At 38.8% G+C, this 72,089-nt stretch overlaps 3 protein-coding genes across 8 annotated transcripts in view; all 3 read right to left on the reverse strand.

The window, feature by feature from the left end:
- Positions 1-2,701: 2,701 nt before the first annotated feature.
- On the reverse strand, positions 2,702-20,362 carry LOC123515906 (zinc finger CCCH domain-containing protein 14-like). The gene is made up of 17 exons (XM_045274798.1): positions 20,236-20,362; positions 18,504-18,546; positions 18,004-18,201; positions 16,187-16,771; positions 15,237-15,559; positions 14,745-14,948; positions 14,199-14,375; positions 12,285-12,353; positions 11,063-11,218; positions 10,490-10,841; positions 9,983-10,097; positions 9,298-9,433; positions 8,277-8,427; positions 8,094-8,178; positions 6,733-6,863; positions 5,546-5,652; positions 2,702-5,169 (listed from the first exon to the last, which is right to left on the reverse strand). Exons 1-17 carry the CDS (start codon positions 20,272-20,274, stop codon positions 4,978-4,980), a joined length of 3,063 nt encoding a protein of 1,020 aa, XP_045130733.1. The 5' UTR covers positions 20,275-20,362; the 3' UTR covers positions 2,702-4,977.
- Positions 20,363-26,383: 6,021 nt separating this feature from the next.
- Positions 26,384-37,057, reverse strand: LOC123515907 (dnaJ homolog subfamily C member 21-like). 4 transcript variants are annotated; one of them, XM_045274801.1, is made up of 12 exons: positions 36,948-37,057; positions 36,217-36,341; positions 35,435-35,566; positions 34,615-34,723; positions 33,639-33,741; positions 33,321-33,434; positions 31,240-31,356; positions 30,250-30,393; positions 29,660-29,847; positions 29,453-29,577; positions 28,432-28,907; positions 26,384-28,260 (listed from the first exon to the last, which is right to left on the reverse strand). In XM_045274801.1, the coding sequence occupies exons 2-12, from the start codon at positions 36,311-36,313 to the stop codon at positions 28,105-28,107; spliced, it is 1,761 nt and encodes a 586-aa protein (XP_045130736.1). In that variant the 5' UTR covers positions 36,314-36,341; positions 36,948-37,057; the 3' UTR covers positions 26,384-28,104. The 4 variants fall into 4 exon arrangements, with proteins under 4 accessions (XP_045130736.1, XP_045130734.1, XP_045130737.1 ...); XM_045274799.1 differs by having other exon boundaries at positions 36,855-37,003; XM_045274802.1 differs by having other exon boundaries at positions 36,846-36,987.
- A 3,831-nt stretch (positions 37,058-40,888) lies between these two features.
- Positions 40,889-72,089, reverse strand: part of LOC123515909 (neural-cadherin-like) — a 163,760-nt gene continuing 132,559 nt past the window's right edge. For 2 of the 3 annotated variants that reach the window (XM_045274803.1, XM_045274804.1), the window contains exons 11-26: positions 65,453-65,852; positions 64,061-64,263; positions 63,754-63,917; positions 60,729-60,897; positions 55,014-55,388; positions 54,582-54,734; positions 53,578-53,717; positions 53,047-53,392; positions 52,331-52,570; positions 51,094-51,441; positions 49,967-50,309; positions 45,290-45,485; positions 44,897-45,129; positions 44,013-44,291; positions 43,435-43,629; positions 40,889-41,490 (exon numbers count right to left, since the gene is read on the reverse strand). In XM_045274803.1, the coding sequence (XP_045130738.1) occupies positions 41,180-41,490; positions 43,435-43,629; positions 44,013-44,291; positions 44,897-45,129; positions 45,290-45,485; positions 49,967-50,309; positions 51,094-51,441; positions 52,331-52,570; positions 53,047-53,392; positions 53,578-53,717; positions 54,582-54,734; positions 55,014-55,388; positions 60,729-60,897; positions 63,754-63,917; positions 64,061-64,263; positions 65,453-65,852 (4,095 nt within the window). In that variant the 3' untranslated portion in view covers positions 40,889-41,179. The remainder of the gene's footprint in view (positions 41,491-43,434; positions 43,630-44,012; positions 44,292-44,896; positions 45,130-45,289; positions 45,486-49,966; positions 50,310-51,093; positions 51,442-52,330; positions 52,571-53,046; positions 53,393-53,577; positions 53,718-54,581; positions 54,735-55,013; positions 55,389-60,728; positions 60,898-63,753; positions 63,918-64,060; positions 64,264-65,452; positions 65,853-72,089) is intronic. The other variant, XM_045274806.1, reaches the window with a different exon arrangement.

Here is a 72,089-nt window from a genome sequence, read left to right on the forward strand (position 1 = left end):
ATAATAAAACATTGTAAGTAGACCAAGTCCTGAACAGATGGTTAGTGAAGCAATCTGTATCTGAGTCGTCACATCGTTAAACAGACTCGCAGTATTGAAAGAGGAGAGGAATGCACAGGGCCACGCACACACCAACTTATAACTGACTGCGCCCAGTATGTTCTTAATGAAATGGTTCTCACGTACGATCTTCCACAACGATGGTGAAGCAATTAAAAGTACCACACACCTTAGGAGCTGAATACTGGTGGAGCTGTTGAATTTTAACGTGCCATCACCAATTAGGAACCCAATCAGCACTCACCAAGGACAAAGGAATAAGGGAAGGGGGGAGTGGATCACGAAAAACAAGCAATTGGACAAGCTAGCCATTCCTGCAAGAAAACAGGCTAAAATATAATCACGTATGACTAAAAACAACGAATATTTATTTACCGAGACATGAAGGAAAGAAGGCACCAATCTTTCACTGTATTAACCCCTTCAATACTGGGACACATTTTTACGTCGAGCTTTGTGTACAATTAGACCATTTTATTGACATTAGGAAGGGTCTATGGAAGTCAGAAGATTAATGGGCAAAGTCATCACTGATCTATTCCGCATACAAGTTTCTGAAGCTGTTTAAAATCACCAAATAGAAAGCAGAATGAATATGGAAACGCGTCATGGTATTAAAGGGATTAATATGACGGTAGATCGCCATGTTGTTGTAAATACCTCCGCACACTGCTTCCATATCATCTTCTGGTCATTGATTCACTAAACTGCATCTTCTACTTGTTGCGCGTTGCTAACATTCTTAGAGAACCCCAATCCTTCTGTACCTCTACTCTTATGTCATTCCTACGTACCATTAAAGTCCTCCATCTAATCTAATCCCCGCACAACCAATCCTCAAACCTATCCTACAGTGCCAGAGCCTATTGTAGTCTGGCAGGTTACATCCGCCCACCAACATTACTTAACTTACTTGCTGCACGTTAGGTCGATTGGCAGCAGTTGGTAGGCGAATGATTCTTTCGTTAACTGACCATAACGTATTATAACCAGACACGCCAATTAACATTAACATCACTCAGACACTCACCTCAGCAGGGCAAATAATCGGAGGAAAATGTTGCTCTACAGTATCAAAAGCAGGACAGATACCTGACTTGAAAGAGTAAATGCAGTGGGGAGAAAAAAAAATAATAAATAAATAAAACTACCACATTCCCCTTACCATAGCTTCCTGTCAGGCTCTCTACCTCCATTCTGTCACTGCCAAGGGCTGCCATTGCCTTATAATCCTTGAGCGCTTTGGTTCAGACACAACACAGAGATAAATTCGCAGTTTCAAGTACGTTCAGTACCTCACATCACATAAGCAATCCGCGTACGTGGTGATTGTAACGAGTTCACTCTACTAATGGCTGGTCGTAGTCAACAGTACTATAGTTATAAGAGCCTCGAGATCATCCAACATGCACTTACATTATTTCACTTTACCTGTAATGGCACAAATAAAAGTTGAGATAAAATGTTGTCATGCTCAAAACATTTGATACACCAGTACCAAGGATTATAAAGATCCTTATATCACTACCCGCATGAGAGAGAAAACGCTAATGGTAAACAATTATATTATTGATCGCAAGCTAATTTCATTTCACTTTGTATTATTCATTCATTAATTTTAATGCTTATTTTTCTTATCCATTTGTTTTTTATTGAGAAGTAGGTATAGAGATAAGGTACAGTAACTGTGATCATCATTAGAGAGAGAGAGAGAGAGAGAGAGAGAGAGAGAGAGAGAGACGAATTCACACAGATCTTATGAAGAAATAACCAGTTGCAGGCAGAGAATATCCAATTCATCAAAAGATAAACAATAACTTTGCACGGGAAAATTATAATGGAGAAAAATAACTTAAAGGAAAAAAAACTACAATAAAGCAAATACAGTAAAGTTCTGGTTTCATGAAGTGTGACTGCAGTGGTAAGACAGAACTGACTGGCACTCACTCAGGCTTTAGTAGTCATTATTTGATTGACAAAACTTGAATCTTGAGTTTGACCTTGAGTAGCCTCTCCTGGTTTCATCCTCAGCTGCTCCCTATACATGGAATTTTCAAGGTTATGTGCATAACAATAAATTCTAACAATAATGCTGGGCAGGATCCTATTTTAAAAGACTATGATAAACAGAGAAAATTATTTGGAAAGAAATGACACAAACTTCTGAAAAATTCACTGTACATTTCAGAAATTAAATCCATAATGAAAAATTTCAAGAGCATTACTAATCCCTCAGAAATGACAATGGCAGTACCTACTCCACTAGGGAGAACTGATAACTCACTGATAACTTCCTCACTCACATACACTACATTGTGATAGCATGGCCTGATCTTTTAAACATGTTTTGCTATTTACAATGTAATAACAATGTAGCTGATTCTTAGTACATGTATCTCGTTTTCTAAGCCATTTTCATCCATAGTGTTAGTGCCATCTCACTGAAGGCACCAAAGATTTCTCAAATGAATGTTGGTGTGTCCTTCCCCTGCCTAACAAGAAAACACCAATGATATTCACAATTTATATGAAACTGAAAGTTACGTTAAAAATATGCCTATATACCAACATACCACATCTGTCCAAACAGAAAATAATATCCATCATCGTAAGGAGAAGATTGAGGTGTTTTATAAAAGTGAATGTTTAGGTTCCTTTACCAATACGAGTTATGGGTTTACATACATAATGCAGATCACTTGCAGATTAAAAAAGCTACCAATTTAGATCACATTTCCAAGGTTTACAAAAGGTTACAGCATCTTCACATGATAATCACCTTAAAGTTTTTGTTTCTTTTTTGATGCATAAAACATCAATTCTAGTTATTCTTGCTGAGAAATATTCCATATGCTCTAAGCCTCTAACTAGGCCTATCAAGCTTGGGCTAGCATGAATTCTTTTTAACACAGAAGGCTTATAAAAACAAGATAGACTATAATATGATACAGGGAAAAAAGATTGTAAGCTACATCAGCTTGGCTATAATTAGCTGGTACATGCTTACCTATCACAAATTTATATATATATATATATATATATATATATATATATATATATATATATATATATATATATATATATATATATTGTTTCTATGTTGTTTGTTTTGTTATTCTAATACCATCCTATTTCCTTGAGGTTAAAAATGCACTTGCAAAGCTAAAAAATATCAGATAAGATGTTGGTGTTTGCTCTTGGAATTTACTAACACCAGCATAAAAAAAAATCAGGCTCAAATCTTAATGACCAAAATATTTTTCTTCACAATAATATGCATGACAGTCATCATGAATGTAGCAGTGAATTTCATTCTTATTATGCAACTAATCTTACTGCTTCTACCACAATAAAGTTATTCCTTGGGATACTTTGACAAAATCAATGGAAACAAAAGGCCTATGTAGTATGAAGCTGAACCTACACACACAAGGAATCAAACCTGAGACATTCACTTGCAGGCACACTTTAGCACTTTAACCACTCAGCTAAAGGTAACACCTACAATCATTGTCCATGACATTACATACACACATCAGTACAGATGCTTAACATCTTCCTCCACCTAGAACATTCTTTAATCAATAAGTCAGTAAATGTTGAAGATACAGAGATATCTCGATTTATGCAAGGGATATGTTCCTTAAGGGATCGCATATGTAAAAATCACATAAAGTGAACATGATTATTGAACTAAACTGTACATAATTTTCCCCAAAGGATTCAATTTATATTAGATTAATCTGTTCCTGGAAGGGCTGCATCTGAGAGAGTAACCGGGCATGCACCCTGTGGTCCCTGCAGCACGTATCCTATATAAAACACTATTGTGCACCTCTCAGCTGGATTAAAGAAAGAATCATCATTCCTATAGTAATGATGTCTAACTGACAGCAAGACAGCACACACTGACTTTCCTGAGGATGTTCATCATGCATCACTACCTGTCCTGGGAGGTGAAGCGCCTCTGTGCTGTGATCAGCTGTGATGACAATATAGCAACCCATACAAACATTTTGCGGAATCTCATTTGCCATACCAGCAAAGCATCTTGACATCATATTATTCAAAATAATTCACATAATTTGAAAAAATTATTAGGTGTTTTACCTTGTTATTTCAAAATCATACAATCTAAGTATGCATAAATCGAGAAATACCTGCACAACAAAACAGGTACTTGTCAAATTCCAGTTTGTCATCATACTGCTAGGTATCATCAACACTCTATCACAATAACAAGAATATGTATCAGGAACAAGGGTATTACTGATAAGAAACAATGCCTTAAAAACAATGGCCTGAGAAAATGATTAGTACATAAGATTTCTTTTAGTTTACTTATTTATTACTATATTTTTACACATCAATACATTAATGTCCTTAGTGCACAACAAAAACACTGATCCAAATTGAATTGAATAATACATTAGGAGCAAATCTTGTAGCAACATCCTAAGGCATCTGTGACTAACACACTTCCAGTTGGAAAAAAAGAAAAGGAATATTTGACATTTCATTCTTAAAGCTCACAGCCTTTCCATAGACATGCCCTACCAAAGGGCTATATGCAGTGCATTATAATTTATATAATTACTAAATATTTTCTTTAGATAGGAGCAAATACTTTTCACAGAATTCATCATCTAAATACTTGTAGAAGTTCATTCTGGTATGCCACTTCTATAATATAAATAAAGGATCCAAAAGGAACTATATTTATATAGAAAGGCTTTACTGCAGTTTTGCAAATAACAAAACCCCAAATTTTCACACTTCATATGTGACTAAAAAGCACTTTGAGTGATTTCAGAAGCTCCTAAATCATCTGCTAGATTATAACTTAACAGAGTCTATAAGAAGCCTCTTACAAACATTTTGTTTTCAATATATGCAAAAATTACTTGCAAAACGACACTATTTATTAATCAAATTTTCCTCTTTTTTCCCTATTTCCTTACTATCTGCAGCAGTGGTGGTGGTGGTGGTGGCAGAAGTCTGAGAGGTGGAGACCTTAGGAGCAACCCACTTGAGCTTGGCGCCCATGGGCACTGCAGGGTGTGTGAAGGGACAGTTTGCTTGTTTGCATGCTGCACCATAGTAACATGCCTGGAAAATTCCCCAAAGCTCAGGTTAAAATCTACAATAAACATTTTTTCTATTATTATTTATTTACCTACATATACATATTTCAATAAACCTCATTTTAGTGGATAATGATGGAAAGTTAAGTTACTTAATCTCATCTCATCATCAAAAATGTTCTTGATGCGAATAAGACATCTTATTACCTTTAAAAGTTCAATGATAGTACAGTCACAATGAAACTTTCTACACAGACTTTTATACAAGTACAATCTGTGTTCTTTGTGGTAGCATACATGTTATTTTGCATTGTTCCTTTGCATACTCTAACCACTGATCTTTCAAATATTGGCTCTATTGAAATACATAAAAACAAATTTGCCCTCCTCAGCAAACTTACTTTTGGGTGAAGAAAAGGACATGACAAATTTGTGCACTTCGGGAAGAACTTGCACTTCACCTTTGTTGTCCTTGTTGGGGGCACAGCCTTGTGTTTTTGAGCTGCAGCTGGTAATGGGAAGAATAAAGTTGAAATTAACAATTTGCACATTAACCAAAAGTCTTCAGCTTCATTCATCCAAAGAATTTTATGTAGCAGAATGCCAAAACAAGTCATGAGGTTCTTGTCTTTCCTAGATATACTTTCACTGAACACCTTCCTATATCAACAGATCACAGATTTGTCAATGTCATATTTGTATACCATAACTCAGTGATTCCTAAACTTTCTCAGCTTGTTACCCTATTTAAAATGCCATACTAAGCATATATCCTTTCATCAAATGTTGTCAACATTGATGTATATGGTTAAATTAAAACACAAGGCTCTCAGAGTCTCAATTATCCCTGAAAATTGTTAAATTACCCCCAGGGGTTAATTTACACCCAATTTGGAAACCACTGCCATAACTATTTGTTTTTAAACATTGTTTCATTCAATACATAATACTTTACAAAAGAGATTCCGGTGAAGCAAAGACTGAGCTGGATGCACAATAGTGGCAGAAGCACAAATATGATATTCACTTTTTTTTCTATCTATGTAGGAATGACGGGAACCAGCCAAGGGCAACAAAAATTACGATTGAAAAAAAAAGGCCCATTGAGGTACTGGTCCCTGGACAGGATCAGAAGGGTTAGGCAAATATATAAGATAAATGTCTTGAAACTATACAGGTGATAAGATAGAAGATTGTGAAGTGACATGTTTAAAAATTCTCCTGTTGAGTATTGATTAAAAAACTTTAGATAAGCAAATCAAGGGAATCTGATGGGGGGTTTGAGGGATTTGAATGATCATCTTTAGAAACAGGTTGAATGCAGGCACTTCTAGTAACAAGGAAAGATAGATGTTGATACACAAGAATGAATTTGAAAGAATTTGACTAAGCAAGGTGTAATGAGGTGCCAGTCTAGAAGTTAAAAGCAGTAGTCAAGAATTAATCAACTATAATCTCTTTTCTCTATTTCCTTACTATCTGCAATATTGGTGATATAAATGAGTGACTAATTTGAAAAGAACCAGAATCACAATATCTACCTCCTGGGATGTGGTGCATTATTATAAGACACAATTAATAACCATACCTGAGACCATGGCAAAGTTGCGGGAGCTGGCATGGGTGTAAGGGCAACCTATACGGGTACATGCTCCATCATAAAGGCAGTTGGGATGAATGAAGAGACACTTGTCACCAAACTTACATGCTGGGAAGGACCTGCAATATTCAATAACACACACACATATACATATATATATATATATATATATATATATATATATATATATATATATATATATATATATATATATATATATATATATATATATATATATATATATATATATATATATATATATATATATATATATATATATATATATATATATATATATATATATATATATATATATATATATATAAACAACCATGAGAACTATGTATGCCTGAAAATGGCAAAATAAAATCAAATAGAGAGCATCTTAAGGTCAAAATTAATGCTTCTGACATTCAATTCTTATTTCAAGCAAGAATTCTTAAAGATAAAACAATCATAAAGACAAGACCTTCTCAAATATGACTTGCAAATTAAAATTTGAACAGGTAGTTTGTTAAGTACAATTATATCAAATATGAACGGCAAATTGTATTGGAATAGTGATTCTTACACTTTCTTAAGAAATGGATCTATTTCATTAAAACTTCATAAAGTGGATCCTTAATTGTTTGAATTTACTTCTACCCTACCTCTTGAGTTTCAAAGAGTTAATAGGATATAATATACTATAATTATTACTAAATCTATTAATGACTCCTCAACTATCATTTGAATATTCTTTCCAACATGATATGCATCATAGACAATAACTGAGAGCAAACAAAGCTGTGATAACAGTAATGTAGGAGGTTTTGCCAGAGTTTGTGAGACAAAAATGTTTCGACCAAAAATTCATCTGAAACCAAATTAACCATTAGATGTCTCACAACATTAAAAAGATCAGTGTCTCTACAGAACATAATCTAAGAAACTCTTTATGACTAGAAATATGATGCTTTACATTGAAGATTTTATAATACTGACTTAGCAACCTTGGGTAACAATGGATATGGTTGCTCTGTTTTTTTTATTTAGTTCTACCTGGTGTGTTTTTCATTTAAGGAAAAGATGACTGGTCACTTTTACTTTTCATTCTTATTATTTTTAGCAGGACTGGTGCAAATGGAAGAGGTAAATACAAATAAATAAAGAATAAGGAGTAATTTGTTTCCCCTCTCCAGAAATTATCCACTATTTTATAATATACTACTGTATATGGGGATTTAAAAATTTATATTTCAGCTATTTTGAGTGTCTTAAAATATCAATTAAATCCAGTCATAATAGTATGCTTATGTGAGGTTTACAGATATTCAACGCTTCACTACATGGGATCATATTGTACTTACTTGCAAGTTACAGTTGGGTGGTGATAAATACAAGCCTCTCCTGCCTTACACAAGGGCCAGTACTTGCATCTCTCTTTACTACCTCCTGGAAGAAAATAAGAAGATAGAGAAAATAGTTATGTATAATCTGAATACTCTTTCTATATTCTCAACTAAATGAATGATATGCCAACAATCACTTACCAGGTTGCAGTGGCAAGGCTGGGGTGGCTGCTGCCTTGAGACGAGCCTTCACACCGGTCACAAGCCCACCTACTGGCACTCCAGATGTTACACTTAACTCCTCAGGTACTTCCTCCTCTTCTTCCCATTCTTCAACTTCTTCTATGTATTCCTGGTTAAATTCATTTACTACTTTAAGTTCATGTAAATAGAAATATTTGTAACATTTAGCCTCTGGTTGCAAAGGAGCTATAGCACTATACATAAACTTCTATAGCTGGATTTGTTTAAGCCACTTTTTGTGGCCAGTGGTCACTACAAAAATTTTCATCTATAAAAAGGCCACAACAAAAAAAATTGGCAGCCACAAACGAAGTCAGTGTCATTATGAATCTTGTGGAAGTAGCAGCTCTCTTTGTTAAGATAACATGCAAAAAGTGCAGAAAATACTGGGTGTACCCATAGTTAGGAAGACTATTGTGCAGAGCATTCCATAAATCATAATTCTTTTATATTCTTTCAATATATTCCATCAGATACAAATTTTAAAGGGATAATCTCCTCTCCACCTCTGTGATCAAGATTCCACTACCAACAACTCTCTAGTCATTCTTCCCATTCAAAGAAAGGTGTATTTGATGCTGTGACAGAAAGCATGAAAGCAGGAGGAGGCAGAGTAGTGGTAGCCAATAGTGGTTTATTTATAGTGCCATGTGAAATAATGGTTTCTGTCATTGGCAACTCAAGCTGCCCATAGAAATGTTGTTTGAAAAATGGTTCCCCACCACAACACACAACTTTTTTTCTGTAGCTGCCATAAAATAGTTGCTCATATGAAGTGGAGCCATATACATGAATGGGTTCTATGCTTGACCATTTTTTTGTGGTGGCCACTGTCCACATAAAGTGACCCATGTGAATCCAGCCTAAGAGAGAATAGGTGTCACACGTAAGATGTGTTAGTGAGCATGATACAGATGATTATTCTTGCTAACAAAAATGACAACAAACATTCATGGAATCCTTTCACAGCTCTTCTCACCTCCACTTGTTCCTCAGTGTCTGCTGGTGGTGGACGCACACCTAGACGAGACCTGATGCTCAAGGGCTCCTCCTTCTCAGGAAATACCTCGTTATCCACACCCTCAAGGGTCACTATGAACTTGGTGTTTTCCCCACTGAAACATAATTTTGTTACCACATTATTAAAACAAAACAAGATCTATTTTTAGATTTTGTTGGTGGTACACATCATAACAGACTTTCATGCAGTGTGAGCAGTGGGAATCAGTCCAAAGGGTAACATGTCATCTTATCTGATGAAAAATACTACACATTTGTTACTATTGGGTCCACAATACACTGATTATATGAAACTATATAAAAAAAAACTGTGTATTCTAATTATCTATAACAAGCAATTGTCTTGTGATAGTCAATTTCTAAGTGTGCTGCAAATTTATTTTTTCTTCAGTGAATAATACTTATCAGTACAACAGGCCAACAATATCATGTAGGGTGTCCCAGACAAAGCATCACACACTCATACACTTTCTCAGTCCATCTGGTCCCTAATAAAAAAGGATAGTCTTATGAACCATGTTACATACTATGCTCCATGAACTTAGGTAGAGCAAAGTTGGCCATATACGTACACACCTGCTATCAATAATTCAATTTTGCTATAATATAACAATTGTAAGTAGAATTAATATTCTCCACCTTACCTGGTTACAATAGCTGGTGGAAGAGAGTGCTGGATGGGTGGCTGGTCCTCCTCAATGCCCTCATCTACTACTTCTTCCTCCACCTCCTCCACTTCTTCCATACCATAATCATTATCTGAAGGAAATATTTTTCTCTAAAGTTTCCTTCCTGATAAAATATGAATTTATTATGGTTACAATTTATCTCAGTCTGTATTTTCCACAATTCAAGATAAAATGTAGTCATGAAAGAAATATGCCCATACTAATATCAACTTCCACATTCCTTCCTTTCCTCTTTCAAATTTGTCTTACATATTTTTCTATACTTTAAATCCATTCCCTCAATATGATTATAAAATACTTTTAAAAGTAAATTTATCTTATCTTTCTTTCCCAAGTTGTAATTAACTTTACAATTATGAGCACATGTTTTTTTATTTTGTGTAGCCTTATGATCCTGTATAAAGGTACAAATACATCTAAGATTGTTCATGAACTGCCAGTAGTGAAATACGAACTATTTACCTGAAACTTGTGCCTTCTCCTCTTCATGAGTTTCCATTGCAACTTCTTTAGAATTCTTTGGGGAAGCTTCTATTTGTGCTTCAGGAATATGTGGCCTCATAGCAACTGAAACTGCAACTTTAACCTCCTCTTCCTCTTCTTCCTCATCCTCTTCCATTGCCTCCTCTTCATCTTCTTCCTTTTTCTTCTCTTGCTTTGCCTGTTTCTCACCCTCTTTATGTGTTGCATTGGGAACTGTGATTGCTATTTTGCGAATTGTGACTGCCTCTTGTGTCTCCATATGTGAGTCAGAGCTACCTTTCTGTCTTGCTGCCTCCTCTCTTTTCCTGTAGCTGCGACTGAAAAGTTCACCCTGAAAAGAATAAATAGGTTTACCACTTCATTAACATAAAAATTATACAAAGAACATTATTAGTTCCTAATTCCATGAGGTAATAGTCTTTCAATTCCAGCAAGTATATAAATGAATACAAAATTTATATAGTGCTGAATATCAGTATGCAGCTTCTCAATGAACTAGACTTGATGAGATAACACTGACAGAATGCAATGAAATAAACAAACCCTGCTAACCTTATGCTTTTTCCTTGGTTTCTGTTTTTCCACCTTTTCTCTTTCTCTTGTGTGATGTGATGGCCTGTTGACAGACTTGTGTGCATCAGCCATGGCCCGCAGAATGAGAGCTGTGTTGGCCTGGATGGCTCGAGGCCGCCTAGGACGTGGTGTTACCTGACAATATAAGAAGAAAGCTTGGTTACTGCATCATTTACATAATTGTGAGTGCATAGCAGTCTATGCTGGTGTTACAGTTTTTGGGACACATCCTGAGAGCTAATGGAATGGAAAAACATTCAATGACAGGGAGTAAACAAAGGCTCCCTGATCTCTCCATCCCCCCTCCACCAGTTGTGCTGCCGCAGTCATCAGAATAACATTCTCATGCCTTCTGTCTGTTGTTTTTCATTTATAAATTTACATTAACACCAAAGGCTTAATAGTGCTGAAAATATTTGGTAATCAAACAACTGCACACATGGTTGTAAACAAAGCTCTGTCCTCTCCCTCCCTGCAGCCGCCAGTGTGCATCCCTACTGTAGTCCTGCAGCAGTCTTGAAAAAAACAATATTCTTCTGCGTTCTGTAGTTTTCCATTTACAAACTTATAATGGCACCAAAGATTAGTGGTGAAAATAAGGAATCTAGTGAGTGCAAGTGTTAGTGAAATAGCCCTCCACTACTGGGTTCACAAGGAGAAAAATAACAAATGTTTTCATGGATGGTAACTCATCCTCTAACAACCTCCATCCTCCCCCCCACCCTTCTCCCCTCCTCTTCTACGTTATCCATCACCAGCTTTCACTTACAGTATGTACAAAATCATATTACATAAAAAAATACATTGAAATTTTTTATAAACATGAGATTTTGCTCAGATCAGAACAAATTACCTGATTTATAGGTATCAACAGTCAAATTTTTTTATACTCAAATAGCCATTTGGAACGCATTAAGTTCAAGTACTGAATCTCCACTGTATTTAATATATGATGGAGCACTGTGAACCTGGTCAAGATGCCATATAGGAGAGATGAAAGGCAATCCATGATTAACTAATGTCACATCACTTGCACTTTGGTAAGATAAAAGAAGTACAGTATGTAACTAAGTAACTGAAAACTTGCAAGAATTATAGTTTTACTATGCTTGTATTTCCTTGATCTTAAAACATAAAAATACAATATGATTAGAAAAACATCATGCAACAAAAATGCGATAATGATGATTTAATCACTTACCTCAACTTTGCTGGCCACACCACTCAGACCTGGCTTCTTAGGATCATACTCCTCATCATCAGAGTCAGCCTGAGAGTAAGCAAAGGTGATGCTGTTACTAACATCACTAATATGCTGTCATATCAAGTGAGTATAAGTTAAAAAATTTTGTCATTCTTTGACAGCATAACTAAAATGTACATAGCAGAAGTAAGTTGCTTTTAAATACTGGAAATATTCTCAAATTGTAACATAGGCCATATAAAAGAAACAAGTCAAACATGTATTGGCAATTAATAAAAAACACATTTTGATTTGCAAGCTATTTCTGCAGCAATATTTTGCACCAGTATAGTACCAAAAATTCATCAATATGGTTGATTTTTACCGAGAGACAAGATGGTAATCTGTCAACCACCATTCAACAAAAACCATCATGTTTTTATTTCCATATATATCATCACTTTGGCCTTAACCCCTTCGATACCATGACGTGTTTTCATGTTTATTCTGCTGACTACTTGGTGCTTTTATACATCTTCAGAAACTGATGTGAGGATTGAAATAGTGAAGACTGTGGCCATTAATCTTTTGACCTCTATAGACCCTTCATAATGTAAATAAAATAGTTTAATCATACTCAAAACGCGTGGTAAAAATACATCCCAGCTCTGAATATTTTGTATCAAATATACATATATATATATATATATATATATATATATATATATATATATATATATATATATATATATATATATATATATATATATTTGATACAAAACATTCAGAGCTGGGACATTTTTTACCACGCGTTTTGAGTATGATTAAACTATTCTATTTACATTAGGAAGGGTCTATAGAGGTCAAAAGATTAATGGCCACAGTCTTCACTATTTCAATCCTCACATCAGTTTCTGAAGATGTATAAAAGCACCAAGTAGTCAGCAGAATAAACATGAAAACACATCATGTCAAACCATCTCAGTCTTCCCTTCCTTAGCTCAGCAGAGAGATCTTTAACTCCACATACTTCCACTACCTCCTGTCTTGCCACCTCACTCGTGCTCACTTCCACTCACTTCCATATATATATATATATATATATATATATATATATATATATATATATATATATATATATATATATATATATATATATATATATATATATATATATATATATATATATATATATATATATATATATATATATATATATATATATATATATATATATATATATATATATATATATATATATATATATGGAAGTGAGTGGAAGTGAGCACGAGTGAGGTGGCAAGACAGGAGGTAGTGGAAGTATGTGGAGTTAAAGATCTCTCTGCTGAGCTGAGGAAGGGAAGACTGAGATGGTCTGGACACATGAGAAGGCCAGCGGGAGGTGGAGGAGGTGAGGGTTGGATGCCCTCAGCCAGTATGAAGGCCAAAGAAAAGGTGGAAGGAGTGTGTGATGGAGGTTATGCATTTGTTGGGAATAGAAGAACACATGGCACAAGAGCACCATTTGTGGAAAATGCAGATGTTAAACAAAAATTATATATATATATATATATATATATATATATATATATATATATATATATATATATATATAGAGAGAGAGAGAGAGAGAGAGAGAGAGAGAGAGAGAGAGAGAGAGAGAGAGAGAGAGAGAGAGAGAGAGAGAGAGAGAGAGAGAGAGAGAGAGAGAGAGAGAGTAAAAAGGTGCATTTCACTTTCAATGAAAAGAGAATAAAGTCTAAAATACATAAGCAGAAGAATAGAAAGGATTAGTGCAAGAGAGAGAGATGCAAAAATGACCATCCTCTAATTCTTAAGCACTGGTATCAGATATAAGCAAGTAGATATAGATAAAAATTGATAAAAAAAAAAAAAGGTAGTAAAATGCTTCTTCTCAATATCAACACCTACCTGAGAGTGTGTTCGCTTCAAGACTGCTCCTACGGCTGAGACTACTCTCCCAGAGGGACGACTGATGCTCTCTCTCACATGTTCATCACTACTAGCTGTGGCTTCTTCTGACACTCCTCGGCTTACACCAACATGACTAGATTCTATTTGCCTTGACATGAGAGGTCTCACTCGTGCCTGCATAAATTTCTTATGTTAGAAAAGTTTCCAAGCAAAATCATACTGTATTACATTTTGTTTCAATTCAGTTAAAATATATTAATGAAAAGACACATCTGTAAAGTTGGAAACCAACTACTACAATCTTTACATTTTCTATTTTTTCCTAAAGTGGCAATACTGTAACATGTGGGGCATGAAAGTTAAAGTGCAAAGGTAAACATTTCTTAAGCAGCACTCATCCTATTGATGGTGCATTCTCAACTACTGTTTTTGACATGATCACATGCAGGTATGCAGATTCCCACCCTAGTTATTAATGATGATGGATAGATACTAATGATAGTGAGGAGCTTTGATGATGGTAGTCTTGTTATTTTCACTAACCTCTAACTTCTTGCCAGACGAATTTGAAGACGGCAGCACACACACAGATCTATGAGCTGACGTGATGGCACTTGACACAACTCTTGCCACTCCTTGGCTGTGCGCACCAGATGACTCTGGCCGCATGGGACCACTAGATTCTTCCCGTAAATTAATCATATGCTTTCCACTGGTGCTGCTGCCAAGGCGATCTAAGACTGAGGGCTGAAAGAAGAATAAATGATGTACAGTGTTTATTTCCATGTGGTGTAATGTTACTGATATACTGATATACAGTTTTCATTTCCATGTGGTAAGAAATTTTACTTTAGTAATATGATGCTGAAAACATATGTAAATTCTGCCCAGATTAATTTCACTTTACGTATTTGATTTTGTAAAAAGAACATAGTAATTATGAATTAAGATTTTTCAACAAAGTAAATCTACATTTGATTGTACAACAAACAAACAAAAAACAGAAAGAAATGTTTTGCCTCAGAGCAGTCATACCTTGTCTCGAGATGCCCCAGGTCTAGGAGCAACTAAGCCTCCTAGTCTCTCTTTGGCTGAGATTCGAGGAGGAGCAAGTTCAGATTTTGGCTTTGTCTTTTCTTTGTAGTCTACTTTTTCTCTTAATTCTATTTTGTCCCTGTGGTCAGCCTTTTCCTTTGCCTCTGCCTTAGAAACCACCTTTGCCTCTGCCTTAGAAGCCACCTTTGCCTCTACTTTGCTCTCCTGCTTCCCATCTGCTCTGAGCTGGACTGCCCTGTGAATCTGCTCTTGCTTACTCTTCCTAGGGGTGGGCTCATCCTCCAGCTCCAGACCTAATTCATCTGTGTGCATGGCCAGTATAATGAGTATCATTACCTCAACATCAGCATTAACTTCAATAATGTCTTTCCCTTGTTCTTAAAATCAAATCAAATACTAATACATCACATACTTCCACAATATTTCTCAAAGCTTTAATAGTTAATTTTTTTCTAAAGCTATACCAATTAATTCCCTCTACTGAAATACTTGTATACCTTTTTTACAAAAAATACCCAACAACTTCCTAAAATGTATTCCATTCCTCTTCCATCTCTCTTCACAGTATTTACAATCTTACTCTATTTTTACCTTCATACACTTTTCTACATCTTTCTATGTGAAATTCATAAATTCTCCCTATATTTTTTGCTTGCTTTCAATCTTTGTGCATCCATACTCTTAACTTTCATTTTTACAACTATCAATTAACCATCAGTCTTAGTTGATTCTTCCAAAATTAATATACTCTAATAGTCTCATCTTACATTCTTACAAATGCTTCTCTATCTTATAAAGCCAATCTAAATCTCTAAATACCATTACCTGCAAACATTAAGTACTGTATATCATAAACTGACCATAAGAATTAATACAACTAATACTACAGTGAAAGAGAAAAGAGCAAGACAAACCAGCATCAAACTTACCAACATCTGCTCTAAGCACCAGCAGGTCTTCCTCCAACTCTTCCTCCTCCTCTTCCTTCTTCTGCTCAGCCTGACTCTCTGCTCGGAAGATATCTGCAGAGGAAATCTTACCCCTTACCAGAGGCTTAATCTTCTTGAGGGACACATCCAAGCTTGACTGCACTGGGGCCACCTCTGCTGCAGCTGGAATGCTCTTCTCATAACTGCATAATGGGTCCTCTTTTGGTGGTGGAGGTTTGGGCTTTTCTTTCTCCTTTGGCACCTCTTTAACCTTGATAGGCTTGACTACCTCACTCACAAGTCTCTTATCTTTTGTGATTTTTTCTGGAGAAGTTGGTGATTCTGACTTTTTTAGTTTCTTCTCTTTCTTCTCACCTGATTTCCTCTCACTTGACTTCCTCTTACGTTCTGTTTTCTCCTTCTCTTTACCTTTTCTTTTTTCCTCTTCTTTCAGTCTCTTTGTCTCTTCTGCTTTTAGTCGTTTCTTCTCTTCTTCACGTTCTTTTCTCTTTTCCTCCTCTTTCTCTTTCTCTTTCCTCTTTTCATCCTCAGATTCTTTCTTCTTGGCTTCTTCTTGTGGAGTAACTGCAATAGGAGAAGCATCAAAACAAGGCAAAATATTCAACAAGAGAAAAATTTTGATAGAAATCAAATAAACTGTTGTCTTTGAGTGTTCATTATAACTTCAATAACTAAATTGCTTCCAAAGATTATATATATAGTGTTTTGTATCTTATCACTTTGTAGTATATGAGTGAGGTGTGTTGAGTGAATAGAATTGGTAAATGCCTATACAACACTAGTTTATGTGTGTGCATCCAGCTTCTCTACCTAGTCTATCAATGTGGTATATATAAATATGAGTTGAACTTGATTAGTTTTACCATTATACAGTAAACACTCGCTATACCGAACCTCTCTATAATGATTTTTGGATATAACGACTGCATTATACTGGCCGAACAATCCTCTGATATAGCGAATTCGGTCCAGTAAGTAGCGAACTCAGTTCGGCGCGTGAGGAGCAGTTAGCATCACACAGCCTCGTGGCCCCGCACCCCCGCTCGGCTCGCTGCCTCAGTCTACACCCAGCATTCGTCCAGTAATTACAGTTTATTCTTGTGGATGTGTGGAATTCGGGAAGGTAAACAAAACACTCCTGGGCTTGGCGGCATTGACTAGCTTGACACATGACCGAATGACTTATCTGATATAGAGAATTTAGGTCGTTATAAAAGATGGATTACCGACCCTTGGATACAACTAACTTTCGGTTATAACGTTAGGCCTTTTCCCCCAATTGGTTCGTTATAGTGAGGGTTTACTCTATCTATATACCTACCCAGTCTTTCATTTAACTGATGTACACTTTATAGTTTCTGTCAACTCTTCCACTATTTCTTATGGGAATGTTGTATTTTAAGCTATTCAAACATCTCTCTATGACTTCTTGTGTCCATTCAAATATTTACCTCCTTTTCTTATACCTCTACAATAAAAATCACCTATTTTTCCTCAATGTTTTCATGAAGTTATATACATCATCGCAATTCATTCTTCCCTTCTTTCTCACCTTTACATAATAGTATTTTTTCTTTTGTCTCTCATTATACTTAGCTTTTCTAACTCTATCACATTTTTTATTCCATCTATTTTTTTATCAATTATTTTAATTTTCTATTTTTTTTTTGTGTGTGTGTAACTGATACAACTATAATATTATAATGCAATATAATGCAGAAAAATCTATTATGTCTTGAGGATTCCACTAATATGAACGGAAAAGTTTGACTATTTTCCACATTAAAATATCTCACCTTTACTTCTTCCTGGCTCTGTGGTAGGTCCAGTGCCTTGTAAGAGTGCAGCAGCATTGAGCTTCTGCAGGACATGGTGGAGCCAAGATGTAAAGCGTTCTGTGTTATGACCCAAAAACAGACTCAGGTCGTCATCCATCTGGTCTTTTGTTTTCTTATTGGCAACCAGCACCATGATATAGTCTGGGAGTTCTTCATCTAAATTACAAAGTACAAAATTAGCCTTTAACCAATAAGTAACAAAGAAGCCAATACTAACATAATCGAAGTAATAAGAGAGTAAAAATTAAAATGCCATGATTAAAACATTACAAGCCATGATCAGAGCATGTAAATCTTTCTTCTATACTATTTCCACAGTGATCCAGACGTGAGACATTAACCTCATTTTTTTTTCTTATAAGACAAGAATGAGTGAGGACTAAAACCAGCCCAACGAAAATATAATGTAAAGTATGTAATGAATTAAGTACCAAACAGACATGACTATAAGTACTTACCTACATAGGTTCCCAGTTCAACAAGCTTGGCTTTAATTGCAGACTGGAATTTTAAGAAGAAATTAATTAAACATGTAACATCCAATGACAAAGACACTGTATGCACCTTGCCTGGTCAAACTCTTTAAATTCTGTCCCTCAACTTCTACCTTTCCTTCTTGCTGGAAGTTTACCTAACTCAGTCAGTTCCTAAAAAGGCTGATCATTCTAATCCTTTAATCTACTGTCCTATTGATTTAATTTCCTCTTTATTTTAATTTTTTTAACTTATCCTCAACAGAAAAATTTAAAACATTCAGTCTATAATCTTCTATCTGATCACCAGCATGATTTTTGTCAGAGCTGCTCTACTAATGATCTTTGGGTTTCTTTACGGAGTCATGGTCATCGTCTTTTAAAGATTTTGGTGAAACTTTTGCTGTTCCCTTATACATATCAAAAGCTTTTTAATAAAGTCTGGCACAAAGCTTTTACATTTGAACTACCCTCCTACAGCTTCTATCCTTCTCTCTGAAACTTCATCTCAAGTTTCCTCTCCAACTGTTCTATTGCTGCTGTGGTAGAACAAACTGCATGCCTTCCCTCCTCCCATGGTGTTATTGCACATGATTCTTCTTTCTCTCACTCCTATTCCGTCTATCTTTCTAATGCAAGTGTTAGTTAACCAGTACTCTCAGTAATTCACCCCTTTTTCTGATAAACTCTGGAACTTCCTGCATGCTTCTGTAGTTCCATCTGTCTATGACCTGAACTTATTTAAGAGGGAAGTTTTAAGATATTTATCCCACTCTTTTGACTAACTCCCTTGACTCTGTTCAGGGACTGGCACTTCAGTGGGCTTTATTTCTAATATCAAATCTTGTTAATTTTAGCTGGTTTTTCTTCTTACAAATATATATAAAAGAAAATAAATTAGAATAGAAATCTTTTTTTTTTTTAATATGGTTCTGAAAACTAAGTTGATTGTAAAAGTTTGAATGAAATCAACACAATATAGGTACAGGATATACTCAAATTTAATTTTTGTAAACCTTAAGATTCTCTTATACTAGATTCATGACAATCAGGAGAGCATCAAAGAGACATGACCCCTTAAATGTCAAAACTTTATTATATAGTACGACCACATGAAGCGCATGAGTAACATTTTGTAGTAACTATCAGATACGCATACATAAAGAAAATCATTGGCAAAAAAAACACCAATATAGTTTGAAATCTTAATTTGTATTGCAGTCAATGTGATATGCTGTGTTATGTCTAAAAATTAAGTCAGATTAAGTTGCATGATGTGATTATGAAACTTTGTGTAGAGCTACAAGAGTCAACACTTAAAATCAGCATGATGCAGTCCTGTTGTTTAGAATGATCTTTTCATGAAGCGTATCTTTAAACTAAAACAAATTATGATGTAGCTGGTTAGTGAGAGGAGTGAATGATAAGTGCTGCAGGGTTTGACAAGTACGTAACTCAAACGATTGTCATCATTACTATTACTGAATGAGTTCATCACACAAATAACAACTGCAGCAGTCAGTGTATTTCTTATCAGTCAAACTAGTCACAGGTATGATGTATCACTCTACCTCGCCACCACCACACGTCACTGGTGCACCAGGATACGCTCATTATAAAACTACGGCCATTTACACCTGGCTAAACTGAAACACCTCACAACTCAAGGCCCTATACTGGGTTGTCATTATTGAGGAATTGTACACAGCACACTCACCCGTATTTTCAAGCTGACCTCGGACGCTACACCCTCCATGGTTGTTCTGGCCTTATGTCCTCGTCCCTTACCGTAAACAAGCCGCTAGTGACGTCACATGCCGGCCGTCAGCTGGCTCCTCCCGTCTTGCTCGGGGTGACAATTAAAAACGTTTCTTATTTTTAGTAATAATTTGTTGTTTTATTGGTGCGTACAGAACTAAAACAAATAAGACACTTTTTATTTACTTAAATGATCAACGATGACTATGACGACGACCACATAAAAGTAGGGAATTCCGTCTATTTACCGTATGCTTATTGGTTTTCTTTTTTTTTTTTATATATATGTTATCTTAGCCTGATATAGCGTTGCACTATGTAACGAAATCGTTTTACAATTTAGTTAAAGCTCAATTTATCATTATTTTGTATGTGAAGGTAGGTATGAACCGCAACAGTATTAATTCTTGAGGCTCTGCGGTAGCTTTTACTTGATTTTTATTTGAACTCATACATCACAGACAATAGATCAACACTACTCTGGCAATATAATAATATATGCATGACGAAAGTAAGTAAAATGACTACAAATAAGACTTGGGAAATATTTCATTGTATCTGAAACGTTTCGGATCGAGTTTCTTTTTCTTTTCTTTTTTTCTTTTCTTAACAGACAACTGTAATTGTTAGGTACTAAATATCTAGTTGGGTTTCAGATTTTTCTTGCAATAGATTCTGCACTGCCAGTAAAATGTAATACAATCAGAAATTTGCTATAAACCAAAATTCCAAGTGCCATTAATCCTTCATCCATGATTCCTGTTGTTTTATACGTCTGCGACTCTGCGTCAGTATATCTTGGGAGAGCGTCAGAACTAAGCTGTGTCATCACCATTATATTTCCACCTTCATGCAAACCTCAACTCATCAGTTTGGTTAGGATTGACGTCTTCGTTCACAATGAGAAATGGTGGCTCCTGGCGCATATTCTACCAGTCCGTTATTGCACTGAAAGACTTCCCTATTAAAGTCAATGCTGCTCACGTAAAAATGGTACTACGTACACTTTTTGTCCAAATGACATCTCAATGGAAATCTTTCAGCAGCATTGTAGTTTAGGAGGGTAATGAGGTGGGATTTCGCTGTTTGACCTTTTATGATGTTCCTTATGGTTCAAAAGATTAATAACAGCTAAAGTCGAGCATAGGTTGGGTCACGTAAGGGTCAAGCACCCTTTAGTATCATCCAGTAATCTTTCAGGTTGTGTTGGATCAAGTAAAGTGAGGTGGACTCAAGGAAGATACAGAGTATAAAATCCTTGGGTGGACCGCACCTTTATAGAAAGGTGTGCCGCAAGCACTACAGTGGTAGACCGGACGCTGAAGTGGCACCCTTTCGGTTTTCCTTACTGAATCTTGGTCATTCTCTATATGAAATATTTGTAAACTTTCACTTCTGCCTTAGATAAATCAGAAACATTTGGTAGTCTGCCACAAAGTTTTGATTTCTAAACTACCCTCCTGCAGCTTCTATATCCTTCTCTATAACTTCATATCGAGTTTCCTTTCCGACCATTTTATTGCTGCTTTGGTAAGCAGTCATTGTTCTTTTCCCAAGTCTATTAATACAGGTGTTTTTCAAGGTTTTATCCTGCCACCCATTCTCTTCTTCTCATATGTATTCATCAATAATTTTCTAAACTGAACTTCTTGTCCTATCCTCTCCTGCGCTCTAATTTGACTAATCTTTTGCTCGTGTTATTAAGGTACTCATTCATCACAGGGAGATAAGGAAGTGTGTCAGAGTGATGTAAGTATTTTGTGCTTAAAAAATATATATTATAAAGAATGTTATAGTTCATACCAAAAGATCCTTTCCAGTGACTTTTCATTCCATTTTAAAGCATCCTTTCCAGTGACTTTTAATCCCATTTTATAAAGCAGTGGTTCTCAACCTTTTTATCTTTAAGAACCCCTTGAGTTATAAGACCCTCTACCCGAACCCCCAGTATTATTACATGAAACATGGAACTCAATATGCAATGGTACTGCAAAGGATTTAGTTAGATCAGCCATCTAAGTACCCCAGGAAATCTTCTTATGAACTCCCTGGGGTTCCGCACTGTCAGGATGGCCACTGTCCATGAGCTAACATCATTGTGTCTCTATGACGCTGAAGACGTCTATGAAGAACGGTTTGGTTGGCAATAGACAATCTCATTATCAGACTTTGATTTCTAAGTTATGAAAATAAACTCATTTACGGGGCTTCATATGTTCATGGTGTCTTGTAGTCTACTTACTAGCCTAGAAGGAAAAAAAATATCATACTACGAGTTATCAATTGAGAAAAGTATTATTTTTTCCCAGGAATAGAGCAAGATGGTATATAAAAAAAAACACAATGCATAGTTATAACCTAACTCTACTATTATAGCGTTTTTTGTCGTAGATACATGTTTGAAAATACTTTACCTATCTTGATATCTCCTTATGTGACAGAAGAATATCAAAAAACATACGATATGCAGTTGACCATCTTTTCTGTGAAATATTACGATATCTGTTGAATCTGGCAACTTCAACGGGAGTTTGGGTCCTCTCCTAGTGTTTCCTTATATTTGAAACATTGATATTTACACGTCATTGTGATCAGGGAAATAAAGGAAACTAAGTTTGCTTTTTTCTAAGAGCATGAAATAGAAAAAAAATATGTCTACAGGTGGCAGTTTATGTATAAGACAAGCAAACCTGTGTGCACTCATCCACTCTATCCAGAAGCTTTACTGATTTTCAAAGGCTCCCCAATAGTTACCATTGTCTACTGTTTGTATCCAGTTATCTACAAACACGTACACATTCACGGCAGCAACATGCAAAGTACACTAAATACTCCGGAGCAAAGCTGCCTCACCTTGTTTCATTAATCAGCTAACTCTTGCACACTTTCAGACCAAAGCTATTTTTCATTTACCATCGACGATTTTATATTCGAATCAAAATTTAAACGACGATTGAGAACTTTCGGCCTAAAGTTGTTGAGGGCCGTGACGGCCTTGGGCGCCGCACGGGGGAAGGAGGTGGCTGTCGGGTCCGGTCTGGGGCCCAAGGGAAGGAACTGGCTGCAGGTCCTTCTTTTCCTTGGTGGCCACAAGCTTCACTACTAGTCGTCCACTTGCAGCGCCTCACACTAGGCAAGGGTCGCCATAAGCAAGAGATCAATGTCTACCACTCACCGGATGGTGCCGTGAGGGGCCCTAAAGGGGTGATAAGGGCTCCTTGCATAGAGTATGATGGTGAGTGGTGTGTACGGGACCTCTGCTTATAATGACACCGGGCTGAACAACTCGCCATGAACGAGGGCACGCTGTGCGCCATGAGCCAGGCACTGACAGTACCAGTGGTCCTTTACGTTAGGTTAGGTTAGGTTAGGTTAGGTTAGGTTAGGTTAGGTTAGGTTAGGTTAGGTAAAAAGGACTCACTTCATGACAGTGTTTGGGGAGTGGTGTGTGGCGGGTCATTGCTCATGGCGACCCGTGTGAGGCATTGCAAGGTTGCATCGTCACTGCTCTCATAACCACGGGACTGAGGTTGACCCTTTCGGGGTGAAAAGTTTCGTCCCAGTACCTGTGTAGGTAATAATACTTTGAATCGTTTCGCCATCGCCATCGCCGCATCGTTAGCCTCGATAAACGGATCGTTATCCTCGACAAACACATCTTTACCGTGGACACTGGAATCGCAACCTGTCGTGGAATCCCATTGTTAACGTGGACTCATTTTCCTTTGCGGCTTCAAGCTCACTGGTTGTCGTCAACTTGCAGCGCCTCACACTAGGCAAGGGGTCGCCTTAAGCAGTCTGCCGTGTCTACCGTCCACCAGATGATGCCGTGAGGGGCCTTTAAGGGGTGATAAGGGCTCCTTGCATAGAGTCTGGTGGTGAGTGGTGTGTACGGGACCTCTGCTTATAATGACACCGTGCTGAACAACTCGCCATGAACGAGGGCACGCTGTGCGCCATGCACCAGGCACTGACAATACCAGTGGTCCTTTACGGGGTGAAAAGGACTCACTGACAGTGTTTGGGGAGTGGTGTGTGGCGGGTCATTGCTCATGGCTACCCGTGTGAGGCGCAGTAAGGTGGCAGCGTCACTCTCCTCGCACTCAAGGGTCTGGGGTGAACCCTTACGGGGTGAAAGGGTTCGTCTCAGTACCTGTGTAGGCAAGTGAACTTCAATTGCGTCGCAGTGAGGTGGCAGCGCCACTCTCCTCGCACCTAAGGGTGTGGGGTGGACCCTGACGGGGTGAAAGGGTCCGTCCCAGTACCGGTGTAGGCAAGTGAACTTCAATTGCGGCGCAGGAAGGTGGCAGCGTCACTCTACTCGCACCCAAGGGTCTGGGGTGGATCCTTACGGGGTGAAAGGATTCGTCCCAGTACCTGTGTAGGCAAGTGGACTTCAATATTGTGTCGTGAAATCGCATCGTGAGAACTGGAACCGCATCGACATCGTGGAAACCCGCATCGTTACCGTGAAAACTGGAATTGCATCTTGATCGTGGAAACTCGCATTATTATCATGGAAACTGAATTGGCAGCTTTATCGTGGAATGGCATCCTTATTTCGGAAACTCGCATCGCTATCGAGGAAACTGTAATGGCATTGATATCTTGGAAACTAGGAGCGCTATCGAGGAATCTGGAATCACATCTTATCATACACACTGTTATCGTGGAAGCTCTCGTGATCGTCGTTCGTTTCGTTATCTCTGAATTTCTTAATTAGTCTTGGTATTATTCTTAGCCTCCGTAATAATAGAGATGTTGGTCATTTTTATCTTATCTCTTTTACTGTATTTTTTTTTCTCAGGGTATAGTTTAGTGTTCTTCAACCTTTTCTAAGTTCGTGCACCTTTTCGAGAAGCAAGGAGGACTATAAAAGAAATGCATCAATATTTGTAATTTTCCCTACTTTAAGACTGAAAATCGATAGATAACATTATTGTATATCTACCTGAAGCTATAGTTTTTCGGTCCTAAACAGTCGCTATATAGTGCGAAATGTACTATAACAAAATGCCACATCTCAAACACATCAGGCCCGTGTTCCGTCTGAGTGTAGTATACTACTATTGTGAATAAATCGTAATACTTTGATTAATGTCAATAGGAGAGGACCCAAACTGTCACATTTTCAGTGTTCGCAGGTTGGTTTAATTCAGGAGTGGGTCAGCATCGTCTCGCGGTACAGAGTAGTCGTCTCTAAACACTGTATTACGATGTATCTATTGATTTACCATGCTTTTACTCCTTCCAGTATTTTTCTGTTCTTATTCTACCATGATATTTCTTTATAGTTACTTGAGTTTATACGACTAACATCATAATATAGAGCAAAACATAATTGTCTGGTGTACCAAGATCTTTAATTTCTACAGACTTAAATACAGCACGGAACCTTAACACACATTTCACCTCGCTTCTGCACAGGTTAATTCTTCACAAGGAATGAGTAGAGCAATATTTGTTCGGTTTTCTTTATGGGAAAAAAAAAAAAAATTAGTGGTTGGAACAGAAATAGTCCGAAAGTGCTGTAGTGTTTTTATCAGCGTGTTCCTAAGCTGTCTTGCCATAGCCTGAACATGTTATTCAGTTCAGTTCAGTTGATAGGCGGAAGTGTAGCCTGGATATCAGCACTTCCTAATGTGTTTTGGTTTGGGTTTTGTCTGGGTCTGTAGCTGTAAGTAATTATTATTTAAACTTTTTACTTTACATTCCCTTAATTTCCAAAAATTATATAAAATTATATATTATTTCTTTATTTTCTTCTATGTTAGATTTTTGAAATAGTAATTTTCCAATTAGGTGTTCATTTTCTGGGTAACGACGCTGCCAATTGGGGTGTTTGGATCTTTCATTGGTGTAGGCTGGGTAATGTAAGAGGAAATGTTTATGGCTTCTCAGCCTTTTTCTCGTCAAGAATGCTCTGAGTTATAAGGTCATCTACCCGAACCCCAGATTGAGAACCCCTGTTATAAAGTAACAAAGTAGAAATACAAAGCAGGATAAAATTATACATATGTACCTATATGGAAAACAATTATTGATGCTGCTGCCTCACATGTTAATAACAATAATGTTGACATATAGGTGAAACATTAAAGTAAAAATTCATGGTTCTAGATATATTACTGAACACATTTACCATCATGCTACATAAAATGGATGCAAAATTATCTATCTGCAGCTTAATATTATAACAGTTTTCTTCTTATTTCCTTCAAAGCTTAACACTTGGTGAATGAAAAAAAAAAAAAAAGGTAAATTTGAGATTTTAATAATAGAGTATAATTTAAACAAGCCCACATGGTATAAAAAAAAAAAAAAAAAAGATCATGCCAGTCTCGGTATAGCTACTAGCATTAGATTTTTAAACTTTGAGACCTAAACCTCTAGGTCCTTTAATTACAATTTTTCAAGGGAAACTTTGAATCTTTATTATTGGAAAATATGGTATCTTGTATAAATAGATATAAATAGACAGTATGCAACTTGATGTTGATTAATATATGTGTAAATCCATCTGTATACTCTTTTTCTATGTAGGTAAGATGATGTGGCTGAGGGCAACAAAAAGAAAAGATAAAATAAGGCCCACTGAGGTGCCAGTGCCTGAACCTGATTGATGTCTTTGCAAAGAGGGGAGTAGCAACTAGCTGGGTCTAAGCACGCAATCTCTCTCTCTCTCACACACATACACACACACACTCACCGCATAATGTAGTGGTTAGCACACTCGGCTCACAACCGAGAAGGCCTGAATATGATTCCTGGGTGCAGTGGGGCTAATGGGTGAGCCTCTTAATGTGTAGCCCCTATTCACCTAGCAGCAAAATAAGTACAGGATGTAATTCGAGGGGTTATGGCCTCACAGTGGTGTGGTGAGCTGTGTGATGTGGTCTATGACCTCTGAGATCTTTCCATAGAGTAAAGGCTCCCTATATGACCAGCAGATGATCGTGGTGAATTACGCACACACACACACACACACACACACACACACACACACACACACACACACACACACACACAAAAGTAGTTGTGAGGAGTAGCTACAGGCACAAGGCAGTTTGGCAGCCATAGCCCTGCTAGTGCACCACCAGTAGTACATCATGTCTGTTCCTGTGGTAGCTGATTTACAATGATATTGCTTATAAGGCTAAAGAAATAGTGACAAGTCTTGGGTTAATTGAAGACTATTAAAAGAAATTTCAAAAAAGGAATTTTCAAACTTTCAGAGCTTGACTAGTTTGAGTCATGTAAAATTATGAGATGGATGACCTCTTGCCATTATGTATCTTGGCTCTGGTGGCCTTATTCTGTTATTCCTCCTTACAATATTTTTGAATTCACATATTCTGTACCTTGTCTCTACATGTATTCCTTCATCCACAACATCATGTGGGCCCAGACACTTACAGTCATCCTCCTACAGTCTATCATCTTCATGCACTTCAAGGCTGTAGCTAATTTTCTACTTTCAAACACCTCTTAAAACTGCTCACTAGCACTCTATCTTACCTTTTGTACAATGTACAGCTTATAAAGATAATCAATATTTCACATGCACTTTACCTAAAAATGTCATGGAACATTTGATAATCATTCTCCTTCTCCTAAAAATTGATTGCCATTTTTTGGTAGTGAACATTCTTTTTTTTTTTTTTTTTTTTACCTCAGGAGAGATTTTATAAAACATCCACCATTACATTTCTTTTTGCACAGTATTAGTATCTTAATATATCTTGCCAACAAAATAAAGCTTTTTGACTAAGTCATCATAAACACTTGAAGATAAATGAGAAATTGAAGTAACTATTTCAACAACTAATCAATTCCCCTTGACTTTTCTCCTAGTCTCTTTTCCTGTTGCCTTGGCGTCCTTCCCCACTGATTTGAGGGCAGCATGACCCTCCTTCTTGATGTGCTGGAAAAGCTTGTTCTTGGAAGGGAACACACCACCACACACACTGCACTGGGCCGTCTCCTGTGAAAAACACAAGAGACAAATTCTGTATTACATCCTCCCTTTGAAGGGTACTTTGTAGTTAAAGTCAAATAAAAATCTATTATATAAAGTGGTAATGAATAAAAATTCCTAAAAAAATGGAAAAATAACATTCTAGACAAATTTGAGTATGGGTGGACCTTTACTGACCTTTACTTCTGCAGCACAATTAGCCTCCTTGGCTCGTTTCCTGGCATCCTTAGCTCTTTTGCCTTTCAATTTTGGCTTTGCCTCCAGTATCTCTTCATCATCCTCCTTGGCTTCTTTTTTTTCTTGGTCTTCCTCAACACATGAAGTAGATTTCACTGCATTGGAGCTTTCATTTAAAACTTCCTCAGAATTATTACTTTTGTCACAGTCTAAAGTATTACTGCTTATATTATTGTCAGTTTCAAAAGGAGTATTATTTGCATCTAAACTTTTATCTACATCCATAACCTTCACTTCCTTTTCTTCATCACTCTCCTCTGATGAACATCCATTAGATACTAAATTGCTTAAATCTTTCCTCCTGTTTTTCTTTTTACGGCCTACAGAGTCTGTGGTAGGAAGAACAGATGGGCTTTCCTGTGAGGATTTCTTCTTCTTTTTCTTCTTTTTTGATGATTTTTGAGGACTTTCTTCACCTAAAGAGAAAAGGAAGTTACAATCTGATACTTGGATATAAACACAGAGGCAAAGTTGTAGTACTACTCGGTGAAAGAAGGAACAAGGTTTAGGGAACACTGAAGGAGATTTGGTGGTCAAGAGTTCTGTCTGTGCATCAATTTTTTTTTTTTTTTTATGCTTCTGTATTTGTACAAAAGAAAGTCATCCGTATAAGCAAACATATAAACACACGGCTACCTGTGATAAAACTGAATAGTGTTAACTCTGTCAATAGTATTTAATAATAATGTCTTTGTTTGCTTAAATAATGAGCATTAATATAAATTTTGCAGTTGAAGACAAACAGGTTACTCCCATGATCTAATAGAAATGGGGTATTCTATGAAACATTATCAGCTATTTTCATAACTTTTTAATATTTCCCACTGAGATTGGAGGTAATTATAATTCTACCTAGACTTTTTTTGTATTTTCCCTGTCAGTGTTTGTTAGTGCTACTGTAATGACAGGAATTATGTTGTCCAGATCTGAATGAATAATAAAAAAAACATAATGTACTCACTTTGTTGCTCAGCTTCATTGTCAAAAGCAGTGGTGTTGAAGAATGCTCTGTCCTCTGCATTCATAGTAGCTTTCAATGCCTCCAAGTTTTCTTTATGTTTCTTAGATCGTTGGTGATTTTCCATACTGAAATGCAACATATTAACTTAAAATAATATCATTTCATAAAATCTACAAAAGTACCAGTAACAGACCAAAAGAGCCTTACGCTTTTTCTGTTTTGAAGGCTTTGTTGCAGGCAACACAATAAAGGTCATCCAATAGCAACTCCTCCTCTCCAGTCTCCTGGTTTTCTGCAACCCCTTCAGTCTCCTCCTGAGCCTCTCCCTCCTCACTCTGGTAACTGTCCTCACTGTCTGTCAGTCCCCACTCACGAGCAAATTGTCCCTCTAGTTGCTGGAAGAGAAAGCAAACTGAAAAACTTTATATCCTGCATTTAGGGAAAAAAAATCATAATCAATGGTAACAATGAGAGGCCAACAGTCTGTAGAAGAATGATGTAATGCAGGGCTGCAGGACTATGCTGGTGAGGTGACATTGAAAATGAAGTTCATGGAGCTTTTTCTTCTACCAACACCTCTCAATTAATTAAGAAATTTTCTTAGGTTGGTTGCTTCACATGATATAAAGTGTTCAAATCCATTGCAGCACTTTCTCCATTCTAATTTTTATTATGCCACAGCTGTCTGAAGTCTGGCATCTCTTATTAATCAACCCTAACAAAAATAAAACGAAGTATCACTATTTAAGTGACTATTGGAGGAAGAAATTTCTTAACAACTTCCCACTTGAACTAACCTTGAGCTGTTCTTCATAAGCTGCAAGATTTGCTCTCTCCTGCTCCACATCCTCCTTCATTGACTTCTGCCGCTCCTCTCTCTGCCTCTGCTGACAAGCTAGCTGCTTCTGGGCATTTTCTGCGATCTTGGCATTAATTTGTTTCTGTTTTAAAAGAAAACAATTGAGGTATCTGTAATGATGACCCTTACTAAGAAATAAAATATGCAAAGAAATGTAACAGAAAATTAGTGATGTTCATCCTTCCAATCATTCACGGAATTAAATCAATATCTATAAGGAAGGAACACTCTGATCATGTATATTGAAGGTAGAGGAATATATCTATGAAAGGAAAAATGTAAAAAAATCATGACATTGCTATTTGGATAAAATAATAAGTGTTTAATTGTATTTAATAGTAGATAAGACTTGATAATATAAAAAAGGTGTCAGGTGAATGACATAGTTGAAGGTTAGAGAGAGTATGAAATATAGATAAGAATCAAGGTCTAGAGTATAGACAGGTAACAAAAAACAGATAAAAGAACTGTAAAAATCAAGATCCAGAGAATGGTAATTTAACTAGTATTTCTCCCTAGAATAAAAAAAATTGCAAAAGAAAGCAGTGCCAGAGATATGAATCAACTGGAGATAATAATAAATTGTCTTGGTTTGCACACAGCCATGCACTGTCCCCTGACACCTTCTTATGCTTCTTGCTTCTCATTATGTGTGGCATCTCCCATACACCTTGTCCTGCACTCTGTCATAATTGAGTCTGGCCCAGCCTTGATGGTCAGATGTGGCAACTAGCATTCCCATATAATCTAAGTAATATTATACAATAATATACAATAACCTGTGCTATCACAGTTTCCCTGGCATCCTCTGCAACAGTGTGAACATACCCTGTACAACCCTGGAGCATAACAAACAAGTTACAGTCTTGCACAATTTAACAAATAATAATTCAAAAGCAATCACTACAAGTCAGGATGGTAAGCTCACTTTTCGTTCCAGCCATCGCTTGTCTCTCTTCCGAACATATGCCACAAGAGCCCTCACTTCTTCGTTGAACTGTCTCCGAGCTTTCTGACGAGCCTTGTTGTTGTCTTTCTCAATTTTCTGGAAAAAAGAGGAACATTATTTTAGCTCTTCTCTTCATGGTTCACATAAATTTGAAATTCAAAAGGCAATCACTTTACTTAGTACCACTGATCTGTACTTTGTTAGTCTTATAAGCTTCACTACAATACAACTACTGCCTTTCCTGCATCTGATAAGACTAGTTCATTAAACTAGCTGTGAGCAAATGTCTTGGAGAAGCTCTTTAAGTCCACATCACTACAAAGAGCTGTGCAGATGAAGAGTATAAACAACATTTTTATCAAATATCTAGAAAACAAATCTGAAGTTTGTACAACTTCAATCTAGAGATGTACCGATACCAAAATTTTGGCCAATTCCGATACCGATACCGATACTACTACTGATACCGATACCACCGATACCGATACTACTACTTATAGAGATTACTGCACTGGACACCAGGATGAGTTGGTGGACGGTGAGTGTTATCAGATGGGAGGCTTTGTTTTGGGGGATGCTGTAAGTCCTTCTGAGAACGTTTGTGAAATAGGAGCAATTCCAGAAGCTTTTTGAAGCCATTTGCAAAGGTAAATTACTCAGTAATTGGAATGAATATCTTCTCAGTCTTCTGATTCTTGTCATATATTTTAAATTCTTACTTCTTACTCCTTTAGCGACCATTTGGTCTTGTGCATTTTTATTATTAATTTTATTGACGACATTTTGGCGATCAAAAATATTTTTATCAAAATTGTAAAACAGACAAAATATTAGCAAAAGAAACTCATTTTGTTGTGTATGTTTCTCTTTAATTAAATCTGACATCCTTTGATATTAATTCATTAGACATTAGTAGACCAATTCAGAAAAATGAGCTTTCACCTAATCTTTTGAATTAAATAGCAAAAAGTTAAGTTTATTCTAAATTTCTAGTGTATTGCTATGATCTTAAATGATTAATATGCAACAAATTATACACAATGCACATGATTACAAAACAGAATCGTTACTTTCTTAGTTATGGAACTTTTACATCCTTTGGTTAACACAAGTAACTCAAAAATCAAACTTCCATTAAAATTAATATACATATATAATTCGAGCTTCCACCTATTCCAGTATGATATCTTGGAAAAGGCTAGCACTAGCACTGTTAATTATAAATCAAATAAGAATATGCTGTTATTTACAATAATGCAAAATGCCTAACTATATATATATATATATATATATATATATATATATATATATATATATATATATATATATATATATATATATATATATATATATACCAAATCATTTTGTTGGATTCTCAATATCTGAAGTTTGACATTCTTAGATTATAGTTAAAAAAAAACATAAGCTTTTCACCTGTGTGAACTTTGTATGGGTGGAGGAGCAGCGTCTGACTGAGAGACAGTGAGTCGTGAGAATACGTGGTGACTCATGACCGACCGTGTGACAGGATGCCTGAGTTCAGCCTATACGCGTTTCATGCACGTCCAATTTAGAGGTTGTGGCTTATTACCACAGAAAACAGTATTCTATGACATACGGTAATCACCACAGAAACTTAATACGCCGTATTATATTAATTTGGTATCATCAATATCTTATATCGAATATATCACTAAGTAGGAAATTCCTTTTAGATATCGGAAGTATCGGCATAAAATAAGCCGATACCGATACCAATACCCAAAAAATGGGCCGATACCGCTGATTCCGATACTGATACCAATGCATCGGTACATCTCTACTTCAATTTATGATGATTTAACTGTTTTAACCAGACACATAAATAAAACCACAAAAATGTTAATTTAACCCATTCTGTACCAGCACCACTACATGAGTGTGGGGTCACTGCATGTCCTCCATCACATGTTGTGATACAAATTTCTTGAATGTATGTGTGTTTGAAGCCTCCATGTTAAAATACGCTGTTACATAATGTAAAGATGCTCTGAATTGGTCTTCCACAAAAATGCACTTACTTTCTCTACCCACCGGCCCATGCGCTGAGCTTCTCGAATATCATATTCATCAGCCCAACGGAAGTCCATGGCAGAACAATAACTTGACCAGTAAGCATAAAATCTCCCAACATCCTGAAAGAAAAAAAAAAAAATATCAATAATAAAAAAGGAACATTTTACAAACTGCAAAACAATGTACACTGTTTACAATGTGATGACCCTATAGGAAAAGAACCATGATGAAGTCATGGTCTGACAAGCACATAGTACCACTTCTCATTCTTTTTCCATATACTTTTTATGTTTTACTTATACAGAAGTGAAATGGTTACTTACCTCTAGATCAGAGTCACTTTGACCAAAGCTTGGTATGAATATTTCTTCTTCTTCATCATCCATATATTGCATGTCCAATACAGCCAATTTTTCAAACACTTGCCTGGCAAAAAGATATGTTCAAGGATTTTTTTTTTTTTATCTTTTGTAAAATTTATGTGAGGAATAAAATGCAAAGAATAATTTGCATCATAAAAATTTTTCAAGACAAGGTACACCAATAGGACTCCTGGATACTAAATACCATAAGAGACTATGTACTTTGTAAATATTTGCCTGCACTCTCATGAAACTAAAGCTTGTCAAAACAATTACAAGAAAGTCTAACACTTGGGAACAGGGTATGATGATTAGTTAATTCTCTAAAGCCTCATAAAGAACAATTCTTATTCTGTCATCATTAATGTTTGGTCCTGCTTACATTATACCCACATGAGGAACACATATATGGAACCTGGAAGTAGAATGAACAAGTACAAAGCAGTTTAAGTAAGCCACTGCTACTGATAAGTTTTTAGTGATAAATGTTCTGACTCTGTAGCACTCATATACTGCATATTATAGTCTGCAAAGCAAATGAACTGAGAGATCATAGAAATAAAATAACTGGTGCTTAAAATTGTTTGAAGGGGAAATTTATTTAGGCACAAATGGGACATTTCTGAGCAATCACAATAAATGAAATACAAGGTGGAATATTCTTGTTTATAATGTGGTAACTTTTGTTACAGGTACAGAACATCAGCAATCTAAACATTTGATCAGACACAACATGAAATAATACTTCTGAGTACAGGACTGCTACTCAAGTTAAGTAACATAGGGTAACTTGCATTTTTCTTTGATTCCTTAATTTGCTCCTTTTTGCTGATGTTTGAGGATTCCTAGCATAATTAATCAAGAGTTTACTAATGCATCTCAAAATAAGTACATGTATTCCTGTGATTGTAAAATTGGTAAGCAAAGCTATAATTACCTGTAGACAGTGTAGAAACCTTTCTCTGAATCATTGAAGCCAGAGTAGCACTGAGATGAGAAGTATTTGAATAAGTCAAGAGTCTCAGGTTTTGAACCTCCCTCTGATGCTGAAAAACAAAAATTTAAATGAGAAACATTATCAATCTGACCCTCTGACCCCTTCATTCCTCTGAAAGTGTCCTACAGAAGGTTAAGTCTAGTAGAGAAGCCTATCTATCCCTTGTATCACTTGGGAACACCAAGAGAGACAACCACTTCTTCCGATAACAGATTAAACACTGGCAGACTACATGATACTCAGTAAATAGTGTAGGACATCTAGAAGTATGGTATACTGACAGCCAATAATTTTCCTTGAGTGTTTACTCTTCACTGTTTGTGCCTATTATGGCAAAAATGGTGAAATTTTTTTTTTTGTGAATCTGATGAAAGGAAACAACCCATAATTTGTATTTCATAAAAAAAAACAGACAAGTAGTCAGAAAGCATCCCTAAGTAGTTCTGTTGGTTCATGATAAGGAAAGCAAATATATAGGAAGAAAAGCTGCTTGTAACTGTGTGTTGCTAAAAATAACAAACTGTGGCAACAGCAATTATGAAACACATAAATGTAAGTCAGTGGATAGATGTCATAATTGCAGCATTTATACCATAGTTAATGGCAGTGTTGAAAGTAAGTCTTAACACATGCAAATATTCTAGAATCCTATATATCTTTTTCATAAAACATAAAACAATAATATTGATTCAAATTCAAATACCTAAGTCTGAAGCAAATTTGCAGAAATAGCTGTAGTAGTTTGTATATCTTGACTAACCTTTTCCTCGCAAGATGCTATCTCGGTTGCGGTCATAGAAGGCTCTCTCTTGAGGATCGGAGAGGGTGTCATAGGCTGCCTGGATCAGCTGGAATTGAGTCTTGGCTTCCTCCATCCGATCTGGATTTTTATCTTTAGAGAAAAAATCACATCCTTCATACCTTGGTACATGAGAGATCAATAATTACAGAAATGCAGTATTGTAACATAAAGCATATTTACAAATCTGAAAATCAAGTATTACTACTAGTGTTCTTACAGATCCAGATTTATGCATGTAAAATTGTTTGAAGGATTGTAGTGCTATTCTGCAGGACTAAGAGGTATATACCATATGCCTGACATCCAAGGGTAAGGTGTGTAAATATACTGATGATGAAGGGCATGCAGTCAGGACATGTGAAAAGAATAGGAGTACAATAAGATGGTGTAAAAAAAAAAAAAAAAAAAAAAAAAAAATCTAGAGTGGAGGATGACAGTAAACCTTGACACATTTAAGGTATAAGCCATAGATGTTATGAAGCATGTTTGAAAGATACCTTGTATTGTGGATACAATACAACTACAGAAAGAACATGTAACAATAATTTTCCAACAAATAAAACAAATTAAAACACTACCTCAACATAACACTAAAATTATGAAAATAGCAACAACAAACTAGTACTAAGTTAGAGAGAGAGAGAGAGAGAGAGAGAGAGAGAGAGAGAGAGAGAGAGAGAGAGAGAGAGAGAAATGATGATCACCCAGGAAGAGAAAACAAAGAGCTGCAGCAGACTTACCTGGGTGCCACTGGAGAGCCATCTTATAGTATGCTTTCTTGAGATCACTGTCGGAAGTATTCTGGGCGACCCCCAGCACCTCATAGTGGCACCTCATGATGGACACTGTTTTATCTTTCTCCTCTCTGGAAAATGAATTAGTTCTTTATGATGCAAGTATATACCTCTTCTTGAGCTCTAATGTTTAATTTAATTACAGTACAAATAATAAAATGAACACTAATATTTACTGAGCACCTGTTCCCCAAAAGCCTACCAGGAATTAAGGGAGGTGGTGAGGTCTTGTTAAGTACTGAAGATATTGTCCTGTGTTGGCAGATCACGACAACTCTTTTACTTCTGTCATTCTTGGATCAATGTCCTGTGGCAATTATCAATTTTCGGATACAATTATACTATAGAGGGTAAATTTGCAGTTTCAACCGATATACCCTATCATATATTTCTTTCCCTCTATGTGGTTTGAATGCTCGTAGAAGTGTGATCTAGACTGTGAGAATGTGTATGGTTACGTGTGGTATATTGTTGAAACTGCAATAATTCTTTATAGAGTGTATAGTTTATAAACTAAACTAGAGCAGTCGGTTGTCTAGATTCCAACACAATGCTACTCCCTATTATCCACTTACAGGACTTACATAAACCATCTCACTAGGTGTCTAGGAATAGGCGTACTGCCTCACATCCCAGTCTGATGTACATAAGCACACATTTTCCCGAATAAACCTCACCGTTTCTAGAGTCTTACACCATCACAGACTCACGTCCAGCTGGCCTCGTGTGGTTTGTGTACATCTGCAGGAAGGATTCGGCCCGCTGCCACTCGGACCCCAGGTCCGAGAACGCTCTTAATTGATTTCTCTAAACTGTGTTCTCTCGAATTATAGCGGTAAAATTTATTTATTTTTTTTTTTTATTTATACTAGGTGGGCTTTCACGGGAATTTCTGGGCTAAAGGGGATACTTTTTGGGGTACCTCCTATCTCAAAGCCCACCGGCTAGGAAACCGTTGCCAAGAGTGAGGAAGCCCAACCTACACTCGGACCGTGGACAGGATCCGAACCCGTGCGCTTGGAGACCCCTCGGACCCCAAAGCATGCATGGTTCCACTGTACCACGGCGGCGTTCGATTTTGTCTATTTTCCGTTCTTTTTTTTTTTTTTTTATTCCAAACACAATATCTCTCTCTCTCTCTCTCTCTCTCTCTCTCTCTCTCTCTCTCTCTCTCTCTGTCTGTCCAGCTCCTGGAGGACACACACACTGCATCACTATGTTCTGGAGTATCCCTGCATTGCTGAGTTCAGACCTTCAGGACATTTTGACCTGCAGCAGTTTATTTGCTGGCTCCTCAGTCCAAACTTTCTCAAGACTATCCTTCAGAAATACCCAAAGTTTGCCCCCAGATGGTAATGCAGTGTGTGTTATTCACCACGGTTATTCACCACGGTCGTCTGCTGGTTACTCAGCCAGCCTTTCCCCTACGGAAAGAGCTCAGAGCTCGTAGTGACCGATCTTCGGGTAGGACTGAGACCACATCATACACAACACACCGGGAAAGCGAGGCCACAACCCCTCGAGTTACATCCTGTACCTATTTACTGCTGGGTGAACAGGCGCTACACATTAAGAGGCTTGCCCATTTGCTTCGCCGCTTCCCGGGACTCGAACCCGGGCCCTCTCGATTGTGAGTCGAATGTGCTAACCACTACGCACTGTGTGTGTGTGTGTGTGTGTGTGTGTGTGTGTGTGTGTATGTACGAGTATCTTGGCTCATAAAGACCATGTAATTTTCCTCCAGTACCTAAGCCATATTTGTTTCATGTTTAGTGGGAGTCCGGCATGCTCCGACCTCCTCCTTTGTTGTCTACTTCTATAAAATTAAGTAATCAATAATATCTCTCTCTCTCTCTCTCTCTCTCTCTCTCTCTCTCTCTCACACACACACACACACACACACACACACACACACACACCACGGCATTATATGGGAAATTTAAGTGGATTGACTTAAAACTTTGTCTTAACTCATACCAAATCAGTTGCCAAGAAGTTTGGTGTCTTGCAATGCATTTATCAATCTCAATATTCTAAGTTTTCCCATAAAGAGAATACGTCCCCCACGTGCTGTAGCATAACTTATGACTGCAGGTCAGAGGGCCAATAGTGACTTGACAAGCTGACAGACAGACATATACACCGGCGGACAATTTTGACTGATCTATCGAATGGACTTTTGACCGAAAAGAAACGACCTGCTAAATATCTTATTCATTTCAATATGTATAGAAAACTTGTATAAGGGAACTTTTATTAAAATCACATTAGATTTTCATAATACGTCGCAGTCGTTAACGTACCGCTAATCATGTTTCAATGACTACTGATTATGAAAAGGCAGCTCTTGATAGAATCACATCACCTCTCACAAACACAAACATTTATGAAAACTTTATCTATTTTGGGCATAGCTTTTGGAGAAAATACAAGGATTTCGACTATAGATTTAATTAAGTTAGCTATATAGTTGATATTCTAGCAAATGTCCATTCGGTCTGATTCCTGTTCCCTGAAATGTATATTCGTTGAAATGTCTGTCTGTGTAATGTCTGTCAGCAAATATCATCAACTGTCATCTGTTCAGCCACGGCACTCACACGTCTAAGCCAAAGTTCCTCAAACTTTTTTCATCACGATCCTGTTTGATTTTATATATTATCCTTACAGTTTTGTACGTCCATTTTATTGTATCTCTCGCCCTCAGATATGAAAACCAATTTCCTCACACACACACACACACACACACACACACACACACACACACACACACACACACACACTACCACATTTACATTTCACACGCTGTTTATATTTCTACCTGTGGGAACCCAATGAACAAGTGCTTGCAATTCAGTCCCGATCTATAAATTAACTACATTAACGAACCGTGGACTAAGCACAGCCTTGTCATAATTCAACCACTTGTGTTCTATTTCTTGTTTCTCATAATCTTTTTTTTTCTGCTTTCCAATCACGGTATTGAAAAAAGAAAAAAAGAATTACTATTATTATCATTATTACTATTATTATTATTATTATTATTATTTATTTTATTTTTTTATTATCATCATAATTATTATAATTATTATTTTCCTTATTTATTTTTTTTCATTATTATCATCTACTAAGGGAGGCGGTGACCTAGTGGCGTAGTGGATAAGGTGGTGAGCGTGGGATCGGACAGACGTCCATGCATAGGATCGAATCCCACCACATGCCGTCTTGAAACTTTGTCATTTGTCGAGTGATTTAAAGTTACCTTACACCAAAGATGCGCTTGGGCGGTGATATAGATCCTAATATGGGTACCACTATAAATGAAATTGCCTGTGCCGCTCATGGGTGGAAGCTGGACAACGCTTCTCATACTCTTTAAGTATGGGCTATAAAAAAAAAAAAAAAAAAACAGCAGCGCTTCAGTAGCTTTCGTTTTCTCCGTCTTACTTTTATTGCTATTTTCGAAATCTTTCGGATAAATGTTTCAGCATCCCACAGATCACCATCCTTCAGTGTACAATCTCTACTCGCTAACAAATACTATGCTCTCGACACAGCCTCCATTGCACGAAACAACTCTATAGTTAATAAACACATCCTACTATCTTACATCAGAACAATGCATGGTAATAATACGTGCTTTTTCAGTAAGTCAACTAACAATTCCCATGTTACTTGTTTTACCCAATCACTTGAAAGGTTGACTCCGTTCAGTGGCTCTTACTCCTATATTATTCATTATTAACAATACATAGCGAATATCTGTGCTTTCTCTCTCTCTCTCTCTCTCTCTCTCTCTCTCTGGTATCTTGAAAATTATTCCGAGTTTTCAAAATCTTTACAGTTACTTGTCCAATGCCCGAATAATGCTGCTCGTGATTTAGTGCTGGGGCTTCTGACATTATTACGTACTACTTTGAAACACCTTACAAAGAGAGTGAGCAGCGTGTCTTGTGGGACTACTATTACTACTACTACTACTACTACTACTACTACTACTACTACTACTACTACTACTACTACTACTACTACTACTACTACTACTACTACTACTACTACTACTACTACTACTACTACTACCAGTCAGAAGATAAACGGTATACCATTAAAACTACAATGCAAAATTACAGCGTTTTATTGATATTTTATAAACATATGAAATGTCATAAAAGGAACGTGTGTGTGTGTGTGTGTGTGTGTGTGTGTGTGTGTGTGTGTGTGTGTGTGTGTGTGTGTGTGTGTGTGTGTGTGTGTGTGTGTGTGTGTGTGTGTGTGTGTGTGTGTGTGTGTGTGTGTGTGTGTGTGTGTGTGTGTGTGTGTGTGTGTGTGTGTGTGTGTGTGTGTGTGTGTGTGTGTGAGAGAGAGAGAGAGAGAGAGAGAGAGAGAGAGAGAGAGAGAGAGAGAGAGAGAGAGAGAGAGAGAGAGAGAGAGAGAGAGAGAGAGAGAGAGAGAGAGAGAGAGAGAGAGAGAGAGAGAGAGAGAAGAGAAAGAAATAATATTCTAAATATAAGAAGAAGAAGAGAGAAGGAAGAGGAAGTGAAGAAGAAAAATAAGAAAAGAAGAAGAAGAAGAAGAAGAAGAAGAAGAAGAAGAAGAAGAAGAAGAAGAAGAAGAAGAAGAAGAAGAAGAAGAAGAAGAAGAAGAAGAAGAAGAAGAAGAAGAAGAAGAAGAAGAAGAAGAAGAAGAAGAAGAAGAAGAAGAAATCACGAAAAAAAGGAAGTGGAGAATAACGAGAAGTGAAGTGGGAGTGAAAATGCCAAGACTTAGAATAGTTGGAAGTTTAAGCAGCGGCAGCAGCAGCAGCGGCGGCGGCGGCGACGGCAGCGGCAATGAAGGTGGCGGCAGCTTCACGGCAGCAGCAACAACAACAGACGCAAGTTTTCCCGCAGCATACAGTCACAACACTACGTCAGCAGTTGACAGCTGCTTCTGCCCCCTCATCGTGCACTGGTGTTGCTTCAGCTGTCCTCGACGGCGATGGAACAGGTGGAGGAGGAGGTGGCGGAGGAGGGGGAGCTGGAGGGGGAGGAGAAGGAGGAATCGTAGCTTCTTCCGGAAGCTTCCTGCGAGACTTTGGGCGGGGAGAGGATCTGCCTGGTGCTTCGGGCAGGTTTCTCAACAAGTCCACGACCTCCAGAAATCCTGGCACTAGCCGAGGCGTGGAGGTCCCGCCGCCCTCCGCCTCCACGCCGCCCCGTGCATTGATCTCCTGCTTCAGCTCTGGGTGCATGAGAGAGAGAGAGAGAGAGAGAGAGAGAGAGAGAGAGAGAGAGAGAGAGAGAGAGAGAGAGAGAGAGAGAGAGAGAGAGAGAAGAGGAGGGGAATGTGGGGAGAGGCGGGAGAAGCAGAAAGTATTAGCTCATTACTAATAGCAAATTATTTTTTTTCTTGACCTGCTCCGTTTGATGTTTTGTTAATTGACAATATTCCTTTGGGGTTACTGTTACCCGGGTATTAGTAAGGTATCACTAGCAGTATCAACCCAGTCACCACCCCAGTACTGACAAAACAACAAAAACATCAACAAAACATATAATGCTGCTGTTGCTTTTCCTCCTCATAACAAAGGTATTACTATTGTTATGACTAGTATAATTTTCAAATGATGATGAAGAAGAACAGCAACAACAACAACAACAACAACAACAACAACAACAACAACAACAATTATTACTGTTATCATCAGCACCATGCACCACCACCACCACCACTGCTGCTGCTGCTACTGCAATTGGTACTACTGTTACCACTAAACTTAATCTGCTTCCCGTTCTTTTTCCACATCTAGCAGGAACAACCACCGCCACCGCCACCACCAGCACTAATACCACAACCGCTGCAACATTAAGTGAAGGGGCAGGGAAGGTTGAGTCCCAGTCACCAAGTTTCTGACACGTCTTGTCATCGTGTATCAGGAGGCAGCCGTCGCGCCGTGCCTTGATACTTAATTGGTGGCTGACTTGTTTCCTCTCTACTTTACGTTTAAAAAAAGACTAAGCTTTCTATCGAGACCACACTCTTAATTGGTGATGGCTTTTCGTCCTGAGAATTCGTCGCATAATATTACTTAATTATAATAGAAGAAGAAGAAGAAGAAGAAGAAGAAGAAGAAGAAGAAGAAGAAGAAGAAGAAGAAGAAGAAGAAGAAGAAGAAGAAGAAGAAGAAGAAGAAGAAGAAGAAGAAGAAGAAGAAGAAGAAGAAGAAGAAGAAGAAGAAGAAGAAGAAGAAGAAGAAGAAGAAGAAGAAGAAGAAGAAGAAGAAGAAGAAGAAGAAGAAGAAGAAGAAGAAGAAGAAGAAGAAGAAGAAGAAGAAGAAGAAGAAGAAGAAGAAGAAGAAGAAGAAGAAGAAGAAGAAGAAGAAGAAGAAGAAGAAGAAGAAGAAGAAGAAGAAGAAATGAAAGGATTGGAAGGAAGAAAATAAGAAAGGAAGGAACAATGGAGGGATGAAGATGAAATAAATCTTCACTGATATAAATCTGTCCTCGCGTTAGTAAGAAAAGATTATGTACCGATTTATCAACTCGACACAACCTCTCAGACAACAATCCTGTATTCTTCAATGACATTCTTCTACTTTCAACATTCTCGGTCTATCCTTTACTTGGAAGCTAAACTGGACACTTCACATCTCATTTCTGGCCTTGCTTAACCTTGCTTAGCAGAGAAGTTAATCTCACACACACTTTTCGCTGAAATTTCATGGCTGCATAGCAGAACACGTGACTGTAAAGCATCTCATAATGTTGTAGTTCAATGGGTCAGTTCTAGTGCTGAAGATTCAAAGAGGAATCCTTTGTGAAAACCAATGGAGTGAAGACAGTAGCATCAGAGGCCCGCTGAGTCAGTTCCTACTGAGGTGATCCGGAAAATCGAATTATGTAAAGGAGGTGAGGAACGTTGGGTTCATCATTATCATGACTTTATTATTACTATTATTATTTATTATTATTATTATTATTATCATTATTATTGTATTACAGACGTCATTTCCTCTATAGGATGCAAAAATGGACATGCATTTTGTTTGGCTGATACTGTGCTTACATGATTGAGCGCGATAACTTCTGCCACACCTACCCAACATCACCTTGCATAATTCGTCCACTTACGCAATTCATCTCACGCCAGTTTCATTAATAAGAAGAATAAACATATTGACCTCACCTGCCCTCGACTGACCTGATATAGTTGAGGTCAAGGATCCCGAGGAGGAGCCGTCACCCTCGTAGGCATAGGCCCGCAGGTCATCGCGGGACAAGTCAGGCGTCGGGTCCCTGGTGGGATTTCCTGCTGTCTTGCTGCCTGGTGACGTGTTGTCTCCGCTGCTCCCTGAAACTTTTCCGCCAACCGATTGTTCCTCTGTGAGAACATCAAACATAATCCATCCATCAGTCACAAAATCATTACCCACACTGTTGACAAAGCTCCTTTCAACATTGTACTTTTCAACTACTAAACATACAGTAGTAGTTGTGTGATTGATTAACTTACATGTAAATGTGCATAATTCTTGTGAATATTTGTACTTTTACTTTAGTACAATGTAGTAAAATCTTTATAATTAATTTTACTTTTTAGTCAAATATCTTAATATGAAGCTCTTACCCCCAAAAATTCAGTTTGTAAACCTTAATATCTTGCAAACTGATAATAATATCTTATCTTACCTTATAAAAACAAAAACCTACCAGTACTACACGCCAACACATAAAAATCCTTTCCTCTCCGTTGCCGTCCCTTACCTCTCTCTTGCAGCATTGACTGAGGTGTCTTGGCGGTGGTTGTCGGCAGCTTCCGGCGAAGATTCCCCAAGAATGTTAGTTGGTTCGTGTTCTTAGAGAGAATGCTTTTCCTTTTTTTCCCTCTTCCTTCCTCAAGACTATTTCCATGTGTTTGCCCTCTGCCCTTCTCCTCTATCTGAGTCTCTTCTGGACTCTCCACTTTCGTTCTTGAGCGATCCCTATGGCAGAGGCTTCCACGGCGACGGTGTAAACGAAGGGAGAGGACGAGGGTGAGAACCACTGTTGGAGGCAAGGAAGTTATATGGTGATGGTGATGGTGGTGGTGAAAAAAAATACTGGTTAGCACTTCAGCTTAGAAAATGTGTAATGGCCGTGTGAAGTTAGATCCACTGTGAAGAATAATTTGTGACTGTAAATGTATATGTACTACCAATGGAATGGGAAAGAAAGAGAAAAAAGTAAAGCACTGGAAGAGATTATCTGAAATGTTACAGTAAGAACTTGATGTTTACTACGGGTGTATTATTGGTGTTTGTAAGAGCAGGCCTGCGGGTGTGGCATTTCTGGGGTGTGATGTTTCGCTGGTCAACAAAAACACAATAATTCAACTATTAGTTACATAATAATATGGTCTCAATGTTATGGTTGTTATAAATGTCAATAAATTACTATTAAAGATCAAAATGCAGATTTTCGATGGTAAGAACTAGTAGTGGATGGAACACGTTTCCAGGTAAACTGGAGTATAAGATAATGCTGCTGCTGCTGCTGCTGCTGCTGATGATGATGATGATGATGATGATGAGGAGGAGGAGAAGAAGAAGATGATCTTGGTTTAGAAAACTTCAACCTGAAAAATTATTTATAGTTGTGGTGATACTCACGCAGAACCACTAGGGTCGCGGCGATCCCGGCAAGTGTAGCAGGGGCGGCGAGGGCTGAGGGATTAGGGACGTGAGTGCCCCACTGACAGTGGTCCCCTGCGTGAGCTGGGCCGCAAAGACACAAGTAGCCTGGCCGCTGATTAACACATGTGCCGCCGTGAAGACACGGTTGCCACAAGCACTCGTCCACATCCTCACAGTTACGTCCCACTAACCTCCGCCCTGTCCCGCAGCTGAGGAAAAGAAGGGAAGGTGTTAGGGCAGACTATAGTAATGGTGCCATGATCACTCTCCTGTGAATTTTCCTCACTGGTTTGACTTGCATTTTTTCATCATCGTTCATTGTCAAAAGGGGTATTTTCTTTGCCTGGTTGGCACACCTGCGCCTCTCACCTGCAGATGGACCGATCCCAGGTGATAGCAGTTGTGCAAGTGAACGGAGGAGCACAGGTGGTGTTGGCACAGGTGTCAGGCGCCTCGCACCCTCGCATCACGTGTCTCGCAGCTGTTACTTGGCCCCAGCTGGTGCCGTTGGCTGCAGGGGGCAGAGGTAGGTGGCGACCAGACACGCGCACGTCTGCGATACATGCTGAGAGGCAGGAAGTAATGGTTGTTGTGCACACTGGTTATCTTTTCACCGTGTAATGTTCAAAACGTATTCATAATGGGAAAATAGAATAGCCAAACCAGCGTTAGCGGGAATGAATATTAGTTTTCTACATCACTGCGTCAAATTTCAGGATCATAGGAATTTAATGAATTTATTCTCGAATAAAGCTTTGGTAAAACTCGCAGACCTTAAATTCATAAATATCAACATTTACAACATTTTATCTTATCATACAAACATTCACCCTTCTTTTCACTTGGCGGGATAATTCTCTGAATATCCTTACCCTTGTAATAACTATCATCATCTCTCACTTCCCTCACAGCAACCGTTAAAGCCATGGGCACACATTATCGGCAATCTGCTGACATGACGGAAGAGGGAATGACTAAAATCACCAACGGACAATTTAACATGTGGGTGGACTGCTACAATTTCTGATGAGCAGATGCGCTGGTGATCTTTTGTTAGGCAAGCGCGACAGAGAAGATTGGATTGGCTGTAAACATAAATACCGCGCGTGGTGGCTGGGGGAGGGACTGCAGGAGAGATTATGTCATTCATTCCGGTATACTATGAATCATTAATGTGAGTATCTTTCTCTCAAAACCAAAAGCTTCACCTCACTTGTCCTGTATAGATAATATTTCATTGATTTATGTCCACTGTACTGATGTTTATATTGACTCAAATGTGTAGTCTCGTGAGTGCTTCGTCTGCATTTTTACATATCACCACCACCACTTACTACTACTACTACTACTACTACTACTACTACTACTGCTACTACTACTATCACAATCTTACCATTAACAACACAAGTATATACCACCACCACCATACAACAACAACAACAACAACAACAACAACAACTACTACTACTACTACTACTACTACTACTACTGCTAGTCATAGTACTACAGGACTGGCGGCAGATGGCTCAGTGGCATGCTAGTACTCCTTTTCCTCCTCCTGTCATGCCCCTGCCCTGGTCCGTGGTGGCTAGTGTTCTGGGAAGCTAGTAATGCCCGCCTCCTTGTCCTGACTGGTCATTGAGGGAGGCAATGGTACGTTGGATGCCATTACCCACCAGTATATTGAATCCTATATCATACTTATTACTCATCCTAATTCCCTCTGCTGTTATTTCCACCTCCATATCCACCACGATCGCCATTATTATTGTAGCTGTTGTTGTTTCTGTGGACACAGAAGCAACAACAACAACAACAACAGCAGCAGCAGGGACAACAAACTACTATTAGTGCTACTGTCACTACTACTATTACTACTACTACTGCTACTACTAATATTACTACTACTACTATTACTATTACTACTATTGCTACACATTCCAATTCTCTCCTCCGTTACTGAGCGAGTAATCTTCGAGTAAAACAAACACTATTGAGTTTGAGTTTGTGAGACTCTACGGAGTCACCGACTCTCATAAGGAGATACAGAAGTCGACACCATGGTGTCGACTCCCAGTAGTGCACTACTGGGAGCGAGTAGTGGTGGTGTGGGGACGCAGTGGCTTGCGGTGCTTCAGATGCTGTTCACGGCTGTTGGTTTGGTAATGTCCGGGCCATCGTAATCCTTCGAGTAATCGGTCATGCCATGTAGCTTCGTATATCCGGCTGGCTCTTCATCGACGTGCTTCTAAACACGTGGCCGTTGCTGCTTGCAGTCTACACCTTCCTTTATATTTCTGTGAATCTTCTATATTTAGAAAAGAAATACGTTTCTATCATCTCCTTACATGAAATTTTCGACCAGTGCATTATATATTTTTTCTACTAAGCCTTACGTGTCAACATCTCAAGCAGAAGCGACATTATTTATTCTCAATCGAAAGTTTTCTTCTTTCTTTCTTTTCCATCTCTCTCTCTCTCTCTCTTTCTGGTAGTAGATAAAACCATTCACGTGCTTCTAAACACGTGGCCGTTGCTGCTTGCAGTCTACACCTTCCTTTATATTTCTGTGAATCTTCTATATTTAGAAAAGAAATACGTTTCTATCATCTCCTTACATGAAATTTTCGACCAGTGCATTATATATTTTTCTACTAAGCCTTACGTGTCAACATCTCAAGCAGAAGCGACATTATTTATTCTCAATCGAAAGTTTTCTTCTTTCTTTCTTTTCCGTAAACTTTGGCGAGAATGTTTCACTGTGCAAGCGTTTTTGTATACGATATTTACGTCCTCTTTCTTATATTTCATTACCGCTTACATTATGATCTATGTGTTCAGGGACTCATGTTATCTTGAATAGATGCTTCCTATTGACTGTAAGTAATTTTTGATCACTTGTACTTCTATCATCTATTTATTTTCTTATAATTTTTCTTGCATCTAGTCACACCGAGGCTTCCTCCCCCTTTTTTCGTCAATTATTGTTTTGTTTGTTACTGCTTCCTATACGGTTTAGATCCCTCTGTTCTCATAAAAACCTTGACATAGAAAGCCTGGCCACACCAATACTGTGTGTTTCATCACCTTACTTCTATGCTACTGCGCCAACATCCTTGCCACACTATACATCACTAGATAATATCATGTTTCGCTTTCCTCTTCTCCATTCCGAGTCTTGTAAACCAATTTCTCTTTCACAATGAGTTCTGCATTTATAGTAAGCTGGTTCTCTCCTTCCTTGTACACAGTTTACCTTCCTTGTTCAATAGTTAATTAAACTCGTGCTCCTGAGCTCTGTTCTCTCTTCCCCAGGTATGTGTACTGCATCTGTGATTCAATTATCATACGGTTTCTGGGAGTTAGTTCATCCTTAAAGAAATTTTGCAGGTAATGCAGTAGATGAAGACTTCTGTAACGCAATCAACATCTTTTCCCAGAAGCATCAATCCACCCTAACTATGATATACCTCTGTCTATTTGTACTGCTCTAACCACTGTCACCACTACGCTTATCATTAACACCACCGCCATCACCACCATCACCACAACTACGACAACCAACACCGCTACCACTACTGCTACTACTACTACTACTACTACTATTATTAATACCATTATATACTACTACTACTACTACTACTACTACTACTACTACTACTACTACTACTACTACTACTACTACTACTACTACTACTACTACCACTACTACTACTACCACTACTACTACTACTACTACTACTACTACTACTACTACTACTACTACTACTACTACTACTACTACTACTACTACTACTACTACTACTACTACTACTACTACTGCTACTGCTGCTGCTGCTGTTGTTGTTGTTGTTGTTGTTGTTGTTGTTGTTGTTGTTGTTGTTGCTGCTGCTGGTGTTGCGGGTACTGCTGATGGTATTACAAGAATAATAACCATAAAAACAGCAGCAGCAGCAACAGCAGCAGCAGCAGCAGCAATAACAACAAGAACACCAACAACAACAAACTTCCTCTCCTTAACCCTCCGACTATTAAGATTCTCCGTTATGATGTTTTCATGGCCTCGCTGGCCTTAACCTAATGAGATCCCTCTTATTGGTCTCCGAACCTACAACAACAACAACAACAACAATAACTACTACTACTACTACTACTACTACTACTACTAGTATTACTACTTTTACCATTACTACAATTTTTAACATTCTTTTAATTTCTACTAGTGATAATAACGATATTTATAATAAACAAGACATATAAATTTATGTGTGTGAGAGAGAGAGAGAGAGAGAGAGAGAGAGAGAGAGAGAGAGAGAGAGAGAGAGAGAGAAATCGGGGGCGGAGGAAGGGAGAGAGGTAAACATTAGCTGAACACTTCAATGCGAGAGGAAAATGGAATAAAGAGAAGCACTTAAAAGTAAGGTAGCCAATTAACACTGCACAATGGGCCCCTACTGCCTTGGTAATAGTACTCGAGGACGGCCAAGTAATAGGGAACAGCACAGGTGTCTAAGGTAATGATAATGCTACTGAGGGGCGAGTTGAAGCAACGGTAACAGATCCAGTAATGGGACCATCATCTGTCGCATTCCTGCCGTTCACTCTCTTTTTGTTGGCCGTTTCTTACTAAAGGCTTGGGGAAAATTTATATTACATTTTTAAAATTCAGCAGTTGGCTTCATTAGTGTGTTTTCGTTTCCCACCTCTCTCTCTCTCTCTCTCTCTCTCTCTCTCTCTCTCTCTCTCTCTCTCCCGTGCTTATATTCTAAGTTTGGCAGTGAATCGTCCATAATCTGGCTTCAGGGAACACATCGCTAACATTTCATCGTACAGAAAGAGCAAACGCGAGATTAAAAGCACAAAATATGTGTATAAATCAGGGGGAATATAAGTATTTGTATTTCATTGAATGATTTTTGACACTTACTTTAATCGCGAGGGGCTCAATATGATATGAGACACTGGTTATTCAACGGGCAGAAACAATTCATCAAACTTTCCTTTTGCCTTAAGAAAAAATTCCCACACGTGTAACGGAAAACTCACCTCCTGTAAGGTCTTCATTGACTGCCGCCAACTTCCCTCCAATCAGACGTGGCACGCCTCCCACAGTGACACCCTCCAGTCTGTTCATCAGGAGCATCTTTGGCGAAGTGACCCTAATGGCCTCGCTCAGTCCCCGCCGTGCCTCTCCTAGGGGTAGCGTCGCCAGACTTTCGTTGCGTCGCCAGCCGTCGCCGTCGTCCACACTCGCCACTAAGTTGTCACCATGTTGTTCCCCACTGATAGTATGCCACAGGCCGTCCCCTACCCCGCGGCCCTCCACGCACGCCTCACGAACTCGCACGCCGGCGCCAGTTAAGGAGGCACAGACGATACCAGATCGCAACTGAAGGTATGAAGGAGGAGCGATACATTAGAGATTTTTAATGGTTGGTAGTTGGAAGTCTGGCAGCAAGGAAAGATACCTCTAAAGTTTTATAAATATGTAGAGCCAGCGGTGAAGGGTCATCAGTTTTATGAATGAGATGTCTATTAAGCTCTGATAACATCTTAGAACAAATTATAGACTACGAATAATGCATACTCTTACAACTACTTGTTTATACAAATGTGTGCCTTCTTACATACATATATTGCATATATGAATACGTATATAAAAATACAGAAAGACGTAAATAATATATACGTATAGACAAATAACTGATAACGTCAAACAGAGTATTTGCGCACAAGTATAACACGCGTAGAGAGACAAATTTGCAGCAACTGAATAACACGCACGCGCACACACACACACACACACACCCGGTAGCTCAGTGGTTAGAGCGCTGCCTTCACAAGCCAGAGGACCGGGGTTCGATTCCCCGGCCGGGTGGAGATATTTGGGTGTGTCTCCTTTCACGTGTAGCCCCTGTTCACCTAGCAATGAGTAGGTACGGGATGTAAATCGAGGAGTTGTGACCTTGTTGTCCCGGTGTGTGGTGTGTGCCTGGTCTCAGGCCAATCCCAAGATCGGAAATAATGAGCTCTGAGCTCGTTCCGTAGGGCAACGTCTGGCTGTCTCGTCAGAGACTGCAGCAGATCAAACAGTGAAACACACACACATACACATACACACACACACACACACACACACACACACACACACACACACACACAAAGGTACACACGTGCAGGGTGAAGACAGCTGCACGGTGCCTCGTCGCGAGGCGCACCAGCATTCCTGACGCTGCATGCGGCACCCGCAACCGCAGCTGCAGCCTAGGCACGGCGGTGGGCGGTGCAAAGGAAAGAGCCACCCTCACGTAGGAACCGCGGCCAAGGAAGGCGGGCGGCGAAGGTGTAGAACATTTGGTCCCCGTCCATCCCGGCTCACACTCACATTCGGGATGATTCAGACCGCCCACACATTCCCCTCGATACCCGCAGCCACCCACGCCTCCTGGACACGCTGCCTCCTGAGGGCGGCAGCCTGGCACGCTGCCCCCACTGGAGGCGGGCTCTCCGAGGTCCGCCAGCTGTTGAGGGAGGGGAAGGTATCGGCAATATATGCATACACTTTCATTGTGCTAACAAAAATCGCACAAGCCCGTAATGAGGCAACAACAATGAAGTTCTATTAAGTACAAGCCGTTGCCTGCTGCCTCGCACGTGTTAATACCAGGGATTACAATATTTTATGATAAAACAATACCGAAACCTCTTCCCGTGTACACGTTTGCCAAGCACACTCTGTAAAAGGAAACAATGGGTTGCCGATGCGTTTAGCGAGTCGTTATATGAATGTGTGCCAGTCAAGAGTTGAGTGAACTCCAACAATCACTCAAGACATTCTGACAAAATGATAACAAAACATGATCAAACAATGGAAATGAATACCATATCTAATACCATTACCATTTTTCTTTTCAAATTTATCATTATATATTTCCAAACATTTTGGAAATAGAAAAAGAAGAAAAATCAGTGATTTACACGAATTAACTGGCAGTTTTTGAAGAAAGAAAACAAAATGAACATGGAGATAATAGTGACAAATCTTTCGTCTCTGAATGATATAATATATATATATATATATATATATATATATATATATATATATATATATATATATATATATATATATATATATATATATCAGTTTCCGAAGGCAAGTAGATTTTTCTTCCCTCTTCTTTCTGTCTTTGAACTGAATGGCTTGTCAGTGGCACTGTAAAAATTATTACTGTAGTACTATATTCAGCCATTAAACACACACACACACACACACACACACACACACACACACACACACACACACACACACACACACACACAACACACACACACACACACACACACACACACACACACACACACACACACGAGTGTGCGCGGCCATGCGAGCTGTTCCCTGATCTCACCCACCTGTCCGTTGAATGTGAGGTGGGAAAGGCATCCGTGCAGTGGGCGTGCGATCGGTGCCTCCCACCATCCGTGTTGCTCGGCCGTGGGCGGAGAGTGGGCCATCCCACCCACCTGCAGAGGTCCCAGGCTCGGCCACGACTCCAGCACCCAAGCGCTGCTCCACTTTGCTAACGCCAGGCAGCGAGAGCGGTCGGCGCTCTTCCACTCACGCCCGCACCGGTCCACCATGAGAGCCACGCCCTGAGCCGTCGTAAGGGATACACTACTAAGAACTTTCATCACGCGAGCAAACATGCTATTAATCAAGCCTATTCCAAAGTCTTGGTTACTAATCTGCTCTGCCGGATACGTGAAAGGCTGATATCGCCGAACACCACAGATAATTTCGACATTTTAGTATATCACATAGAATATCGCTGAAACTTCAATTAGATCAAAGGAAAATATTCATAAGCACAAACATTACTTCACCATCTACACGAAATGAGAACCAATGATAAGACAAAAAAAGTAAGACAATTCCAGAGAGAGAGAGAGAGAGAGAGAGAGAGAGAGAGAGAGAGAGAGAGAGAGAGAGAGAGAGAGAGAGAGAGAGAGAGAGAGAGAGAGAGAGAGAGAGAGAGAGAGAGAGAGAGAGAGAGAGATACAATCAGAGAACACCCTCAGTAGTACCTAGACAGCAGCAGTGACAGAGCTACACCGCCGCCGCGCCTCACCTGGGCATCGAGGCGCAGATGGAGGTCGTGCCATTCCCCATCTTGCAAAGTTATGTTCACCTCCAGCTTAATGGGCTCCAGGCTACCCTCCAGCAACAGCTGTGGATGCCCATTCTTAATCTGTAACGCGAGCATGGGTGTGGGCGCGTTATGGTGTGGTCGTTGGGAGGGCGCCATGGGTCCGGCGTAGAGCAAGATGCCTTGCGGGTGGCGAGTGAGGACTCGCATGGAAATGGTGGTTGGGAGGCAGCGAGGTAGCGGCGGCACCCACGCCCACCCAGAGCCGAGGAAGGTACGCGCCAACACCTTGCAGCGCCATCCCTTGGATCCCCCCGGGCACACACATCTGGGGATCACACTTGCTCACTCCTCACCTCGATGACCGCTTCACTATCAACTCTCACCATGCAAGCAGTCACCGGAAAGGTGCTCCGTGGCTACAAGGGAGGTAGGTGTTCCCTTGTAATACTAATCGAGAACAAGGAAAACATGCATAATTGTAATTATACACACACACACACACACACACACCTGTTGCCGGCAGGGCTTGGTAGGCAGCGGCCGCCATTCAAGCAGGAGGAGGGCGTGCATGTCTCTGGCTCCTGGGCACGGCATGAAGGAGCGCGGGAAAGACGCGGCGTGACCAGAGAGGTGACGTTGGTGTCCACGACCTGGCAATGAAAAGTATCGATGTTCATTCACACTTCCCAGTCTGCTGGTAGCTTTAATAACCTGTTAGTTATTATTTCTTCAAGACATCTCTAAAGGTGTTAGTTTACTCATTTACACCATAAGGTCCTCACATCAGGGACTTCAACTACGCTGTCACCACCTCAATCAGGAACGTCAGTCACCACGTCATTTCTCATCAGCCTCAAACATGTTAAGCTCTGGAACTCCCTCCCTGCATCTGTATTTCCGACTTCCAACGACTTGTTTTCTTTAAAGAGGGAGGTATCGAGGCATTTGCTCCCTAATTTTGGCTGACGCTTTTCTCTTTGTAGATAGCCTGCACTCAAGTGGGCTTATTTTAATCTTTTCTTTTTTTGCCCTTGACTGGTTCTCTTCCCTTCATAAAAGAAAAAGACCATCCCTGGCTAGACACTCACCAAGCAATGCCACATCAATATCAATAACCTCCGCTCCCACATAGAAAAAAAATGGTTGAATAAAGAAAACATTGACCTAGACATGAAAAAAAAACTCAACAAAATTGAGAAAAAAAGGTCATGCTAATTTCTTTCTCAATAGTAAGACAACCAAAACAAAAATAAACGTTGGTGTTGCCAACTTTCAAAGCACACGAGAATCTCAGGTATGAAAACGAAAACCAGGCAAGAAATAAAACTTTACCCAGTGATTTCTTATAAAAAAGGACCAGCAGGGGGTATAACAAGGACAAGCAACACTATTCGTGCTTTCATTTCCACCAATAACAAAATTTCATTGCCTACTTTCATTCACTAGAACGCAATTTCCTTTCACGATGGACGATTGCAATATATCACAAAATTTCACCCACAGGAGCTGAGTACCTGGAGAGGGAGAGAGGTGGAGGCGAGGGAGGCAGCGGAGGACGGGTCGCCAGGTTGAGAGTCCCGCAGGCTGGAGGAGTGAGTACCATCCAGTCGCTCTCCAACCTCTTCGAGAGAGCCAAGATGCATCCGCAATTTGGTGGCCTCCTCCAGCTGTGATTAAGACGTAATGTAGATGAGACTGAGGCGATGGGTTACTGGAGAGGAACAGATGACTGGAAGGGATCAAGCGGAAGTAGGTGAACATTGCGGGTGAAATGACTATGATGGGAAGTGGTGAGAGATGCCAATAAAGGAAGCTAAATGGTATGGTAAGATGAGTATGAGGGTGACAGGCGTGGCGAGGTCACATGTGCCTTTATAGGTGATTGACAGAAGGGCGTCACAGGGCTGAAAGGAACAGGGTGAGTGAATGAGCCTCCAAAGCCGCACCTGTCGTAAGTGAAGCCCCAGCAGACCCAGAAGCTTCGTTGGATCCATGAATACTCCTCCTGGACCCACCACACTCAACCACACACAGGCTGACGGAGGAGGCGGGGGCAACCAGGCACTCTCTTCTTCGCTTTCCTTTCCTTCACCTCCATCAGCTGAGGCAACAGTGGCGCTGGTGGAGTATGGCGGGCTATGGCGGTAACGATCAGTGTCTGGGTGGTGGTGGCCGTCATCGTGGTGGGGTTCTGGCTGCTGGTGTCGAGGGTGCGGCAGCGTGCCACCATACAGTGAAACCACCTCAACCTTGTGCGAGGAGCTTCCCCCAACCACCTTCAGTACCTCTTCCAGGAGTTTACCAAGCCTCCCACCGCCTCCCTGCAGAAATAAGACCATATATTTCTTACTGGTAAAGCTACGAAGCAGTGAGCGGCAGTGTATATAAATGATGATGGATGATGAGTGAAACGGTGATGACATAAGAATCAAACTGGAACTTATCTTATTTGCCCGTTACTGTGTGTGTGTGTGTGTGTGTGTGTGTGTGTGTGTGTGTGTGTGTGTGTGTGTGTGTTTGAACTGAACACACACACACACACACACACACACACACACACACACACACACACACACACACACACGTGCGCTCGCCAAATTGAGGCACTTTATTCCGAACACGTTTAAAAGGCAAGATAATAAAAGTCCTATTAGAAAAAAAAAGAATAATTTCATTCCAATACCTTTTGTAAAGAAAACGGATTTGCCACTATTCCAGCAGTCACCATTAGAGGAAGAATCTGCCTTGATGAAACACGAGCTGTTAAGTATGCTAATGAGAGAGAGAGAGAGAGAGAGAGAGAGAGAGAGAGAGAGAGAGAGAGAGAGAGAGAGAGAGAGAGAGAGAGAGAGAGAGAGAGAGAGAGAGAGAGAGAGAGAGAGAGAGAGAGAGAGAGAGAGAGAGAGAGAGAGAGAGAGAGAGAGAGAGAGAGAGAGAGAGAGAGAGAGAGAGAGAGAGAGAGAGAGAGAGAGAGAGAGAGAGAGAGAGAGAGAGAGAGAGCGCGGTTGTAACAGAAGAATATTGTTTAGTAGAGGATTATAAGAGTGTAGATTATGCTGATATACTGATTGCTTTTACGAATAGTTTTGCATTTTGGTCCCGGGACTACAAACGTTCGCCTGCAAGGTATGGATATTCATAGTTCTAATGAGACAGACATAGATTTCGTTTAGTCAGTTTCTCTTTTTTGTTTCATCGCCGCAATGTCGCATTTCTAGTTATATTTTACTGCTGTTTTCAGGCTAATTATTCCTCTGACCTTGTTACCTGCATGCTTCACCTCCTCTCGCAGCCTTATTGCACAAGACTTTTTACTTTGCATTATCCCTATTCTGTCTACCTCCCCAATGTAAGAGTTCATCATTATTCACAATCATTCATTCCTTTTTTCTGATAAACTCCGTAACTCACTGCTTGCTTCTGTATTTCATTTTTCCTATGACTTGAACTGTTTCGCAAGGAAAGTGCCAAAAGACGCCAAAAATGGATAATCCTTTTGACATCCCTTTGGAAATGGCAACTCGTAGGGCTTTCGCCTTATATATATATATATATATATATATATATATATATATATATATATATATATATATATATATATATATATATATATATATATATATATATATTTTTTTTATTCTTTTACCAGAAACTCCGGGTACCTGGCGTGTATCGGTGGATCTGCCGAAATATTAGGCAGGCATTCTCAAAACAAAGAAAACGGCGTCCTGAATTTATTTTTTACTTAGCCTCATCAAATTTTGCATGTCCATGCCCATTAGTGGGGATGGATCCGCTTGGATCCATGACGTTACAGAGTGTATGGTATGAGCCATTGTTTTGTTCCATTACAACAGTTTGATGGAACAAAGCCTGCAGCCTCGCCATGAATGAAGTGATTGAGTGGGAAGTTAGACAGAATAGGAATAAAATAATTCTTGGAAAAAAAAGAAACAGGGTAATAATAGGAGAGTAATGATGCTGATGATAGTAAAGAAGTACAATACTAAATATATATATATATATATATATATATATATATATATATATATATATATATATATATATATATATATATATATATATATATATATATATATATATATATATATATATATATATATATATATATATATATATATATATATATATATATATATATATATATATATATATATATATATATATATATATATATATATATATATATATATATATATATATATATATAATATAGTCCTCAAGATTATAATAGGCTATTTGTAGGCAGAGACAGAGGAGAATTTGATAATCATAAAACATTGATGAAGGTTATGCTACAAATGTACGTCTCTCTCTCTCTCTCTCTCTCTCTCTCTCTCTCTCTCTCTCTGTATTACTGCAACGGTTATTTTTCAAACCACGTAGTAACGGTCAAGCAATAATTTCTTTCTCTTTTTAACCAAGCTCTAGCCTCTTTACCAAAATTACTAATTGAAATAATGACTTTACTGGAGAGAGAGAGAGAGAGAGAGAGAGAGAGAGAGAGAGAGAGAGAGAGAGAGAGAGAGATAACGCACTATTTTGGCATACTTTAAAGGAAATCTTGCAAAGGCGTGGAGTGGAGGCCGTGCATGTCTACTCCCCACCACTAATGAAACTGACAACTTAAGTGTTTGTGTAGAGGGGATGTTATGGTTATGATCCTAAATTATTGCAATTACCGCTTATATAACAGTTTATCAGAAATCTGAAGATATCATGTCATTCAGAAGATTTTGTTACACAATACGTGATATCTTATTTTAGTAATTATTAATAAATTACTGCGAATTGTTGCAACAAACTAAAACGATTATAAACAATGCAGACACTATTTTTCCCTTCATCTCATCATATTTCTGTCAATTGTCTATCTGGAAAGGTTTTAATAGGATGTTTAGATTCAACAATTATTCCTGAGTGAAACGATATGAAGTAAAATGTATCAAGTAAAGTATGAAGTGATATATGACCCAAAATATAAGAGTATACAAGGTAGAAAATCTTGCCCACCTATATTTCAGTTTGTTGTGAAAACACTTCAGAACAGGCCCTGAAGCATGTCACGTATCCGTTGTCTATGTTTCTACTTTAGGCCAATATCTCTTACATACACATGAGTTATAATTAGAATCCACATCAAAGGGTAGAAAACTAACAATTAACAAAACCATCACACATTACGAATACCTTAACGAAGTATCAGTTGCAGCACAGTAAACCTAAGATTATGGCTGGGAGGTTTGCACTCGCCAGCAGCAGGAGTGGAATGTTAACAGGATATTACCTGAATAAGCTCCTAGTCACGTTACCAAACATCGCAAAATAAATGGCCAGCTCATCCCCGCCCCCAGGATCGCTAACACGGGCTTTACGCAGAACTATTCAGGAGTTTGAGGTTCAGGAATAGCGTGTGTAAGTAAGCTCATTGTTCAGTAGCAGTATCAGTATACCCAGCAGCGAAGCAGATCACTAAGAAACGATACCACTGCCAAAAGTCAAGAAGGGAGTTGAGACATTATCGCCATAGCAAAATGTCTCTCTCTCTCTCTCTCTCTCTCTCTCTCTCTCTCTCTCTGTGTATGTGGTGTGTGTGTGTGTGTGTGTGTGGGTGTGTGTGTGTTTGCTTCGGTTTGTCTCGAGTAGTGGTATGAGAGGACTCACTGAACGGTGGCATAAACGGTAAGTGGAGCAGTTTTTCCTCTGAATGAAAAGAGGAGGAGGAGGAGGAGGAGGAGGAGGAGGAGGAGGAGGAGGAGGAGGAGGAGGAGGAGGAGGAGAAGGAGAAGGAGAAGGAGAAGGAGGAGGAGGAGGAAGAGAAGAAGAAGGAGGAAGAAGAGGAAAAGGAGGAGGAGGAGGAGGAGGAGGAGGAGGAGGAGGAGGAGGAGGAGGAGGAGGAGGAGGAGGAGGAGGAGGAGGAGGAGGAGGAGGAGGAGGAGGAGGAGGAGGAGGAGGAGGAGGAGGAGGAGGAGGAGGAGGAGGAGGAGGAGGAGGAGGAGGAGGAGGAGGAGGAGGAGGAGGAGGAGGAGGAGGAGGAGTCTGCATCTTACAAATAAATGGACATATTTTACTGGGAGTAAGTTATTTTTTCCTGGTATCAGTGAAGAATAGAAGGACTTATTCACAAATAATGGGATCTTTTTTTCGGTGTATTCATATGGAAGTGTTTGAAAAAACCCTGTATAGGCAGTGTGGAAAGAACACGAAGGGTAGTCGCAGTTGGAGAAATGGCCGGGGACTATTGTTTTTTCACGTTCTTTACTCTTTAACAGTAAAAAACTCAATTAAATGTTCACGTCACTAAGTTTTACTGGAATCTCATGCAGTCTTTTATTCTTTTAACAAATTCTACGAAAAAATAGTTAATTTTTTTTTCATTTTAAAGACGCATGCATTATCTATCTTGTTATGCTAATCTGAGTTTCTAAACGGAAGAAAAATATATTACCTACGTTTGTTCATATAAGAACGGAGTACTGGTCAGAGAACATATCAGAAATGTTATTCATATATTAAACAACAACATAACATGTAGAAGAAGAAAAAAGAATGCCATGAACGGCTTCATGCTGGTGACACAAATCCAGACCCATTCAAAGTACCACCTGTAATTCGAACGATTTACTCTTTTTAATAACCAGTTCTATCACATATCCATAAAGATTACATAAATTGTTACGATGACATAACGAACCAAAATCACCACCTCTACCACCACCTCCACTGCTTTTACTACTACTACTACTACTACTACTACTACTACTACTACTACTACTACTACTACTACTACTACTACTTCCACTATATTGCTAGTGATACTGAAAGTAAAATCAACAAAGCTAATAACGATAATAAAAACAACAACAGAAAAGAAGGAAATATAGGCAAGAAAAAAAGGAAAATAAAGGCCAGACCTATGCAAAGCGCCTCCTGGAATCCTACACTCTTCCTGGATTTCACCTTCCTTCACAAACAACGTTCTCTCATCCCTCACCTACCCGCCACCCTCCTCCTTTCTTTTCTTGCTGCGAAGGACGCTCTTCAACAACGACACGACAATCAAGAAGGTTTAAGGCTAATCTGGAAACAGTGACGTCTACACACACACACACACACACACACACACACACACACACACACACACACACACACACACACACACACACACACACACACCTTTTACAAGAAAAAATGAACTGGTATTCTCACATCTCGATTTCTATCAAGTTAAATGTTCTGTGTCGTCCTGGAATAATGTCTTCTTTTAATCAACCAACTCTGTTACCCAACGCTAAAGGTTACACAAGCTCTTATAAAGACTAAACGACTACCACCAACAATTCCACCATCATTACCACAATTACTATTACTACCACTACGACTACTATTACTACTACTATTACTACTACTACTACTACTACTATTACAACTACAACTACTACTAGAAGTGTAATAAGAGCAATAGCTATAATGTTAAAAAAGAGAGAAAACATAAAAAAGAGAGAATAAAATAAAGAAAAAATAAAGACAAAACAACCACAGAAAAGAAAAAAACTAATAAAACACACACACACAAAACAAAAACATAGACGAAAGAAATACTAACAATAAGAAAAGAATAGCCAGTTCAGTCTCCCTACCTGTGGCGTCCAGCCCCGAGCGAGGCGTGCCGGCGTGGTGGGGAACAACGAGATGGGGGCGGCACGTGCCAGGGCAGCGGGGGCGAGAAGTCTTACCATCACCGTCACGTTGGCAGCCACTCCACGTTGCCGCCACGTCCTGTCACTCACGCGAAAGTGGAGATCATACCTGCCGCGGGAGAACATGAGTGCCAGGGAGAATGGAGACTTAGAGGACACAGGAGAGGAATGGAGGAAGGAAATGCAGCACAGGAGAGGAATGAAAGGAGAAAAAAGAGCATACAAAGGAAATGATGGAAGGAAAGGCAGTACACGAGAGGAATGAAGGAAGGAAATGTAGCATACAAGAGGAATGAAGGAAGGAAAAGCAGTACACGAAAGGAATGAAGAAAGGAGAGGCACGACACGAGAGAAATGGAGGAAGGAAAGACAGCACGCATTCAAAGGAAATGGATGGAGGAAATTCATCACAGGAGAGGAATGGAGGGAGAAAATGCAACACATGAGAAGAATGGAGGGAAGAATGGGACACAGGAAAGGAATGGAGGGAAGAGAGGCTGCAAACGAGAGGAATGAAGGAAGGCAATGCAGTGCACGAAAAGAATGGAGGGAGAAAGGAGGCACAGGAGAAGAATGGAGGGAGAAAGGGGGGAAGAGAAGAGAAACAGAGGGAGGAAATGAACACTCTAAAGGAATGGATAGAGAAAAGGCAGCATTTCAGACGAAAGGAAGACGACGGAAAGGAAATAAGAAAGAAATGGAATATCTTGAAGAGCATTTAGGAAACGCTTGATCGACCTATTCGCTGACTGACTGAAGGCACTGCAACGTTACATGATGTCGTGAGAAGAGATGAAACAATGTAAAGAACAAAAAAATACGTAGTGCAAGCATTGTAACTTGAGAGAGAGAGAGAGAGAGAGAGAGAGAGAGAGAGAGAGAGAGAGAGAGAGAGAGAGAGAGAGAGAGAGAGAGAGAGAGAGAGAGAGAGAGAGAGAGAGAGAGAGAGAGAGAGAGAGAGAGAGAGAGAGAGAGAGAGAGAGAGAGAGAGAGAGTGTTTAAATATAGAATAAGTATTCAGCGCATGGGAATCAGCATTACACACACACACACACACACACACACACACACACACACACACACACACACACACACACACACACCGCGTAGTGTAGTGGTTAGCACGCTCGACTCACAATCGAGAGGGCCGGGTTCAAGTCCCGACGCGGCGAGGCAAATGGGCAAGCCTCTTAATGTGTGGCCCCTGTTCACCTAGCAGTAAATAGGTACGGGATGTAACTCGAGGGGTTGTGGCCTCGCTTTCCCGGTGTGTGGAGTGTGTTGTGGTCTCCTACCCGAAGATCGGTCCATGAGCTCTGAGCTCGCTCCGTAATGGGGAAGACTGGCTGGGTGACCATCAGACGACCGAGGTGAATTACACACACACACACACACAAAGAGGAAGTTAAAAATAAATAAATAATGATAGAGTAAGAAGGAATCAATAATGGCATTCAAGCTGCCATTTCTCCTATTATCAGCGATTCTTCACCAAAGGAATGAATATTTGGTGACAGCCCACTCTTGTTGAATTAATTGCAGGATGAAAACCACCGGCTGAGTGACTGGCAACGCTGGTCACACGTCGCTCGCTAATTTATAGTTGATCTACGTGGACCATTGATCTTGTTTTTGACCTTTTTACTGTGTGTATTCTTATGGTTTCTACTTTTTTATGCAAATGTGAAACTTCAAATAGACTAGTAAATAAGACATAAATACTATAGTGAGGTTGACCATGCTTTTCAGTAGCATTGTAACAGTCTATATTTCTACATGCGTGTTACACTAACATTATTCCAATTTTGCTGCGCGTTGAGAATGACGGAGGAATCTAAAATGTGCCATCATTATACCGTCGCTTCAGTGTGGTTGAAGTTCACGTTTGCGGCTTCCATGTATCAGCGTTTGCTAATCTCATGCAAAATTGATGCTTCTGCGCGAAAAAAAAAAGAAAAAGAAAAAGGACTTGCTTTCTAGTGCAGATACAAAACTAAAATCTTCAAGGAATGAAAGTTACATGTTGGATAGAAAACTGTATAAACAACTATTTTGTTTTTGTTTTGTACACGTGTATGTGTTTGACTATTGTTGTTGTGAGTGAGAATAGTATTAGGTTAACATGAATCATGCATGGATACCACACACACACACACACACACACACACATAGCAACAATAGTAGTAGTAGTAGTAGTAGTAGTAGTAGTAGTAGTAGTAGTAGTAGTAGTAGTAGTAGTAGTGGTAGTGATAGTAGTAATCGTGGTGGTAGTAGTAGTAGTAGTAGTAGTAGTAGTAGTAGTAGTAGTAGTAGTAGTAGTAGTGGTAGTGATAGTAGTAATCGTGGTGATGGTGGTAGTAGTAGTAGTAGTAGTAGTAGTAGTAGTAGTAGTAGTAGTAGTAGTAGTAGCAGCAGCAGCAGCAGCAGCAGCAGTTGTTGTTGTTGTTTACTAACAAAATATATATAGAAAATATAACAATTTCCCTTAATAAAATAACAATAAATGATGAATAATAGAATCTGAATTCAAATTTTCTTGTCTAAATAAAACCATAAAACCATGTACGCATAAAACCAATAATAGAAATGCTAACAATTCCATCCTTGGTTTGAACGACAGAAAAAAATGACAACCAACACAACATAATGGCGAAACAAGACTAAAATTTTCTACACAACAAAATAGTAGAAAAGCAACAGTTAAACACGCACACGTAAAGAATCAGACTTAGCATTGTTGTCTCACTTCAGTCACAACCACAACACAGTCACACAGCAAAGGGGATACTACTCACAGCCCTTACACACCGTCATCATAGCCACAGAGTAAGAAAAACGTATAGTCTTCACACAGCCACAGCACACACACACACACACACAAAAAAAAAAAAAAAAAAAAAAAAAACAATAAGAGAACGAATCCTTCACACAACAATCAGAGGGAACGGCCTCAACACAGCCTCACCTCCCCTCCCTCACCACGCTGGAGGCGAAGACGGTGCCGTGGCGCGGGTCCAGGGAGAATAGAGGGTGCGGCGGACCGTCCCACGCGTAAGACTTGTCCCCAGCATCCCAGTCGTCAGGGTCGTTCACGTATACTCGGCCTAGAGGCGCCTCTGAGCCCCCTCCCTGTGTGCGAAACGAGTGAGGGATACAGTGAGGAACAATGAAACTTTAAAAATATATATAACTCAAGGGAAGAAAAGTCTCTCCCCCTCTCTCTCTCTCTCTCTCTCTCTCTCTCTCTCTCTCTCTCTCTCTCTCTCTCTCACCCGGGTCTTCCACAGAAACACAGTCTTGGTCGCGGGCTTCATAGGGTGGTCGTTGGTGTCGTCCACGATCACGGTGAGGGTGTGGGTGGCGGTCACTCCCCCAGCGTCGCCTAATTCCACGCCCACCTCCAGCTCCGGCCACGCTTCCCGGTCCAAGCCGCCCGTGGTCCACAGTTCGGCACCTCCGCGTCCGCTGTCTACATCTGCCGACGGGGAGTTTTCAGATAGTAAGTACGGTGACTGTTGTTGTTATTGTTGTTGTTATTAAGGGTCATTACCAAAATCATGACGACTTTTCTACTACTACTACTGTTACTACTTGGTGCTACTACTACTACTACTACTACTACTACTACTACTACTACGATTAGTTTTTTTTAAATGGGTTAATGAGAAATGAGAGATGAAAGAGAATTCCAGAGTTTATCATTGAGAGTTGCAAAAAAGTCTTGTGCAGCGAGATGGACAAAAAGTAAGTAGAAAGAACTGCGAAAGAAGACCGAGGTAAAAAGAAGACAGATGTGGATATTTTCAGTTATGAAGGGCATTGGTCGAGATTTGAAGACGGTAATAGATGAGTAAACATTCATCATTAATATTGTGAAAGAGGAAAACCAAGAATATATTAATCAAATTATACTACGATTCCAAATACTTGTTGTTTTCTCTCTCTCTCTCTCTCTCTCTCTCTCTCTCAAGTGACAAGGATAGTAGTAGCTGGCTATCTGTAACATCTTCAGCTTTAGTTTCCTACATCAATCATTCTTCTTCTGTAAATTGCATCGACAACAAATTCACAGATGTTACCAAAAAGACACAGCTGCCGCCAGGATGAAATCTCGTTCAAATCAAATACGCAAGACAATACATAGTTACACACTGTAGACGTTTGCTACATTCATTCCTATCTGATTTGCTCTGATCATACTAGCGTTTCTGAAAAAAAAAATAAAAGAGAGAGAGAGAGAGAGAGAGAGAGAGAGAGAGAGAGAGAGAGAGAGAGAGAGAGAGAGAGAGAGAGAGAGAGAGAGAGAGAGAGAGAGAGAGAGAGAGAGAGAAGTAATTTCTTCTATATATCTCAACACTATACTTAAAAGCTACTCTAATTAATGGATTTCTCTCAGTATTTATCACCAACATTCTGGAAGGAACCATGCGTTTGTTAGAGTTTGTTCTTCCTTTTTACTCAGCTCCTACGTATTCTCCTCCTCCTCTTCCTCCTATGTACTACTATTTCTATTACTACTACTATATACTACTACTACTACTACTATTACTACTACTACTACTACTATTACTACGTATACACTAACACCATCCTAAAATCGTGAAGTACTTGTCCTCACTACAACACCGCTTGCTTCAGTAACCTAACTAACTAAACACACTCACCAGGATTGAACTTGAGTGCGATGGAGGACAGGATGTGGGCGGGGTTGGAGGGCGCAAGGCTGAAACTGAAAGGCGGCCCGTGACCCAGTTCCCAAACATCAGCATCTGTCGCCTTCAGGAGCCCCAGCAGCGTTGGTGGGGCGTCCTCGGGCACGTGGAAGACAGTGGGTGGCAGCAGGGTGGGTGCGCAGTCGTTCACGTCCGTCACAGTGAGGGTGAGAGTTGCCGTGGCGGTGAGGGGAGGGCGGCCTCTGTCCACTGCCACCACCAGGGCCTCCCCTGCAGCACCCCCAGGAATCTCGCGGTCCAGCGCCCTCCACAGCGTAATATCCCCAGTCTCGTCCACACGCAGCGCTCCCCAGCCGCCCATCATCTGGTAGTCCACGCCTTCCACACCGCCCTGCCATTGCCATATATCATGTTTAGATTCGTATTAGCACTGTTGTTGTTGTTGTTGTTGTTTTTGGTGGTGGTGGTAGTGGTGATGGTAATGGTGGTGGTGATGAGCGGAGCCAGTGGTTTGCAGGCGATGAAGGTGGTGGTGATGTGGTGGTGATGGTGGTAGTACTGGTGTGCTAATGGGGAAGGTAGTGTGCTAGTGGCAAAAGTGGTGGTAGTGGTAGTGTTGATGGTGGTGTGTTAGTGGTGTAGGTGGTGGTGAAATTAATAACGCGAAATGAGCTTCCATTTATAAGCCAACGAAATGAGATTCTGAGCCACATGACCGTTTCGCAAACCGTTCTGTAAACAAATTAGCCTTAAACGCTCGAAGGTGTCAAGTCCCGCAGTCATGAATAGCGCAGACTACGTGCGCAACAACCATGCTCATACGTACATACACAGGGGCACTCGCACACACACACACACACACACACACACACACACACACACACACACACACACACACACACACACACACACACACACACACACACACACACACACACACACACACACACACACACACACACACTTACATAAAAGATTAAAGCAGGATTTGCGATGTCAATTTAAAAAAACAACAACAATGTAAGAATACTACTACTACAATTACTATAGGTGCTGATTCGTTGCTTCACTGTTATGCTACGACGACACAAACCAATATAATAATGTTCTTTTTGCCTTTATAATGAAATTTGTCTTGTTTCGAAAAGGTCTTGAAAACTAGTTATTTGTTATTCTCGAGGGTGATTTTGTGTTTCTTTTGAGGTGGTGATCAAAACATCAACGCTCGAATATCCTATCACCGAGTGGCCGAAGAGCAGCCATCCATCCTTTATTGACGGCGATTGCATTAGGGAGCTCTAGAGATTGGCATGGTGTCATTCTGAAACTCATCCTACTCCACCATAGGCGGACGCTGGCTCTCTAAGCTTCCAAACAAATATCAGAGTGGGACAACCAATTCAACAACAGCAGAACTACCAGCCGGCGGTACAGGCCAAGAACGTACTTCAATAAGGATTCTGTCTCATCAATAGAAAACGTTCGTGCCCTTGAAAGCAATTCTGATGGGGAAAAAGAGTTTCAAAATACGGACAATTCTCTCCTTTTGAAAGTACTATCAACATCACATTCACGAATATTACTGAAAAGACAAGAGAAAGGGCACCATTGTAACAAAAGAGAGAAAAAAAACGCAACAATCAGATTCACGGATCATGATTAAATTGTGAACATTTTCCATCTCATCTTTCGTTTTCTCTAAGTTACAGACAAGCACTTTGTTGATGCTTAGTGGTTACGCTCTTTCCTCGGTCTATGTGTAATATGCAGAGTCCATAAATGTCTCAAAAGTAATAAGTAATAAATAGCTCGTTGCTCGTGGTGACGAGGGATGGTGTGTCGTCGTGTACACCTCAGGTTGTTTAAATAATTCATCACCACAAGATGAAGAACACGCATCAGTTTTCATCTACATTAAACGAAAAATCGGTTTCCTAATTAATGGACCTAAATTTTGTACAGGTAATGAAAAGGTCAGTTGAGTAGCAGCGTCACCAGGGCGACGGGGGATGGCGGAAGAGGGAGCGCAAGCAACAAGAGTCCTGGTACATCAAGGCTGAATATGAAGGAAATATTAAATATCAAAATTGTAAAAAAAAAGAATCATTATTGAAAATCATTATTATTATTATTATTATTATTATTATTATTATTATCAGTAGTAGTAGTAGTAGTAGTAGTAGTAGTAGTACTACTACATTATTATCATCATCATATCATTATCATTATCATTATCATAATAATAATAATAATAATAATAAGAAGAAGAAGAAGAAGAAGAATAAGAATAAGAATAATAAGAAAAATTATTATTAATATCATTATTATTATATTTTTATCATTACTATCAGTTATTATTATTATTATTATTATTATTATTATTATTATTATCATTATTATTATTATTGCTATTATTATTATTATTATTATTATTATTATTATTATTATTATTATTATTATTATTATCATTATTATCATTATCATTATTATTATTGTTATTATTATTATTATTATTATTATTATTATTATTATTATTATTATCATTATTATTATTATTACTATTATTATTATCGTTATTATCATTATCACTATCATTATCATTATCATAGTTATTACATTACTATAACATTGCGACGCGCCGGTATGACTTTATTTCAAATTTCACAGAAATGCATTTATTCATCTTTCATGATTGCACAACAGTGTCTAAAACATTAAATACTGTAAAACTCTGTGGATCTGCCGAATCCCGTGGAAAAAAAAAAAAAAAAAAAACTAGCATATTTTTTTCTATCAAGAATTAACCTAAAACTCAAGACTAAAGACAAGTAACATTTTGTACCTTGATAAGATATTTAAACCCTCAACTAACACCGACTAAGGGATTCGGTAAGAAAACGACAGTGGTCAAGTAAATGATGACGACGATTCAATGACAGTAATAATCTGGTCACTTGCGTATAATTTCACAAGCTTTACCTTCTATTGTCATCTGAGCATCCGGAGAGCATAATATGTATTTTTCCTTGGAATTTGTGAGAGTATGAGCGCAAGAATAAATCCCTAGATAGAAGTTACATATGGATGTGGATTGGAGAGCGAGGCCGAGTTGGTAAAGCGATAATATACACAACACCAATGTGACCAACCGTCTTGAATAATATGAGGCGATGGAGCCAGCCTGGGTACGAGTAAGGTGGGAAAAGAGGGAAGAGGAGTAGGAGGAAAGAGTTATAAAGGTGAAGGTATGGAAGGGTGAAATCTTAAAGTAACGTTAGGAGTGAAAGGAAGGACAGAGGAGAGATGAAAAGGGGAATAAATTATATATGGAAGTAAGAATGGGATGGATAGAAATATGCTTGAGGGTGTAAGAAGTAATGTCATCACCACTGCTACCCCATTACCAACACTACTGCTACTGCTATGACTACTGCTGCTACTACTATTAAGGCACATCCTCCAAAGAGAAAATGATTAAAATGTACATAATTTCCCTTGACATCGTGTTAGAGGGAGTCTTACAAGGGGAAGAAAGTGACAAAGGAAAAACTAAAGAAGTATGAGTAGGGAAAAACTGAAAAAAAGAGAAAAAAAAGATAAATTTAAGGAAAAGACTAATTAATGCTACGACGGAGATGCATCCATAAATTACCGAAAACTGAAAGACTTATGCTATATTATCTATATTATATCTATCTATCTATCTATCTATCTATCTATCTATCTATATATATATATATATATATATATATATATATATATATATATATATATATATATATATATATATATATATATATATATATATATATATATATACTTTTACGTATGATTCTGACATTTTTTTTCAGAAACCGCAGATTAAATACGGACTAAGAGGAAGAGGGAAGGGAAAAAGTGGGTGAAAAAGAGAAAAAAAAGTGAAATAAGCAAGGAATCACAGAGAGAGAGAGAGAGAGAGAGAGAGAGAGAGAGAGAGAGAGAGAGAGAGAGTCAGATACAAACCACTACGTCTTATTGTATAAACAAACACTGGTGAAGTAACAGTACCATTTTAACTCTCTTGTCATGATGTGCTGGACTTCTCGGACACAGATAGAATATTTCAACCTCCTGCCGCCAGTGTTTCTAGGAAGGAAGAGCTTGTTGCTACCTAAATGTTCTCATGTTTACGTATACTCGGCTACGGGAACCGCTGTAATAGCATTGGTGAAGTTTATGATATTCAGTTTCCAGGATGACACCGTGTTTCCATCATCGAAGGCAACGCTTTATAACTGTACTTCATCGCGAGATGAAAACACTTTGCCTGATTAATTCTTACTTCATAACATTCTTTGAAAGGTTGAGAAACCAAAGGCTCTTGAAAATTAAAGGGAAAGACTGTCATCATATCAAGTTTATTCCCAATATCAGCATACAAGTATATTTGATGTTGAGAAATACTGATTGCTCAGCATATTTCATCTTTACAGTTAACAAGTCCTTATAGTTTGAAATTCAGAACGATTCTTTAGAGCTCAGACGTGAACGCAATTCTGCAATCTAACGTGTATTCTATTTTGTTTAACTGAACATATTTAATTTTGTTTTGCTATTTTTACATATGTAAGAGTTCTGGCAACATGAGGAGTAAGTGCGGGCAACGCAAAACTCGCTTCAAAAACTATATGCAAGAGAAAGCCTTGGTTGATTTTTGTAGTCCTCGGACAGGCAGACTTCAACTTACATCACTCGTAGCATTAGATTGTTCATATGTTAACTCTTAAAACACGAGAAATGTTACCGCAGCACATGTTTCTGGAGGCATTACTCGGTATTTCCTCAGAAAAAGACTAAAAATCAAGGTCTTTTGCTTAATGAAGGTAGGTTTATACGCAAGCAGCCGCATGGTTGAGAGCAGCCGCTGGCCAGATGGCCGATGCATCAAAATGTAAAGTTGAAGTAAGTCCTCCGACAAGCTGGTTGCTATAACTGCAATTCTTCTCATTTCCTTTTTTTAAGAAGAGGGAAATAAAGAAACGATTGTGGCCTGGCTTCCTCAATGACAATGCAAACAAACCAGTTCCTATTTTCAATTATTTTTTATATAAATAAATCTAAATAGTCTATCTATTTATTGTATATAATGGTACAGTCAATGGTTATTACTAAAAGACTTCCTAATAATTTTTCCTATTTTAAATTTTGAATTGAAAGTTGTTCTCATTTGGCCCCAGAAAATTACCAGGAAAGCTGCCGATTAGACGATAGAACAATTTTCTGGGAATCCATCAACGCGATTGCATTTCGTAGCCTGCTGCACAAATGCGGCTGCAAGTAGCCATATATTGCCCATACAAACCTTGGCGCCACTAAGCACACTACTGGATGCTTTATTTTTAAATCGTATAATAATGAAATACAAGTAAAAAATACACGTAATATGAAGGTTTTCTTACACGCACACGTCCCTTCTCAACTTTACATTTAGTCATGTTTTGAATTGTGAGCACAGTTCATGAACACGTAAAGTGTATCCCCACAGACGTGTTTTGTGGAATTGTGATGTCAAAAGTTAAGGAAATAAGTAATATATGCCTGAAAAAGTACAAAAAATCTAATTCAGCTGACGTTTCCTTTGATAAATGTGTTAACGTAATAGTTCATGAAGTCTTACGGAAAGGGAAAGTCGAAGATATGCAATGAAGCAGAAACAATGATTAAGCGCCGATAAGGAAGGAGGCGAGGGTGCTGCTGTAAAAACTTTTACTGCATCAGCATTTGGAACCATCGAGAAATGCCGTTGAAGAAATGTGTGAAGAAGTGGGTGATTTAATAGAGACAAAAGAAGAGGTTGCTGCAACTTCACTTCACAGAATGTGGTAAGGAACAAAGGATACTGAAAGCCAAGATGAAATTAGTGATTGTCAGAGTGATGGCATCGAATACCTTGATTGGAGGAATATAGAATGCAACAATAGCACTTAGGTAGAGAGAAAAAAAATGTAGGTAAAATACTAAGCCAAAAAAGGGGAAGAGAGGAAGTAAAAATCCAATATGGCATCCAGGACATTAAAAAAAAAAAAAAAAGGAAAAGAAAAAGATTTAATTTTTTTTTTGGAAGGCAAATTTCAAGAACTTAAATTCATGTGATTATTTTGCATTAGGTTTGAATACGAGTAGAATAAAAAAAGAATAAGACAAATTATTCCTATTGTTCAATATATCAAGAAAGAGGAAGAAGAAAGGTGGCTATGAAATACGCAGAGGAATGCAACGCAGCTCTGAGAAACTGTAATTCTATATCAATCACTGCTCCCTCAAGATATTTGTGATGGCAATACGTTAAACAGAAATGGTGAAGAGAGAGAGAGAAAAAAAAGAATACTAGAGAAAAAAATGCGAGCAACGAGTGTGTGAGTGATATCTATTTCAAAGTTGACAATCCAGTGAATAAATAGAGATAGTAAACGAATGTGTCTGGCGTCCCTGTATGTACAAAAGGCATATAATTTATCCGAATGGAACATTTTCTACAATCTATGGGCCAAGGAGAGGTGGAGGAAGAGAAGTGGATAGGGGACAGATTGGGAGTAAACATTGGACTATAGAGAGGCAAAAAGAAGTTCAAGAGGACAGAATGAGG

This window comes from Portunus trituberculatus, chromosome 40, assembly GCF_017591435.1.
Source record: "Portunus trituberculatus isolate SZX2019 chromosome 40, ASM1759143v1, whole genome shotgun sequence".
Lineage (NCBI taxonomy): Eukaryota > Metazoa > Arthropoda > Malacostraca > Decapoda > Portunidae > Portunus > Portunus trituberculatus.

What these genes read in the sequence shown, in the direction of transcription:
- LOC123515906 (XM_045274798.1), bottom strand. Translation starts at nt 20,274, where the DNA reads ATGGAGGGTGTAGCGTCCGAGGTCAGCTTGAAAATACGG. An exon ending in GGTGCTTAGAGCAGATGTTG is followed by an intron (nt 15,560 to 16,186) that starts GTAAGTTTGATG and finishes CCATGCACACAG; the next exon opens with ATGAATTAGGTCTGGAGCTG. An exon ending in AGCCTTGCCACTGCAACCTG is followed by an intron (nt 8,179 to 8,276) that starts GTAAGTGATTGT and finishes ATTTTCTTCCAG; the next exon opens with GAGGTAGTAAAGAGAGATGC.
- LOC123515907 (XM_045274801.1), bottom strand. Translation starts at nt 36,313, where the DNA reads ATGAGGTGCCACTATGAGGTGCTGGGGGTCGCCCAGAATACTTCCGAC. An exon ending in TGGGCCGGTGGGTAGAGAAA is followed by an intron (nt 31,357 to 33,320) that starts GTAAGTGCATTT and finishes TCTTTTTTCCAG; the next exon opens with AAAATTGAGAAAGACAACAA. An exon ending in AGCGATGGCTGGAACGAAAA is followed by an intron (nt 30,394 to 31,239) that starts GTGAGCTTACCA and finishes CTTTTAAAACAG; the next exon opens with AAACAAATTAATGCCAAGAT.